The sequence below is a fragment of the Anopheles coluzzii genome, chromosome 2, assembly GCF_943734685.1.
Source record: "Anopheles coluzzii chromosome 2, AcolN3, whole genome shotgun sequence".
NCBI classification, from domain to species: domain Eukaryota; kingdom Metazoa; phylum Arthropoda; class Insecta; order Diptera; family Culicidae; genus Anopheles; species Anopheles coluzzii.
This window is the reverse complement of record NC_064670.1, coordinates 73,755,344-73,823,534: the sequence shown is the minus strand read 5'-3', so window position 1 is coordinate 73,823,534 and position 68,191 is coordinate 73,755,344. Positions and strand designations below refer to the sequence as shown.

Sequence of the window (68,191 nt, the reverse complement as noted above, 5' to 3'; positions counted from 1 at the left end):
AAAAAAACAAACACGCGTAGATTTTTTTTTCATCACTTTATTGAAACATTTACATAACTTTACACGATTTCACACATTTACATACACAATATCAAACTAAAATAAAATCGATCGCTCCATCGATGCAAACGTTGAAGTTGCCGAATATCTGCGTAGATCCTTTTGTACACGTTGATTACTGTAAAAAAGGTAAGAAATGAAGCTGCGCGATGTATATAACATGCATTACGAATCATTCGCGCAGCTTCATTTGAATTCGCACAACACTTGAACACTTGAACACTTTACAAAATCATAACATCAATCGTCCAGGACTTAAGCTGACACACGTGAGGCGGCTCGCTGCCGATCCTTGAGCTGCACTGACGATTTCATGTGGTAGCAAGAACGAGAGCACACAGAGGAACTTTCGGTACAGCAGTACAAGCGAGACACCGACATCAGCACAGCGCTGCGAACAGATCAAACTGAGCGAGCTGGCCGAAAATAAACGCACACATTTCCACATGTGTAACTGTGTTAGTGCCAAAACTGTGTCGAAACCAAAACGCGCTCTCGCCTCCGTATATTTCACACCGATTCTCCGCTTAACTCTAGGTTTTTACACACACCATGATAAAATATCCCGCTCGTTGTTTTTAGGGTGACTAATTGATTTCCCCCCATAGCTTGGATTTTCTCTTCGATTTTCGTCAAAAGTGCTATTGATGGTCTTCTAGTGTGTTGGAAAATCGGTTGCACGTCACGGTCCATTGATATCTTTACCTATCCTTTTATCTTTGGAAATGGTTGTTGTTCTCCCCCTTCAACCGCTCTTATTCGATGCGTGCTAGGTAGTCCGACGAGCTCTTAGTTCTATAGCTGTTGTTTTTCCTGATAACAATTGTCGGCCTCCTTTTATAAAGATCTTTCCGAGTATGCCGCAGTTAGCCGACTTTATGCAGATAGGGCCAGACCAGCTATAATGCGCTTTATCCGTTTGCAAAATATTTTCCCTGGTCGACGCGAAGCTCTCTTATGCAATTGATGTGCTGGACAACATATTAGTATGTGTGAAACGATTGAACAACAAATATTACGACAACGAATCACGATGTAATTACCGCAAGAGTTTTCAAACTATTGGGTTGGCGTTTTGCTTCATATATAATGGTGTTGAGGGCCATTTTTCCGTTGCCTGTATCTAAATTAGTCTTTATAATAAAATACTAACTTAATATACACATTTCTATAGCTTGTTATTATGTAACCTTGATTTATCTCTCATAAAAGCAAAAAATTACATCTACATTAGGGGGCGCTATTTGCGTTTGCGTTGATAACAGGCGAAATAGATAAATAAGAGAAACTATTAAAGGACCGACCGCGGAAGATGCGTCCTTTTCTCGCGCGTTTAAGTCCCGAAACATAGAGTAATTTTGTATCCTCTTTAAAAATAGTCACAATAATTCACTATTTATTTTAACCTTCACAAAGTTGCCACGGACCGCACAATAGGCTTAAACTAAGGGTGATAAATAATATAAGCACTCATAACAATTATTTTACAAAGGATTCAAAATCAAAATGATTGATTGAAGTGCAATTCTTACGTCGTTGATAAGACGTAGGGGAAAGCGGAGCAAAATGGGCATGCGGGGCAAAATGGGTACAGTATCGGACAGAAAAATAGGGCATTGGTTTTTTAACGCACCGTGCACCCGTTGGGCCAAGTTTATGTGTGGTTTGTATGTGCTTGTGTTTGTGTGTGTGTGTATGTGTGAGTATGTGTGTTTGTGTGTGTGTGTGTGTGTGTGTGTGTGTGTGTGTATGTGTGTGTGTGCATGTGTATGTTTGTGTGTGGATGTATGTTTGAATGTGTATTGATGTGTGTGTTTGTTTCACAAGTAGGTCGTTTCGGATAGATTTGTAAGTAGTTTTTTTGTTTTTTGGGTTAGGTTTTTGATGTGATAAGCAGGACCACCGCCCTCGCGATCAGTGTGTTTTCGATATATTAACAATGTTACGGTCTTCTTTCGCCGTGGTCTTCTGAGGACGACCGGTTGACTTGCGCGTTTCGGTTGTCCAAGCGCGTTTCAGTTGTCGAAGCACGTTTCGGTTGTCCAAAGCGCGTTTGCCACAAAAGTGCGCGATCGTTCCATTACGAACCTGATCCTTTTGCGCTTAATGCCAGCAGCAGCCATTCGCTTTTACATATGGCGCTGATGATCGGTACAACGTTTACCTCGACCCATTGTTACTATAATTGCTTGCTTGGACCGTCAAGAACGCGCTGGTTAAAAACTTGGACACGGCTGATCCCGTGCTCTGCCTGCGTTCTACTTCTATACGCGATGAATTACATCGTTTTGGAGCAGCGAAAACATCGCATGGATAAAAACTATCAACGAGTACGCGAGTAAGCGTCTTCCCTTCAAAATCGAGAAAAGAATACTGCCGCGCTCATGAAACAAAACGCCCATTGAAAAGAATAACTGCGCGCCAGCTCAATGCACGCACAAAGTTTACCATTCGCACACAACGTGCAACGCAGAGATGCACGAAGGCCTTTCAATGGCGTGCACTGGAGAAACACCTGTGAGGGAATGCCGAGTTCATTGCTATTGTGCGCGTGTCCATTTCGCACCGGTGTCGCATTCACATTCATGAAACAGCACACCTGCGTTTTCGTCCGAGGAACAAGCGCTGCTGTCGATGCAAACTTTAGTTTTTATCCAAGTGTAAACGCACAATGTTTCACATGATAACACACTTAATAAGAATAATTTCAACGCAATATGACATCATGGCAAGCTATGTTTTTCAGACACAAACCCGCGCACTTGCTAATACACATTAAAAAGCACACTCTCTTTCTACTACACTACTACACACACACACACACATGCAAAATGCAAAAATGCTTCACGTGGGGCAAAATGGGCAGTTACGCTTGGGGCAAAATGGCCAGATGCATTTGACATACGGCACTTGGTGAGGCTATGGTGTTGTATAGGCATGTGTAAAATGAACGAGAATCGCACCGTTCGAACAGTTCGGTAAAGTGCACGAACGAACGAGGTTCTCAACAAAAAGAACGACCAGGACTTTTGGAAGAAACCCAACAGTCAAAAGCCGAAGATTTTATATTGACCTTTCACTTTTTCTATCTGTCTCTCGCTCTAATTTGAGCGATTTTCCCCTGATGAGTGTCCCCGAGCCTCCTCGTGTGGTTGTTGTTGTTGGAAGTTGAAGCCGAAACCCCCTCGTGCGCTCTCCAAATCAGACGAGGAGCAAAATCGAGTTTTTTTTGCTTGGCCGAAGCGAACGAGAGAAACAGCGAAGATGAAAAAAGAGTGCTATGAAAAAAATCTCATCCAAACGAGCACGCGCCAACGTTTTAGCCATGAGAATGTATGTGTGAGGTAGGTATATTTTGGATTGTAGTGGTGCTACGTTTCTGCTGTAAAGTTTTTTGTCATTCTGTGTGGTGTATCAAGTGCCAAGTGCAAGTTTTTTCAAGTGTTTAAGTCAAGTGTGTTAGCAAAGTGTTAAAATGTCACAAAATTGCAGCAAGAATGGGCATTTTTATGCAAAGTGCCGTAAAATGATGGACGAGATTGAACTCTCGTACCAGGAAGCTCTCCAAGAGGCAAACGATGGGTTTGTCCCGCTGCCAAACATGGGTAAGTAAAAAAGCAAGTGAGTGGTTATTTGTCATAACATGATATGCTTATAATATTGAACATTATATAAAAAGTGCAGTATAATTCGGTGAAAAAAATTTCGATACAAAAGCGGTCGAGCCGGTCTGATGGTACAGTCGTCAACTCATACAACTTAACAACATGCCCGTCATGGGTTCAAGCCCCGAATAGACCGTGCCCCCATACGTAGGACTGACTATCCTGCTATGGTAACAATAAGTCACTGAAAGTCAAGAAGCCCACTTCACTAAGTGGGTACAGCTAGGCCTTGACCAGCAGCGGTTGTTGTTTCAAAAGAAGAAGAAGAAGAATAATGTTCATTGATTTAAGGGCACTAAAATAAAAATATCTATGTGCGAAACGGTGCAAGAAAAAAAAATTATTATCATACTCGGGATCTATGTGCGTGTGTCAAAAAGCCGCGGTGTGAAAAACGGAATGAGAAAAAAAATGCGAATCAATTACATTATATTTTGTATTTATAATCGTCATACAATTGCCTTCAATGTCGGTGTTCAGTGTGGTAAATGTGTTAAGTGTTCAGTGAATGTGTAAAAATGTGTTTCAAAAGGGCGGTCCAGTGGTACAGTCGTCAATTCGCTCGACTTAACAACATGCCCCTCATGGGTTCAAGCCACGTATGGACCGTCCTTCCGTAGCCGGACTGACCATCCGGCTGCGTGGTACTAATTATGTATCAACAGCTTAAATAGTCCAGCATGACCGCGCAGGTCGCAGACGTCAAGTAAAATATGAAGAAGTGTTTCAAAACAAAAATTAGTTTTGAAAAAACATTATTCATTTAATGTTGCCGCTAGTCGTCAAGAGCACGACCTATCAACATGCCGGTCATGGGTTTAAGGACCGTATGAGCCGAGCATCCTATAAGCAGGGCAGGGCTAATTGTGTTGCACAAAAAAAAAGATAAAAAAGGCATAGACAAGTGGCTAAGAGCAGTAGCGCAGGGTAAGAAAAGTGGTTCAGACTGGCAAAACGGATAAGGTTTCCACAGGTTCACCATGGCAAATGCCACAAGACCGGACGTGAATCGATTCTTGACTATCCGTACGAAACCAGAACTGACTATCCTGCTTCTCATACCATAAATTCTAAAAAGCCTTTAACAAATCATTGCGGTTGACAACCATCCAAGTGTAAATTAAAAACCGTGCGATCATGATCAAATACATTATTTGTTGCACTGGTCAATCGGGCAAAAATTGGTCCGTTCCTATTATTGCAGGTAGCCATTGTAGTGTGGCGACGGGAAACACCTAATCAACAATTCAAATGTCGGATCGGAAAGCAGAAAACAAATATTCGATAATACAGCGTTCATCATATAAACTATATTCGTACTATAATTCGAATAAATAAATTTTTAAAAAATATGTACACACAGCAAGTGATTTGTTGCCTTATTAACAAAATCCGAATTTAACAAGTTCGAAAGAAACGTTGTAATTGTTTTACATGCCTTTTATTTAATTATACTGTTGATTATAAATTATCTTCCCAATAAAGACTTTTCGGATGACGAAACGGTCCCGGAAGTGCCGCAAGGCCAAGCTACGACATCAAGCACTGCCGGAACAAATGCTGAAAACGTCGCGAATGATGATGATGATTTCGACCACGGGGAACATTATCCGAACGGGGAGGACAGCGACGATTTTTATCACGGCGCTTCCGATGAGAATGACTCTTATGAGATCTTTGACCATCTAAGTTTGTTGGATTGTCTTAGATTCTTTGCAATTAAGAGTCAGCTCCCCCGTTCGGTGGTCAATATGCTACTGGCGATCCTACGGAAGAAGGTAGATGCCACTCTTCCAAAAGATAGCCGGACTTTGGTGCGAACACCTCCCCGTGCTGCTGGCAGCATTTATAAAATCGGGGGAGGTGACTTTTGGTACGGAGGATTATCGCCAGTCCTGACCAAGTATTTTCAGTAAGTATGTTATGTTTTTAGTTATGTTTCAATTGCTACAAAAAATCCTTTATATTATTATTTATAGAAACATCGAACCCCGAGACGATCCTTTCAAGTTAGACGTATCGGTCGACGGGCTACCGCTTCATAAGGGTGGGCCGACCCAGGTTTGGCCTATTCTGGTGAAAGCGGTAGACTTGCCTAAGCTTCCACTCATGTTGGTGGCCGCATATAGTGGCCATACAAAGCCGGCAAGTGTGGAAGAATTTTTGCGGCCGCTAGTGAATGATTTTAATATCATTCAGCGAGGAGGCTTGACCATGGGCGATAAAACGTTGCAGTTTCGGGTACGCAATTTTATCGCTGATACACCGGCTCGAGCGTTCATATTAGGTAAGGAAGTAAATAACATTATCGTAAACAATTTAGCTAAATACAATATATATTTTATTTTTAGCAACGACGAACCACAACGGATACGACAGTTGTTTAAAGTGCACTTGCCATGGCGAGTGGTGTGAAGAGGGAAAAAAAATTATTTTTGATTCCGTCGATGCTCCCCTTCGTACGGACGAAGGGTTTCGTGGTAGAGTAATATTGAACCATCATCAGGAGTGGCGTACACCTTTGGAAGAATTAGATAATTTTGATTTAGTCGATAACGCTCCCACGTCGGAGCGTGAACACCTGTGTGACGAGGGGTGTACACGTTTTATGCAACGGGGATTTATGTTCGGTAAATTTCCCCGTAATAAAAAGTGGACACCTCTCCAAATGGAAGCTGCGTCTAAATTTTTAATGCAGACAAAGCTTCCTACTGAGATCCATCGATCATTTCGGCTTCTCAGATATCACGCCTTTTGGAAAGCTACCGAGTGGCGTAGCTATCTACATTATGCATCAGTTGTGGTTCTGAAGGACCTGGTTGATCCAATCGCCTATGGTCACTTCCTGCTCTACTTTAGTGCTGTGACAATTTTTTCGACCAAATTTCATCAGCACTTGTGGCTCCGTGCTCGAGACTACCTTCGCATATTTGTGAAGAATTTCGGCCAAGTCTACGGTCGAAAATATTTAACAAGCAACATCCACCTTCTCGTTCACATTTATAAAGATGTTGAAAAATTTGGAGCGCTCGACGATTTTTCGGCCTACGCAACAGAAAACTTTTTGCAAAATTTTCCACGCTGGGTCCGAGCGGGCACGAAATGTGTGGAGCAAATTGCAAACAGATCAAGCGATCTAATGAGCCTTGATCTGGTTGCTACCCCGCCAGCTCCACAGTATCCGATGTTGAAGGCAAATGGTGTCGGTCTACATGTGACCGCCGATTTTGTCTTGCTGCCAAAATTTCAAGACCAATGGTTTTTGACCAAGGACAATGGCATAGTTAAATTTTTGAGTGCGAAAACATCAAGCTCGCACGATATCACCGTAGTTGGGATCCGGTTTTTAACCATGGCCACGCTTTACGAGATCTCAGCAGAAGGCGGTGTTATTGCACCAATGTCTTCTGCTGAGATCCACGTTTACCAAACGATGGAAAACGCGCCGGCTGTGGTGGTGGAGGTTCCATGGACTGCAATCAGATGCAAAATGGTTGCAGTGAAGCAACCCACTCGTCCTCTTAATCTCCCTCCCATTGATCCTTCACCAAACTCAACCACTCCTTCCGCCATAGCCTTTTTTCCTCTTCTCCACACCTTTATTCCTGATTAATTTCCTCCCTTCAATAGGAAAAAATTGCCTCCACGACTCCCTCGAAGACGACGTGTGGTTGCACATGGTAAGTACAAAATAATGAAATTGCATAAAGTAGTTGGTCTAATTTTTCCTCTTGTTACAGGTAAACTTCCACCGAAACTCCGGATAATTCGTGCCCATCCATCTGTGACATGGACGAGAAGGTGGACAAAGCTAATATTAAGGGGGGGAGGGGACGACCTTTTTAACAGCACTACGGGCAATGTTAGGACATGTTTGCCGTGCTGGACACTGCGTATCCGTTTCAGGCCTCCTCCAGGCGAGCTGCCTTTTCCCCGTGGTTAGTGGAACAAAGCGGGTTGGGGTTTTGTTTTGTGTGTTTGTTTTTTTTTGCACAATCAATTATAAATTGTGCTTTTTTCTGTTGGCCTGTTATATAAAAGGCAGGCAATGGTGCCTGCGGCTGACATGGCACCTAGTTTTTATTTTCCTTTTTTTTAACTATATTGATTTATTTTTATAGGTTAGTTTAAGTTTAGGTAGAATTTTATTTTCTTTAGGTTGAGTAAGTAGGTTTATGATGTAATTTTACGTTTACATTTAAGCTTACTTCGAACTTTTTAGTAGTAGTAGTAGTCTTAGTGATACTATTGTAGTGTGAATTTAGATTAGATTGATTGAACTATTTGTATACCTCTAGTACCATAGTTGGTTGCCAGTGAAAAGGATTTTTTTTCTTCTATTTGGCGGAACGATCAGCACGTTCCTTTTATTGTATATGGCATAGCTACGGCTTACGAGGCTTATAAAGTACCACGCAGCATGATAGTCAGTCTTTGCTACGAGTAGGTCAGTCCATACGGGGCTTGAACCATAGAATGATGTGTTGTAAAATATTGCCAATGAATTCGTTTTGCTATTTACTTCAGCACCATGTTTTTTTTTGGTAAACATACCTTTCCACGTCATCTAAATTCGTTCATTTTTACTTAGCCATGACAAAGAAGTAAGGTTTTAACCTTACTCAATTGGTATAATATATATAACATAAAATATAAAATAATACACACAAAACTTAGGAATTCTCTTGCGTAGATCACACTAGAGAGCATTTAGTTATTTAAAGTTGATTACTACACACGGATGGCTGATGATAAAGCTTTTCATATGAAGTATATGTTGTGCAATTTGAGCACAAAATATAACCAATTGCATTTTATATAATGTGCATATTACTTAAATGGCTAATTGCCCTGAGGCCAGGATATGTAACATGACAAAGCCTCAGTTATGTTACTATGTATCCAACATCAACTTTTGCATTAAACCGTGTCATCAACATAACAATAGTAAAAATAGCAACGTAGATTACAAAAAAACTTTTTTGAGCATCACATCCGCAAACGACGTTAGCAAACAGGCAAGGCAAACACTTCACAAAAAGGTAAGTTAATTGGAAAGATATTATTGTTACCATTTCTAACGTTATTATTTGAAATTTACAGAACAAAAAATGCACAGGCACAATGCTACCGTCAGACACACTAAACTATGTATATCAATTCTACAACAAGATGGTATACTATTTGGTGGAACCACACAAGCAGGACCTTCGCATCGTTGCGACACGCGAACTCATCAAGGTAAGAAAACATTATATGCATTAGTTTTACGCACTGCCTTAGTGCACCGTTTTATGGTAATTGTTTTTCATCATTTAGTCTAGTGCATAGTCAATGATGGACACAATGTTAGTGAGTTTTCCCATTTTTTTCAATCAATGTTTATTTTCATTTTAATTCAAGAGCTGCTCAAAAGCGATGATGCCGCAAAGAAGACAAAGCGAAGGGAAAAAGCAAAGAAAGACAATATTGAACATCGATTATCACTCAGGTGGACTGAAGGAAGTGCAGTGAATAACTATGAAGGTAATTTAATTATTCTTTTTATTTCGTTTACAAACAACACTCTTGCGCATGTTCTTGCAAGCAAGGCGGCTCTTGGAATTACGCAATTTTGATTTTAAAAATAATTGCGCCCTTTTCAACGTTACAGTTTCATTTGAAGTTCGACCAACGGCCATTAGAAGGTGATGGACATGTTTGTACCGGTACATTGGAATCTTCGGACCATTTGCTCCTCCGCCCAGCCAACTGCACGTGCAAAGGAAGGGGGCGCTAAACAGCTTCAACACTGCTTCGTGCATTCGATTGTCTGGAGTATTCGAAGTAAGAGAATTCGATATTCTTCTAGCTGTAGCGATAAATACATTTTTATCGCTCAACATACTTTCAAAATTGTCTAAAGCTTCTATGTTTTCTATTTCAGCCGGTCTAGGTGTTTCATCAACTTCATCTATTGTAAAACAATTTGAATTACTCGCGGGACAATTTGGACAGGTAAAAGAGCTATTCAAAACATTCTTCTGGATAATAGCTTTCGTTAACTTAAACAAATGCTTGTTTTGTTCTTGTAATAGATTTAACAATGTGTCCAGCTGTGTGCAGCATGTACTACACATTACTCTTTCTTCCGCACATCCACTAGGAGCACCGGTTCTGTGGTGCAACTCTATTGAGGATGTTGCTGACGGTAGCTGGAGCGGTGCTTCAACCGGATGAGAATCCTGTATGGCCTCAATACACGGATCAATCGAGGATGTTTCGACAGTGGCCAATGGAGATGGTTGACATTCAGCAACGCTGGGTGCAATCGCCGTGCGGTTGCTTTCCACAGCAGCTGATATAGAAACGCCATCGAAAAAGGCTAGCGGAGGAGCCTCACGGACGTCAACGGTAGAAACTGTCTCCGTGGGATGTTTTTCCACAGATCTCTGCCGATTTTCAGCTACGTCAATGGTCAACGGAGATGGTTCACGGACGTTAATGTTGGACACCGGTACCGTGCAATTATTAACAGATTGTGTTGTTCCACTGTCAATAAAGGCCAACACAGATGGCTCACGGGCGACAACGCTGGGCACCGCATGCATGTTACGCTTTTGCACAAAAGATATTTGTGAAACATCGCCAAAATAGGCCAAGGGAGGCGGCTCAGTAACAACGCTGGCCTCCTTTTTCGTTCGCGGCTTTTTCGATCCAGCTTCCAATACGTTGAAAGACGTCGAGGGTGGCCGGGACGTGTTGTACAGCGTTAGAACTTTAGACGGTTTATCACTGGCTTGCCGTTTTGATAAAACCGTATTAAAAAATATTAACGGTGGTGGATTTTCTTTCAAGCTACTTTGCATTTTGACTTTTCAACTGCATCGCACAAAATAAGTTTGCAATTGAACTGTTTGGATACAAATGCTGCTTGCTTGTACCAATACTAACTCACAAATATTCATGTAGTAATACAGTTTAGCTATCAATACTAATAACAGCTCATTATTGCTCATCAATACTAATCCCGCTTGTGCTGTTAACAATAAAAGCACGTGTAAGGTATAATTGTATGTGTGTGATTTTATTTAAGATCGAAAGAGCGCGAGATCACCAAAAACTCTTATTGAGAGAATTTTTTGTGATCTGCTCTCTTAAAACAGATTGAGAGAATACCTAGGGGACAAAACCAACACGCTTTCTCGTTCTGCCAACCTGATAGAGCGAGCTCTCTATACAACGTGTGCGGAACGAGAGAGTGTGTTGGTTGTTCCCTAGGGAGAGAAAAAAATCTACTGCGAGAAAAATACGAACAACCCCCCCTCGATCGGTTTTGCTTCGGCTTCGGGTTTGCTTCGGCTTCGGGACCCGACGGATCGGTTGAAAAATTTCGCCAACTCAGCTTCAAAGCCAGCTTCAGTCTCAGCGGATCTCTGAGTGCTGGTGACCGGTGGGAACTGACTACACCGAACGCGTTCGAACGTTCCGTTCAGTGTTCGACGGCACCCATAAATGTGGTAATAAAACGTGCAAAATCATATTGCTTTCTCGCTCTTTCTCGCACCGTGCGAACGGGTCGTCAGAGATCAAAATGTACCCTGTTTGTGTTGAAATCGTACCCATACAACTCAATTCCTCGAACGCCGTCGAATTTGTCCAGCAGTGTTCGATACGTGTGCTGTTGGTGTGGAAATCGTATCTATACGACTGAATTCATCGAACGCGTTCGAACTGGTGTTCGATCTGTGTTCTGTTGGTGTGTAAATCGTACCTACACAACTGAATTCATCGAACGCGTTCGATCTGATCCGTTAGTGTTCGATCTGTGTTCTGTTGGTATGCAAATCGTACCTACACAACTGAATTCATCGAAAACGTTCGAACTAGTGTTCGATCTGTGTTCTGTTGGTGTATTAATCGTACCTACACAACTGAATTCATCGAACGCGTTCGAACTGGTGTTCGATCTGTGTTCTGTTGGCATGGAAATCGTACCTACACAACTGAATTCATCGAACGCGTTCGAACTGGTGTTCGATCTGTGTTCTGTTGGTGTATAAATCGTACCTACACAGCTGAATTCATCGAACGCGTTCGAACTGGTGTTCGATCTGTGTTCTGTTGGCATGGAAATCGTACCTACACAACTGAATTCATCGAACGCGTTCGAACTGGTGTTCGATCTGTGTTCTGTTGGCATGGAAATTATACCTCTACAATTCAATAGATCGAGCCCGTTCAAACGGATTAGTCATTGTTCGCGAATGAACTGAACTGAATTGATTGCGCTCATCATGTTGATCCGTATTTAAGTAGTTTTTTTTTAAATAGAATCCTTAAGTGTGTATAAGGCATGGGGTACAATATATGTAGGAGACATTTTTGCTCGTATTAGTTTTTTACATGCTAGTTTTTGGTCGGTTTTGCGAAGGATTGTGTTGACCAGACAGCCGAGTGTTTAATGTTTTTAAATGATTGGTTTCAACCGCAGAATGAGTACTTCTTTGGCTACAGTATGCGTCTATGGTGGGTAAATGAAAAAGATAACGAGCGTTCTTTGTGAATAAAAACCTCATGAAACAAAGAACGAAAGAATCGTCGTTCGCGTTCTGTTCTTTTTGGTGAGCGAACTAGTTCGTTCGCGTTCGGTGAAAAGAATCGTTTTGCCCATGCCTAGTGTTGTATTTGTCGCCTCAAAATGATAACAGACACAGCTTCATAAGATTCGATTTTGTAGATTTAAACGTTTAAAAACTGTTTTAATCTTGATAACATATTTTTGGAAGAATTTTATGGGCTTTTCTGTCCAGCAAATCAAAAGATAGAACGAAAAATACATTTCACGAAACGTGCGCAAAAGCATAGACCATTACCTAAGCGCAGTTGTTGTGGCCCAAATTGCCCCAGTGTTTTGACGTTTCACAGTTTGTTTACATATGCCCATTTTGCCCCAGGGCTATGCTCATTATACCCCGCGTGTCAAAATAGCTTCTCGTTAAACATCAACTTTTATTTTACATTATTTTCATGTTTTTAAGTTGTTTTTATTCTATGTGGCAATTTTAATCCATAGATAAATGGTTGAGGCATACATTAATGAAAGAAAAATTGTGTTTTGTGGAATATTCAAAGGAATATTCAGTAAACTGCTTAACATGCCCATTTTGCCCCGCTTTCCCCTATACGTCCCAATAAACGTTGCATAGCCCTGTAACTGGGCCATTTGAACTAGTTTAACAAATTAATCGATTTTCTGTCACTGAAGCTAAAGGCGACCATTTTGTTACAAAGCTTTTGTAAAAGACCAGAGAAGATTTGAAAATAACATAAATAAATTAATTACTCTTAAATTATCGTATGGAGCGTATTTGAATGCAATACCGTTGTAGCATCCATGCTATCGCATACCCGCTTAAAGCATGAATGCTAACAGCCGGGTAAAACACTGCACATGCGGTCCGTGTTTTACTGCACACGCGGTTCCGTGTTTTACCATGGTGGTCGCACCACCCAAGCTGGAAATAAACAAGGAAGACCTTCAAAGTAGGTCATAAATAAGGAAGAACAATTAGCATAAGAAACGCATTAGACCTTAAGCAAAACACTGTAAATTGTAAAAGCCCACCAGGAAGGCGACCCTCTTGACAAACATGCGTTTGTCAAAGCGCATCAAGTTGCGAAAGAGAAAGTTACGAGCGTAAACATCTGGTGAACAAATGTGCGCTAGCTTTCTTAAGATGGGAGTATAAATAAAGCTATCAGAACGAACAGAAGGTCAGTTCTGATCGGTCATAGGATCGTACATCTTGTCCCTTCAACTCACTTATGAGCAGCATTGTCCCCCTACCCAAGGTAAGGCTTTACTGTCTCCAACAAACGCACCGTGTATCAGCTGGCCGGTCAGCAAAACCCCAATCCGAAAGGTTAACGTATGCTAAGTGGCATAACGTCGTTCCCACGGTTTAACTGGAAGTTCGCTTTTCACCTGACGCAGATTGATTTCAATTGTTACGCAAGGTCAAGTTCGATTAGTTTACCGCGCCAATCGCGAAGTGCTGACACAGCGCTGCCATCAGGCCTACGACGCGAACCCGTACCGAACCTACAACAATAATTACCATCACCACACCGCCACTATTGTTACTATCGCTAACTGAGAGGTTAAATTTGTGAGAAAAGCATTTGTTATGAAATATTCTTCGTAAGATTCCGAAAGTTAAATTTTTTGAAATTTATGTGTTTTTTAATTGAGAATCCAGTTAGCGAACATCCGGTTGAAAAAAACTCCAGTAAAACACATCCAGTTATCGGTCACTTCTATATCACCACTGTGTAGTTGGTAGTATTACCTCACTAGGTATTTATGGATAAAGCGATAGCCATGTTTATTATTCGTTTGATCGGAACGCAAGCATTTGTAACTCTGATTTATAACTGCCCGCCGTCAGCGTAGTAGGATCAGCCGCGCAAGCATGTAATGATATCCACTTCCACTATCACATTATTGACGTGTCGCTCGACGAGGATGTCAACTGTATATCCTACTGTGCACCGTTGTGATGAACGATGGTAATTCCCCAGCCAAGAGGAAAAGAAGAGAGTTATGGTTGTTGCGAAGCTGGCTTGGAACAGTGCCGTGTCAGCGCTTCGCGACCAGTGCGGTAAATTCTATCGAACTTGACCTTGTTGCGCAACCGTGCAACCTGACAGATAAAGACAATTGAACGCCGTAAACCGTAAGAAATAGCCATAAACAACATGGCTGAAACATTTTACGCCTAATCGTGCAACTAGACATCCCGTGAAATAGCGTCGTGCCGTGAAGCGTGAAGTCCATTATTATTTCAACAATATACGTACGTAAGTACGTGTCTGCGATAGTTTCTCCGAAATATTAATAGGTCTCTCAGGCGTACCTCAAGGAAGCGTGCTAAGTCCTATGCTTTTTATACTAAATGTTAAAGATTGTGTATATGTGCTCCCTCAAAATAGGTGTTTCCTCTACGCCGATGATGTAAAAATCTTTTTAATCTCATGACTGTAATGTCCTGTATGTCCTATATGTCCTGTTGTGACTGTAATGTAAATGTTTAAATTGAAGTGGCCAGATGACTTGTAGGCGTCAGCCATTAAAGCCAAGGTAATAGACTGGCGAAGGCTAAGGACCGTGAGCGGTTTCGGACACTCCTTACTGCACCGTCCTTAAACCTCGTCTTGCCGGTCTCGTAGTACAGTCGTCAACTCGTACGACTTAACAACATGCTCGTCAGGGGTTCAATCCCCAAAAAGACCGCGCCGCCATACGTGGGACTGACTATCCTGCTATGGGGGGGAATCAATTAGTCACTGAAAGCCAAGCCCACAAGTGGGTACAGGCAGGCCTTGACCGACATCGGAGCCAAAGAAGAAGAAGAAACTTGTCTTGGGGTCGGGCTGGTGGTACAGTTGTCAACTCGTACGACGTAACAACATGCCCGTCATGGGTTCAAGTCCCGAATAGACCGTGCCCCCATACATAGGACTGACTATCCTGTTATGGTAACAATAAGTCACTGAAAGCCAAGCTCATTTCATTCAGTGGGTACAGGCAGGCCTTGACCAACAGCGGTTGTTCTGCCAAAGAAGAAGAAACTTGTCTAGGCAACACCCCGTTTTACACTTTACCCGGATTGTTTGAATAGGCCTATTGTCTAAGACCACTTCTGGTGTGGATTCTTCACTAGATGGTCCTTAAATAAGCCAAATTTACTATTTTATTCATTCCGAAAATTTAAAAACAAACGTTATAATTCAACATTATAATAAACGTATGTGTTCCTTCGTTTAGGCTCGTGTTGAATTAACTTTGGAGATAGATCAATAGATAGATGATTAAAATCAATAAATGTTATGGATTAAATAATTAATAAATTGAAATTACCCCGAACCGTTCGGAGTTGTCAAAATCGTCAAAGCCATTGGAGCCATCCGAAGCCACTAGTCGGCTATCGAAGCCGGAGCTGGACGGCTCCGACGGCCTCGATAGCTCCGTCTATTCGGACGACTTCGAACGATTCCGATACCTACAAATGGCTTCGAAACGGTTCCGAGATTGAAGTTTCGGAAGCCACTTCCGATTTTGGCTTAGTCATTTGGTAGCAATCCGGGTTTTTAGTAGAACCTAGTCAATGTAAAACAAGATCGTAGATCTGATGTAGGTTAAAGTAACATTTAAATTAAGGTTTGAATTATAAAAATAAGTAATTTGAACTCATTCGGTTAGTAAAGCTTAACATCATTACTACAAGACTAAATATTTTACAAACAAAAAATAACTAATTGTGGAATTGATGCAAAATGTATTCATTTATAATGTTTACAGCCCTCGTCCCAATCTCTCAGACCGCTATAAATACACCAGAAGCAGATTCAAATAAAGTAGAATATACCCAAGGCTTGTGTGTGATAAACGATGATGACGATAATATTATTGATGTCACGAGTACCGAAGGATTTAACCCATAAAACCACAGTTTACAAAAATGTCTTCGATTTTGGGCTTTATCGTCAAACACTCCACATACATCTGTGCATCTTTTTCTTCAAAACCTCAGAGAAAAAACACCTTAACGGCTACCAAAGGATGCATGGACTTTGTTGCAAACCAATCAATTACCCAAGCAAATAATAAGAAACATCGGCACTGGTCAGTTTTGGCATCAAGGTGTTGCAAAATGTCTAAGGAACACAATGTCAAAATGTTCAGGCATGTGATTTAAACGATAAAATATTGAATCGAAAGCATAAGGTTTAGTGGTCATTGATTCTTTTTTTAATATTATTAGTTAGTTTGAGGCCGATTTTGAATTGCCTCTTACGTTCTTCATCGATGGGCCCTTTCACAAAATCTCTCGCATGGCTTTCTCGTCCATGTTGATGCGGATTCAAACAATGACACATTTGCATCATATGACCGTAGCATTTTTTTTGTGGGCCATCGAAACCGACATCCACTGGGGAATACCTTGGTGAATTGGTTGATGAGTTGAATTTACTAATGGAACAGAGAATTCATTCCGGTCGCAATGGCATATTAGTCAAAATAAAGATGCGTGCCTTTGTTGCAGATTCACCCGCTCGAGCATTCATAAAATGCAAGTTGGTGCGGTATAATGTTATAAACAATGTGCTATTCCTTTTTTCTTATTTGAGACGTACAAGGTTTTGGAGGGATGAAATGCACGGTAGTTGGATATCATCATTCCATTCCCAACGCCATTAGTTTTCCGATTGCCGCGATGTTCCCTTCTAGAACCAATAACGCCTTTGGTGGCATGGAATATGGAGATCACCATTAGGAAACAACTCCTCTTATTAGACTTGACATTTTGAAATAGTAGAAGGTGTGATTGTGTCTGACAGGCTACATTTGATAGACCTAGGTGCGACCCGTAAAATTTTGAAGGGTTGGATATTTGGTCAATGGGGAGCGCCAAAATTATCTCCTGGGGCCATATCAAATATGACAACAGCTTTGACCCACATTTTGCTGCCATAAAAAATTCACCGAATGTTTTAGTCTAGCCATTTAGACGATGTCAGATTTTGGAAAGGCTCTGAGTATAGCTCGTTTTTGCATTATGTTAGTGTTTTTGTATTGAAAGACTGCATTACTTCCGAGGCCTACAATCATTTTCTTTTGTATTTCTGTGGCACCACTTTTTTGTCGTGCAATTTCTACAAACATCAATGGCATGTTGATGGTCAAATGCTCACACTTTACGTGAAAGTATTTGGTCACAGCTACGGAGAAGATTATGTGAGTAGTAATGTTCACAATCATATACATGTATATGATGAAATCAAAAAGTTAGGATAATTATGGACCTTAAGCGCTTATGATTTTGAAAATTATTTACAAATTATGACACATTTCTTAATGAATGGCTACAAGAGTTTGAAACCGGTTTTATTAATCTTCTAACAGAATTAGAGCACTTGAACTCCCCTAATACCTTGGACAGCAATTGTTCTTGTTGCCTTCAAAATTATGGTGATAAGATAATTCTTCATTTACGAAATTTCATTTTGATTAAGGGAAATCGGGATGATTGGTTTCTCTCCTCTATTTTTAATGTAGTGCTGCACAGTTCAGCAGAAAAAAATAATCGTTAAGAAAATAATCAGAAAAAGTAACATTATTTGTGTTTTAGAGTAGTGATGGGTAAAGTTGGCAAATATCCAGAGTCGACTCCGATCCGACTCCGATAAATTCGGTATAAACTCCGGAAGGTAGGTCCGCGCTGGAATATCCGGAGTCGTTCAGAATCGTCCGAAATGGCCCGGAGTCGTTCGAAGTTGTCCGGAAACGCCCAAAGTCGGAGTCATCCGGAGTCGCAAGTCAGTAAGTTTACAAAAGGGAGCTTATTATTAAAAAAAAACATTGCTTTTATACTTACATATGTATATATTCCATTTTTGTAGGGAAAAAGGTTACAGAAGAGTACCAACGCTACCTTAGAACGCTAATTCAAAGGAAGTGTTTTACCATTACCAGCATCAATGAAACCGGGAACAAAAGTAACACTTCCAGAGCAGTTGAAAAATAAAGCAGCAGAAGTTGTGACCGAAGGAATGACAGTAGTGTTCTTTCCATTACAGCCTACCGTAGGAAAACATACTCACATTATAAAGTCAAGCATTCTACTATCGGAAGTTACTTCGCCACCGTTTTTTGATTTTAATAGTGCAGTTGTGCCGGTGCATATGAATGTGACCCGGTTTCGTCCATTGAGTTTGACCACAAAGGTACAATCAATAAATCAGCACGCAGAACCACCAACGGAAGTTACTTCGGATCCGGTTTATGATGTTGATAGTGCCGTTGGGCCTTTGCTAATGACTGTGAATGTGACTCGGCGTCGTCCATCTAATTCGGTTAGTCAAGTATAGCCAACAAATCAGTTCACAGAATCGTCTCAATTTGTGAAGCTCAACTTATCACCTACTACTGAACTCGGAAGTCAGTTTCAATCAGAAATGCCGTCCTTGCAACGCTCTATGTCTCCAAGTATTATAAGTCCGTCATTTGCCTCACCACCTGCACATTCTACCAAGCCATCATGTCATGAAAGTAACATTAGTGTGGAAAGTATTTTGACTCAACTGTGTACGAACGTGTCCAACATTCGACCGTCGAGTCAGGTTAATCAGGCTCAATCATCTATGCAGCCTCAAAAAATTTCCGCAACTATTAGCAAGGAAGGTTTGCCACTTGCATCACCACCATCTCCTGCAACGTTCTCAAGATTCCCAGTTTAATCCGAATTTGTAGGAACTGTAATGGATAAAACAGAGTTTGAAAACATACATAAATAATTAGATATTGTTATAAGAGAACAACGAAACTTACGCCAAGCATTTGAGCATGCACTGCTATCAAATATGATTTGTCCTTCTGCTAATCCTGAAATGTTTAATTTAAATCCATTACAAAATTAAGATGAGCAGCAAACGTTTAACGATCAGCTGCCAAATAATCAATTTCTTGAAAATGTTATCGGATACATAAGCAAACGAGCAAACGATTTACGTTCGGCATACGTTTTTCACTGTGCGATCGATATACTGTTTTCAAAATAATTGCTTAGTTAATTTAATTGGTCCGGGATATCCTCGAAAAGCACTAAATTTTGTTTTAATCGTTTTAAACACTTGGTAGATCTTACGGGTCAAGCTTTTCATTAGACGCCAAGACGGTAAGAAAATACACATTATTAGACCTCTTTTTTTCTTTAACTTAGCTATAATTTGAAAAGTAAAACTACACAATTGCTGAAGCTATAAAGCTACTTCAATACCTGCAGCAACTGTTGGCTAGATGAAAGTATGAACAAATGGTATGAAAAGCGCATCGTCTTTGGTTGTTTAATATTATTGTGCAATATTTAGCAATAATATTATATGGATCAAATTCTACTATTGGCTCTAAAATAGTAATGTGCTGTATGGAGCGCACCCACGACTCCGATCCGACTCCGACTACTGTTAGTACAATTCCAACTCCTGCAAAATGGAACCACTACATCCGCACTAGATTCAATTAACTAAGCAATTATTTTGAAAACAGTACATCGATCGCACAGTGAAAAACGTATGCCGAACGTAAATCGTTTGCTTGTTTTCTGATGTATACGATTACATTTTCACGAAATTTATTATTTAGCAGCTGATCGTTAAACGTTTGCTGCTCATCTTAATTTTGTAATGGATTTAAATTAAACATTTCAGGATTAGCAGAAGGACAAATCATATTTGATAGCAGTGCATGCTCAAATGCTTGGCGTAAGTTTCGTTGTTCTCTTATAACAATATCTAATTATTTATGTATGTTTTCAAACTCTGTTTTATCCATTACAGTTCCTACAAATTCGGATTAAACTGGGAATCTTGAGAACGTTGCAGGAGATGGTGGTGATGCAAGTGGCAAACCTTCCTTGCTAATAGTTGCGGAAATTTTTTGAGGCTGCATAGATGATTGAGCCTGATTAAACTGACTCGACGGTCGAATGTTGGACACATTCGTACACAGTTGAGTCAAAATACTTTCCACACTAATGTTACTTTCATGACATGATGGCTTGGTAGAATGTGCAGGTGGTGAGGCAAATGACGAACTTATAATACTTGGAGACATAGAGCGTTGCAAGGACGGCATTTCTGATTGAAACTGACTTCCGAGTTCAGTAGTAGGTGATAAGTTGAGCTTCACAAATTGAGACGATTCTGTGAACTGATTTGTTGGCTGTACTTGACTAACCGAATTAGATGGACGACGCCGAGTCACATTCACAGTCATTAGCAAAGGCCCAACGGCACTATCAACATCATAAACCGGATCCGAAGTAACTTCCGTTGGTGGTTCTGCGTGCTGATTTATTGATTGTACCTTTGTGGTCAAACTCAATGGACGAAACCGGGTCACATTCATATGCACCGGCACAACTGCACTATTAAAATCAAAAAACGGTAACTTCCGATAGTAGAATGCTTGACTTTATAATGTGAGTATGTTTTCCTACGGTAGGCTGTAATGGAAGGAACACTACTGTCATCCCTTCGGTTACAACTTCTGCTGCTTTATTTTTCAACTGCTCTGGAAGTGTTACTTTTGTTCCCGGTTTCATTGATGCTGGTAATGGTAAAACACTTCCTTTGAATTAGCGTTCTAAGGTAGCGTTGGTACTCTTCTGTAACCTTTTTCCCTACAAAAATGGAATATATACATATGTAAGTATAAAAGTAATGTTTTTTTTTTTGTATAAAATGCTTCATAATGGGTGTATTTTGTATTACTACTTTAGAAAACTTTTTATTTGCTATCAGGGTGGCCACTCAACTGGGAAAACCGGGAAATAGCCAGGAATTTTATTTTCCAGGAAAAACCGGGAAAAATCGGGAAATTCTATAAAGAAACTGGGAAATTATCACAATCTTTTCCTATCACTGTTTACCATCGTACGAAGTGCATTTTCAATTAATGGGATGTTTTGTATATTGTTCCCAACTTACCACAGGCCATCAACATCACACCAATGTGCATGGACAACATTTCCCGTTTCTCACATGTAGTACGCAATATACATATGTACTATACTTCTCATTCGCACTGGTGCAATACTTACGTTAATCGTTATCGGTTCTTGCACATTTCGGGTATGGTGTGCCTATTTGTTCTACCGTGCACTCGTCTTTTGTTATTCATCTCTCGTGAAGTTGCGGTCGTGTCGGATTTAGTGGGCGATCTCAATTTTTGAACAGAATTTATGTCCTCTTTAGCAATTTTAACGTTACCCAATCACACATCGCCTGTACATTGGTATTTTGCATTTTGGTTTCGGGCCTCTACCTTCATTCCGCCCGGGTGAGTGGGTCAACCCACACTGGCGCTGATGGTTGATTCCTGTATCTATTCGTGAGGTGCATCATCAGTGTCGTGCGAGTAACAGCATAATTCAAGGCTGCTGTTTAACAGGAAATCTGTTCTTCGCAGATTTGTATGCTTTCTCCAGTGGCTGGTTACCTGTCGAATTTACCCCCATTGGTCGCACAAGTTTTAGTGACATTTTATATTATATAGATTAATGTAAAAATTACGCCTTGTGATACAGAACTAATCAATAGTATTTATAAAACAATACTATTAACATGGAAACTATAATTTTGTTGAAATAACGCCACAATTCCTTAAGTCCCAGAAGTAAAAACTTACATCGGCTGTCAATCAGAACCACCATGTGTTTATTTTGTTGTTTTTTTGACAATTGACAGGTTTGTGATCAGTGAAATGTGACTCAAATATTCGAAACAGTTGACATAAATAATATGTATAAGTTTTTTGTCTTCAAAAAGTTCTATAAATACAAAAACGGCAAGGTGTCGAACTTACTCGCAGTGTCGAACCAACCCCGACTTCCCCTATGTGTTCACATTCAGCCATTGCGCTCAGTTTGGTTTTCTCGTAGCATCATGTTGGTACAGTAACGGACATTAAGATAGGACCCTTTTTTTTCAATGCACCGTGCACTTGTTTTGCCACGTTACTCGTGTTTGTGTGTGTGTATGTGTGTATTTGTGTGTGTGTATGTGTGTGTGTGAGTGTGTGTGTGTGTGTGTGTGTGTGTTTGTGTGTTTGTGTGTGTGTGTGTGTGTGTGTAGTAGTAGAAAGTGAGTGTGCTTTTTAATATGTATTTGCAAGTGCGCGGGTTTGTGTCTGAAAAACATAGCTTGCCATGATGTCATATTGCGTTGAAATTATTCTTATTATGTGTGATATCATGTGAAACATTGTGCGTTTACACTTGGATAAAAACTAAAGTTTGCATCGACAGCAGCGCTTGTTCCTCGGACGAAAACGCAGGTGTGCTGTTTCATGAATGTGAATGCGACACCGGTGCGAAATGGACACGCGCACAATTGCAATGAACTCGGCATTCCCTCACAGGTGTTTCTCCAGTGCACGCCATTGAAAGGCCTTCGTGCATCTCTGCGTTGCACGTTGTGTGCGAATGGTAAACTTTGTGCGTGCATTGAGCTGGCGCGCAGTTATTCTTTTCAATGGGCGTTTTGTTTCATGAGCGCGGCAGTATTCTTTTCTCGATTTTGAAGGGAAGACGCTTACTCGCGTACTCGTTGATAGTTTTTATCCATGCGATGTTTTTGCTGCTCCAAAACGATGTAATTCATCGCGTATAGAAGTAGAACGCAGGCAGAGCACGGGATCAGCCGTGTCCAAGTTTTTAACCAGTGCGTTCTTGACGGTCCAAGCAAGCAATGTTAGTAACAATGGGTCGAGGTAAACGTTGTACCGATCATCAGCGCCATATGTAAAAGCGAATGGCTGCTGCTGGCATTAAGCGCAAAAGGATCGAGTTCGTAATGGAACGATCGCGCACTTTTGTAGCAAACGCGCTTCGGACAACCGAAACGTGCTTAGACAACTGAAACGCGTTTGGACAACCGAAACGCGCAAGTCAACCGGACGTCCTCAGAAGACCACGGCGAAAGAAGACCGTAACATTGTTAATACATCGAAAACACACTGATCGCGAGGGCGGTGGTCCTGCTTATCACACCAAAAACCTAACCCAAAACACAAAAAAACTACTTACAAATCTATTCGAAACGACCTACTTGTGAAACAAACACACACATCAATACACATTCAAACATACATCCACACACACACACACACATGCACACACACATATACACAAACACACACACACACACACAAACACACATACACACACATACACACACATACACACACACACAAGCACATACAAACCACACATAAACTTGACCCAACGGGTGCACGGTGCGTTAAAAAACCAATGCCCTATCTTTCTGTCCGATACTGTATCAGTGTTTCGCTCGCACTAATGTAGCGAGTGTTCCTCTGTGCGCTCCCTTTCTTGCCACCACACAAAATCGTCAGTTCAGCTTAAGCGTTCGCCGTGAAAGGCCGCGCGCTTGTTAGCCTAAGCCGGACGATTGAAGTTTTGATAAATGTTGAAGTGTTGTGCATATTGAAACGCTTATCTTTTATTTTCTATTATTAAACGCTTTCTATTATTTTGATTTCCGCTGCTTTATTTAATTTTTTTTTGTTTTGATTCGTGCGTTCCAAGGCTGAGTAAAGCGAAGCAAACAGTGCGCTACGAAAGAAACTTGCGGGAGGGGATGTCAGTGCAGCGCAGCGCAACTCGTAAGAATCAAAAGGGAGGGGGAACCAATCCAGCGCAGTCCCTGTGGGACTGGGACAAAAGTACAGGCGGTCACCGAGATACACGGTTAATGGGGACCGAAAACGGCCGCAAAATACCGCGTATCAGGAATTTCCGCGTAAGTCGAATATCGTAATTTCCAGTTAAAATATCAATCATCTTCGTGTAATTTTGCAAGTAGGGGGCGATTTTAAAATTAATTATTTGATGTGATTTTGACTGAATTTAACAAATTTAACACCATTTCAAATGATTTTTAAGATTCGATCAAAAGGGAAATTAATTAGCATTTGACAATGGATGTGTCAAATCAGCCTTCCGTCTTGCCGTCTTACCGTCTTCCCTCCCGCTCCAGCTGCTGGTACTTTGATGAGCTGTCGTAGGCGCGGTAACAGCCTGAAGCGCAAAGCTTTGGGACCGCTCGATGCCGTTCCTGCAACTACCGCTGCTAACCAGGCTGTCGTTCCCGTTGTGGACCCGGTTGTCGTTTCAGCTGACGAATCCGTCCCATTCTCCGTAGTGGAGAAATTGTTCACGGAATTCGCGATCGTCCGGTCTAAGCTGGATCGATTGGACGAATCCGTCGAGGGGATACGGGGGGAGCAAAAGAAGCATCATGCTGAAATATCAAGCAAAATTTCGGCCATCGCCAAGTCGGTGCACCTGGTCCGAAGTGCAGGTGGGGCAGATCAAAAAATCGTTCTGTGTTGGCCAAGATGGCTATGCTCCTCCTCTCCGAGGGCTTTACACTTACGCCCGTCACAACGGAGGATGGGCTAAATGCTTTAGAGCAGAAGCTGGGCGATGCTGAGTGTATGCGGGATTGCTTAGCTTGGCTGCAGGCTAAGGTGTTCGACTCCGAGACACAAAAAACCCTAGACGAAGCAAGGAATTTTTGCCTCGCTACAGCTGGAGCGGGAGCAATGCAAAAGTTGCTAAAAAATATATAGCAACATTTTGCAGCTTTTTAAGAAGATTGGGAGCACCAATAAAGTTATAATAGCTCTCGGATTTGCTCGAGATTATTTCGGGAAAAAATTGCGGTACGCGTATCAACTCGTGCCAAAAAAAACCGAACCCTGTAGAGGATGGTGACGGTGGGCACAATTTAAATATAATTTAGCTTATATTAATTTAGTCTAGTTAAGTATTGATTAGATAGCTATAGGTGACCAATTAAGCTTAGTAAGTTGAGGTTTGCATAGCATAGGTAAGCATCGTTTAGCATAATTTGTTATTAAAGCAGAATTGAACAATTAAAACACGTAAAAAACTTGTTTGATTTCATAACGAATCAATATGGATTATAAACATGGATTTATTTATTCGATTTATTTTTTATATTTATCAATATGATAGCATAACACGGAAACAACATTCATAAAAATAGAAACACTTTTTTCGTTATTATCTTTCATAAACTAAATACTTTACACGCAATCAAATGAAATGCGAGTGGCACGTTATGATAGGCTACGCTTTTCTCATTTGCTAGTCAACAAAAAAAAAAGATGTACTATTAATTGTCAGAGCATTTTAATTAATTTTGCGGTGTAGCTCCTTTGTTGCAAATAATTATCTCTGTTGATGAGATTTGATGCAAAGTGTAATATGCCACTTTGCTTCTAATTAAAAATGATACTTAACGAAAAGCTAGTCGATAAAATTAGCGCGTTTCTTTCCTCAAATCAGACGAAAAACGACTTTCGGCTTAGTTATTTTTAGTTTGTTTATTTGCCGTTAGAAAGGTATGTGTTAATGGCACAAACATAAAATCGCCCCCTTTGGCGGTTTCTACAGCAGCAAGCCTGCACAAGATTGAGCTGTTCAGCGTGTATTTGACCAGAATCAACGTCTTTAAGACTTCCCGAAATATTAAAACATGCTCGGAAGGGCAAGGCTGGCTAAAAGCAGAATATTTTTGTTTCAGGGCATGCCCTTCAACGATTAGCTGCGAGCCCTTTTGTGTTGCGGTGTGGTACATAACGATGGTGCAATCATTTGTCCTGTACCACTGATCGCAAAAATTGGTTCGCAGCAATCTCCTTGTCTTTAACCTTTTGGGTGGAACGTCCTGCTGCAGTTGCTGGATTGCATTCTTTAGCAACCTCGATTTGTTCTCGCTCACTGTTCGTTCACTGTTTTGACGGTCGTTTATTTTAGCAGGAATGAACAACAAATGAACTCAGTTTAACCAAAATGAACTTTAAACGACTGTTAAAATGTGTTAATTTATTCGCGATGCCGGCTAATATCCCTGCAAACATGTGGCCATACCTCTGTACCACAGACTTCCTCCGCCGATGGACGTTACCGCTGCTTCCGTCGATTTCGACACCGGTGTGTGCATCAACGTCCGGGCATCGCGTGGCAATTTGCAGTGCGGTTGGTGCTGCCTAATGTGGGCAAGTAAAAGGGCCAAAGCTCTATGAGTTTGGCCGGTATGTAGTGCCCATAGTCTCTAGCCATCCGCAAACGACGCTTCGCCGAACGGACGATCTTGCAGCTCGGTACCTCGTGCGGCACCAGCAGCACCGCTGATGTATCCCATCCCTCCTTCCTCCTCACTATCGTTCATCGATGATGGAAGTTTTTCTGTACAGCAAAAAATAGACACAATGAACGTCAAGTCATTGATAAAGAATGAATTAAAATCATCTCCACTTACTGGACACTTCCATATGTTCGAAGCCTTCGTCGCTTACCAAGGGCAAAGCATTAACAGACACATGACTTTCTAAAATAGCCAAAAAAATTCATTAACAACACTTTCGATCAATCCTATTTTTCTCTTTTAACATTACACTTACCCATTGTTGTGGATTGCAGAAAGCTAGCACGTGCACATCCTCCTCCTATTCCTGCAAGCACCGCTTCTGCAAACGATCACGTGCATGGTACACCATACCACTTCGCTTATCACGACGTGTTGCCATTATCACAGCACTTGCTTAATTTTTGCACAAATTGATTGAAAATTTGACGGGTTCGGTAGGAACGGATTGTGCACTCTATGGCCGCGGGGCCACGGAGCATTCTCAAGCTGAGAAAACATTCTCAAGCACTCATTTAAGTTTCTCAAGCACTCAAAACTTGTTCTCAGACGTGAGCTCGTGGCCGTCTTCAATTTTTCTCACTCTGAGAAACTGATAAAGCCACTCAAGCTTTATTTGAAGCTTTAAATAGAAACTTAGTTTTTGATCACAATTTTTTTTTAATTTTTCAATTATAAACATTGAATACGTTTTGCAAAGTGATTACCGAAAAACAAATAGCACAATTTCTCATATTTCAGTTAGCCGATCGCTGCATCGTCAACTTTCTCAAAGATTCTCAAAGATTCTCAAAACCGATTTTGTTCCGATTCGACAAACGCTGAGAACGAGGATTTCTCAAAAGCACTCATGAGTGCTTGAGAAAATGAGCGCTGATAATCCCCATGGCCCCGCGGCCTATGGTGATCAAATCGCGTTAGAAGCTTCGATTACACTTCGAACAATACGCCGCAAACGCGATCGAATCAGACAACATCCACATGATAGAAAAGGACAACACGACATGCACATGAAAGGGAACACAGCTTGATAGGCGCTCATAGGACCGAATATACACGCAAGTGTGTTCGGTACCGGCCCTAACCGAGAGAGTTCACTCCACTCAAATCACGATTGGCAGCGAGCTACACGCGCGTAAAAGGGAACGATATAAAAGCGAAAGCGAGAAAGGATTAGTTCATGAGCGCCCGTGAGTTGCATGTGTGGAGAAAGCCTGAGAAATTAGTAATTTTTCGATCGCTTTGTGCTGCGGGAAGGAAGCAGGAGGAATCTGAACCTGTGTCTCTCAGCGTTCTTTTCGATCCGGTATAGAACGTTGTTCTCTTTTCTTTTGCTGGTTTCTGTATGGATACACATACACATTCTGTCTATGTGATTGATAACAGCGCAAGCCATATTCTCTCAATCACAGAGATAACGTTACAACACCTGCACCATGAAGCTAGAAAAGGATAGAGATTTGTGATGAAGTGAGACGCTAATCGCCAAAATTTAAAGAGACAATCCATCGCTAGCGGTAAATGCAATCAATGAATTGTTTCTCTTTTGCCATATGGATGTTATTAGTATTGGTGCGTAATTTTGACTGGATTGTTGTAATCAATGAATTGCTATGTGTTTGGTGCTAAGTTGTTTCACTGCGCATTCAATCAACTCACTTGAATGTTTACCTGAGATCTTCTTTGTGCAACTAAAAACATAGGGTACACGACACGTTTAGCCTTTCGCAATAATTTATTGAACACCGTTTATTGGCCCGTGGAATAGCGATATTCTCATAGGCAATTAAAGTGCATTACCGGACAATTGGACTATCTGTTAGTGCAACGTACAGTATAATGTCAACCCTCCGGAAACAACTTAACACTCTATGCATTTGTTATAGACCGATGATTCGATGCTTGTTGCTTCTATTGAAAATATTATTTCAATAAGTGAAATATTAATTCAATAAGTGAAGTGTGCTTTGCATAACATCCCTCACGGATGTGCGTGTCGTTCGAAGGATGTCGGTTTCCCTTTCTCCCGTTTTTCGTCCATCATTCCTTGCCAGGCTACACGAGCGGCGTTGTGCCGTCCAAAATCTAGAGAGAGAAGACATGCTCTCTTGCTTTGGCACAGAGGAATGTTTTCCATTGGCTTCGGTTTTGTTGGTTGCGTAATTAGGATTCGGGTTCGCGACACCTTCGGAGCAACAACTCGCTGCAGCCAGGGACCCAGCATCCTGGAGAATTATTGTTGACCGGGCCATTCCACATCGACGTGCTCTATCATGCTCTATCAGATGTACTGTGGTCATCATCAGTTCACGCCCTTCTATGGAGACTGATTCGTACCTCAGAACAGTTCCGTCGTGCAACATACACCATTGATCTCGGAAATTGTCTCTAAGAGACTACCTGGGACGTATGGTGCATTCGGTATATCTACCGACTGATTTAATCGGCCGGTCCTGAGGTCGAAGACATATGCTCGGCAAAACGCTGAACCGCCTGCGCCAAACTGTGTCGTTTGCTATGCAGCACCATTTGCCTAAAATTGCGGAGATATCCTTCGTACTCTTCCGAACACATAGTGTCAAGTTCACCGAATCTAAATACCTCCTCGTAAACATGCAACAGATTGTGTACGTTGCTGTTTATGAATTCGGGCCATAAAGACTAGTACGATTGTGTCACAAACTGGTGGAACAATTTATCCGTATCCATCCAACGGTCTTTATGATGTGCAGTCGATAAAAATGGTGTCGCAACGAACAGCAACATGTAGTGCTGGTATACAGCGTCGCTCAAAATGTCTTTTCGACGAACGCACGAATCCACAAACTGCAGAGATGATTTAAGTTTAATTTCGTTCCTATCTTGACTCAGATTCAGGCTCCGCATCTGCCGTCTGAAATCAGAAGGCAGATAGATTTAGAGCAGATGTTCCGACATAATTTTAAGCTTCAAGTTGGACAACCTCAACTTCTGCCCGGGAAATGCGCTGGTCCAAAGTTGTATTGACCTATTCAAAACGCCTCTATCTATGAGGTGCAGACGATTCGACACTACAATATCTAAAATAATGTTTGATCCATCCAGACGGGATAGTGCCGTTAAAACTTTTGATGCAGCGGATATATTGTTCCCTGCAAAAAGAATTATGCTAAGTCTCTTGACTGGGAAAACGCCCCACACGGATAGAACCTGTGTGAAGAATGATTACCTTTTTTGGTTGTAATTGTGCACTTTAAGTACCCGCTAACAGAGTTGTGGGATTTAACACCTACAATTTTGAAAGAATAAACTCAAAATAAAATCAATGCTGAACTTTGAATGTTATAGATTACTAACTCACCCTCGATATAAGCACGAGTCGACGTATCGGCAATTTTCCCCCAGTAGAATTGACCGTGCATCATCAAACCGTTCTTTTGTAGTTCGTTCATTTCTTCAACGAAGTCTTCGAGATGCTGGTCAACTGATACAGGTTTTGATAAGCTGAAAAATAATGCATCACGGGTATGTTCGGTATGTTAAATACTTTCATAAATATCGGCCAGAACTGTTTACTGTCGTTCAGGTATAGCGGTAAGCCAGCGAAGAAAAAATCGATTGCAAATCCAACTTGTGCAAGCACAAGTTCACAGAATACTTAGTTCTGTAGCCACTAAGAATTTACTGGATAGCACATAATTGATCAAACAAATTCCTACACCCTGGTACCAGAACTCTCCTCCATCAATCTGCGTTATCGTTGTTTTTATCATTGCATCTCCCGGTGGCTTACGGACAGTGCGCGTATCGTTCGGCAACGACTCAAACTCCGGCTTTTTTTTTAAGGTGGCGCAGCAGCCGATTAATCGCCTTGTGGGTTTGCCCTGTTTTGAGGGCCCACAGTCGCAGACCATCCTCCCACGAAACATCCGCTAACGAATCATCAAACAGTTGTTTTTCCTCCTACATCATACTACCATAGGATGAGTTGTCCTCATCGCTGTGGCCGTATTCTGCCAGTCGTTCTGCACGGAATATATTTTTATCACTGCTTTTAAACTTCTACTGGCGTTACTGGCGTGCGTTTGGACGGTTAGCAAAATTTAAAGCACACCTGATAGGCAAAGATAGCGAAATTTACTGGCGAGGGGCATGTAGAAACAAGGAGAAGGCGTTAGCGCGCAGAGCTCTCCCGCTTGTCTTTAAATTATACGGGGCGCTCTCGCGATACACACCGCTGCTCAGCTGATACCGCGTTTCTTTCGGTTTGCACTGCGCTTTTCCAATACTTTGCACGTTGCGCTGGACACCCCTCCCGCGCATTTCTTTCTTTGCGCGCTGTGCGCTTTCGTTCTCTCGGACTTGCTGCGTAATAAAATCGCATTCAAAACGTTTTCAAGCATCATACGGTCTTGAGATGAAGTGTGAAACTCTGTACAATATTACAATGATCACTATCACTAATGAAGATGACAGTGCCACCCACAATTAAATTGATATCACAATTCTGTAAAATCCTTTTCATATCGTTAATGTACATCAAGAAAATAATTGGTCTTCGCTCACCGGAGGTACTCTTAGGGTGTTCTCGACAGAACTTGATGTTTTGTTATTAAATACAGTTCGCTGTGTTCTGTCTTGGAGAAAACTCTCGAACCATCGTAATTCTTCGCCTTTAATGCCAAAATGCATTAACACTTTTAATAATAGTTGCCTCGAAATTGTTTCAAAAGCCCTTTTAAGATCGAGGAATACAGCAATTGTAGTATTTTTACAGTCAAAAGCTTCTTTCCATTTTGCGAACACTAGGTTAAGAGCTAGAGGCGCCAATATCAGACAGTGTCATGCTACAGTATCGGACATTAAGATAGGACCCTTTTTTTTTCAATGCACCGTGCACTTGTTTTGCCACGTTACTCGTGTTTGTGTGTGTGTATGTGTGTATGTGTGTGTGTATGTGTGTGAGTGTGTGTGTGTGTGTGTGTGTGTGTGTGTTTGTGTGTGTGTGTGTGTGTGTTTGTGTGTGTGTGTGTGTAGTAGTAGAAAGTGAGTGTGCTTTTTAATGTGTATTTGCAAGTGCGCGGGTTTGTGTCTGAAAAACATAGCTTGCCATGATGTCATATTGCGTTGAAATTATTCTTATTATGTGTGTTATCATGTGAAACATTGTGCGTTTACACTTGGATAAAAACTAAAGTTTGCATCGACAGCAGCCCTTGTTCCTCGGACGAAAACGCAGGTGTGCTGTTTCATGAATGTGAATGCGACACCGGTGCGAAATGGACACACGCACAATAGCAATGAACTCGGCATTCTCTCACATGTGTTTCTCCAGTGCACGCCATTGAAAGGCCTTCGTGCATCTCTGCGTTGCACGTTGTGTGCGAATGGTAAACTTTGTGCGTGCATTGAGCTGGCGCGCAGTTGTTCTTTTCAATGGGCGTTTTGTTTCATGAGCGCGGCAGTATTCTGTTCTCGATTTTGAAGGGAAGACGCTTACTCGCGTACTCGTTGATAGTTTTTATCCATGCGATGTTTTCGCTGCTCGACAACGATGTTATTCATCGCGTATAGAAGTAGAACGCAGGCAGAGCACGGGATCAGCCGTGTCCAAGTTTTTAACCAGCGCGTTCTTGACGGTCCAAGCAAGCAATGTTAGTAACAATGGGTCGAGGTAAACGTTGTACCGATTATCAGCGCCATATGTAAAAGCGAATGGCTGCTGCTGGCATTAAGCGCAAAAGGATCGAGTTCGTAATGGAACGATCGCGCACTTTTGTGGCAAACGCGCTTCGGACAACCGAAACGTGCTTCGACAACTGAAACGCGCTTGGACAACCGAAACGCGCAATTCAACCGGTCGTCCTCAGAAGACCACGGCGAAAGAAGACCGTAACATTGTTAATATATCGAAAACACACTGATCGCGAGGGCGGTGGTCCTGCTTATCACACCAAAAACCTAACCCAAAACACAAAAAAGCTTCTTACAAATCTATCCGAAACGACCTACTTGTGAAACAAACACACACATCAATACACATTCAAACATACATCCACACACACACACACACATGCACACACACATACACACACACACATACACACACATACACACACACACACACAAACACATACAAACCACACATAAACTTGGCCCAACGGGTGCACGGTGCGTTAAAAACCCAATGCCCTATCTTTCTGTCCGATACTGTACTTGTTGCACACTGCAACAGGATTCTTTCTTTCAGCCCAAGTAAATTGTTTTTATAAATCAAGCGTTTTTTAAGCATCGATATTTTTATTTGCGAAGCTAAAAATCCGTCGCTTGTCTCGGGGTTAAGAGAAAGAATGAACTTTGTTCTCTCCTGCAGCTCCGATCGTAAGCGTTCGGGAATACTCGGCCCGATCAGCGTTGAACGTTGACCACACTAAACGCGGGCCGTGTCGCCTTCTATCGATAATTACTGGGAACAACACCTTGCGATCGAATCGGTCGTTAATAATAATTAACACTCTCCCCCAGTGTTTGCAAGCTATAAAAACACTCTGATTGTTCCGATTGGGTGTTGTCTCTCGTTGCTTACTTTCTTGTCCCAACACAATTTTAGCCTATTTAGGTGACCACCTAAAGCCGAAAGTTTCGCCATTGTGTTAGCACAATTTAGCACATCTAGATTGTTCTCCGCTAGCTGGTTGCTCTGCCCTGTTAGGTTGCCCACCCCTGTCTTATTGCTTTTCTTTGTGGACAAGAATGGCGGTTCACTTCTCGCTGAGCAAATTGCCATGACTAGCATTAATATTCTCACTAACATTAACACAAATATTAAATATACTTCACTAATAGAACAAAGTGTAAATATTTTAAGTATGCTTCTACAACACTACGAATGTGGTTCCTTTTAGTGTCACTTCTTCTACTTTACTTCACTTCAGCACGGCCTTATTCCGAATTTCCTCAAGAACTATTACATCGCCGGCAACGGGTGAGATGTACAAGAAAACGACACGATGTCCTTAATCCGTAGCTCTAATGTAAGCACACACACAAACTATTTTCACTGCACATTTCCTCACTTTGTCTCTTTTTTCATCTTTAACTCCAGCATAGTGATTCCGAATTGCCTCAGGAACCATTTTTGCCTTGTTTCTTACCCTGCTCTGCTACACAGCGAATCCGAATTACCTCAGGAAACTTTCTAGGCTGGCAACATGTGAAAGTAAGAAAGAGTTTAATGATTATAGACGAGCTAGGATTTTTAGAATGTTATACACTGCAACAGGATTCTTTTTTTTTCAGCCCAAGTAAATTGTTTTTATAAAATCAAGCGGTTTTTAAGCATCGATATTTTTATTTGCGAAGCTAAAAATCCGTCGCTTGTCTCGGGGTTACGAGAAAGAATGAACTTCGTTCTCTCCTGCAGCTCCGATCGTAAGCGTTCGGGAATACTCGGCCCGATCAGCGTTGAACGTTGACCACACTAAACGCGGGCCGTGTCGCCTTCTATCGATAATTACTGGGAACAACACCTTGCGATCGAATCGGTCGTTAATAATAATTAACACTACTGCCACCTAGGATAGAAGAAACACAAAAGGCTATTCGTCAACTGAAAAATAACACGGCACCCAGCTCCGACGGAATTGCATCTGAACTGGTCAAGAATGGAGGTGTACAACCAGAAAACGAGATTCATCAAATTTTTACTGAGCTGTGGGATAGCGAATCGATGCCTTGTGATTGGAATCTCGGCATAATTTACCCCATATACAAGAAGGGAGACAGGTTGGACTGCAACAACTACAGGGGTATTACGGTGTTGAATACCGCCTTTAAAATATTCTCCCTGATCCTATAGGATCGTCTTGCCCCGCACGTCGAAGAGTTAGTCGGAAACTATCAAAGAGGATTCCGAAACGGAAAATCAACCACCATACGGAAGATCTTGGAGAAGATGGCTGAATACAGAAACGACAAATACCATCTCTTCATTGACTTCAAAGCCGCATACGATAGCATAGCCAGGGTAAAACTGTACGACGCTATGAGCTCATTTCACCTTCGGAGAATCAACTCGCTGCAGCTAGGGACCGAGTATCCTGGAGAATTTTAGTTGACCGGGCCATGTCACATCGACGTGCTCTATCATGAGCAGGCCAACAAAAGAGAGAGAGATGCACTGTGGTTATAAGTTTTTATCTGAACGGGCCTCTCTAATATTTCAACAATGCATACGCTGGTTGTTTGCTCTACTGCAAATACATTGTATTTTAATGTTTGCTATTTATTTGAAGCATTTGTCATTTTACTACACTTTTTCTAATTTGAAACACTTCTGCTTCTTCTTCTTCTTCTTCTTCTTTGGACGCTGCTGTGTAAACCGATGCCCGTGAATCATCAATTCACACCCTTCTATGGAGGCTGATTCGTACCTCAGAACAGTTCCGTCGTGCAACATACACCATTGATCCCGGAAATTGTCTCTAAGAAACTACCTGGGACGTATGGTGCATTCGGTATATCTACCGACTGATTTAATCGGCGGGTCCTGAGGTCGAATATACAGTCAGTCCAAAAAGTATTCGTCTAGCTGAATATTTTACAGAAAAAGGCGAATTATGGCCGGAATACGTATGGAGCGATAAAAGTAATGATGAGGTTTGATAAAGGGGCCATCAATACACATGTTTTGCCAAAAAATAAGCATTTAAAGAGTGCAATAGCAACCAAAATACATAAAAACTAAAAAAAGTCGTTTTATGGGCGCGCAAAAAGTATTCGTCCATCTAGCTTTTTAATTATTTAAGCTGGACAAACACTACGTAGACGTGAATTAAATTTATTCTTATTGTTGTTACGCCTGGTAACAATCTGTTTATTTTGGTAGCTGGTTAGACTTTCTTGCAACTGGCTCTCGCGTATAGGGTTTTCGCTGCACAGTTCAAAAAATAGTCTTTCTTCTTTCTATGTAAGTTTGCTACTGTCCCTTTTACGATGGCGGCATTTTACTCGATCAGCTGATCTCCTTGACCTCGTTTGCCCTTAAGTTGACCGTAGATGAACTATTTCCTAATTGGCCCTAATGTTGGAGATCTAGCTGTCTCGTATTTTCGTCCTTGTCTGTATCTGTATAGCGCCATCTGAGGGATTTATTGCGACTTATTCGAGCTATTATCAAGATAGCTCGATATATGTCAACATTCGCCTGACAGATCTCGCACGAGGTCGATATCGTGCCAACACTTATCAATCTGCTGGTGACTTCCTTCTAAAATAATGCATTTCTGTTGTATCAATTGCATTTCAAGCGGTCAGAGAGGCACTAAAGGCGGGGGAGTTAAATGATTGGAGCATGATGGCGAAAATCGTATCTTTAACTTATGCATAACTTATCCTACCTATTTTTGAAGGTTACAAAATGTGTGGGAGGCCTCGTTCCTTCATTTGATCAGAGTTTGGCCATTTTTCTGACACTAATTGTGTGACAAACTGCCATGTAAGCAGCCATCCTTCACGGTTAATCTAACGAAAGAAGCGGTTTAATGTCCAAAAAATCAAATTTTACCAAGGAATCAGTGCATTTTGTGATGGCCAATAAATAAGATCAGGAAAAGAGATGGGTCACATTTGGTTGATGGGTCATGCTGCATTTCATCGTAGCTGGTCATGTAATCCCCGGTACCAAAATCCATGCGACTTTTCGCTAACGGATTGATTAAATGGCGCCCGATTAGACGATCCGATAGAAGCACTTTTCAGGCTTAACGGATTGAGCGAGATACACCGTCGCGGCGACACGATACATGTTGCATACATGTGTACTACATTTCAAGAGCCCCCCCTCGCTTTTTTTCGGATAGCAATGAGTTCAAACACACTTACGAATCCGTTGTTCAATATTTTTTTTATTTTCTACTTTCTTTTTCTAAGCACATTCTTTCATTCATACACACACCCTCCCCACCTATTTTTCGAAGTATTTTTTTTTCTTCTTGAAAAACAAAAAAACTAACGCACACAAGGAGACCCACGGGAGAGTGCGAAACGACAAAGAAGAGAAAACACACACACACACCTTCTCCTCCCCATGGTGTTTTTCGCAAGGTGATCCCGTAGGAGAACGCGAACGCAAAAACACACACAGACAAAGCCACGCACGCATGCAGGCTAGCACACAAACACACACCTCACTCCTCCCCCCCCTCGTGTTTCCCCCCACCCCCTTTTGATTCCGTAGGAGATCGCGAAACAGCAAAAAACACACTCACAACCACGTACGCATGCAAGCACACATACACACACATACACATACACCTACCCCTCCCCTCTCTGGTGTTTTTCACAAGGTGATCCCGTAGGATCTCGCTAAGCGAAGCGGCAAAAACACACACAGCCACGCACGCAGGCATGCACACACATACACACACACAGACGCGCGCGTGCACGCACGCACGAACGCACGAGGGAGCGTAAATGAAGAACGTATAGAACCTACGTTGCCGATCTCCCCCTCCCGTGTTCTCGTTCTCCGACAAGACTGAGGTGTGCACGTTTGTGCGTGTACCTTTGCCGTCCCTCTTCTCCTTCCTCATCCGTTGACCGTTCGTTGTAAGCTGGAGGATTAGTTCAGCGCTGTTGAAGAAATGAAAGTTAAGAATAAGATTACTCACTCTTTTTCCGTATGCTTTGTGTGTTATCATAACTTACCTTATTGCAAACAAAATCCGGAATGAAGCTCCTTGTTTAGAATATTCCGCATTCGATCACATCCTCGGCGATGCTCGACGCCATCAGTGGATGAAAGCAGGAAAAGAAACAAAGAAAAGCATCAGTCACCATCAGCACCATCTTACTCTCAAAGTTTTACATCGGTTGATGATTCTTACCTTTTCAATTCCACCAAAACAAACAGCGATGGAACCAAATCCAGATCACCAAAATCACACACGATTTCTGGAGCAAACCGACACATCCTCCCCCTCCAATTGTTTGCCACAGACTGACGTGTGTGTGAGCAGCAATGTTCTTGAAGCGGTGAGCAACGGTAAAGCACACACAAGAAGAAGCGAGACGGCTATACGAGTAGCGACTTACGCCGCCGCACAGACAGCGCGCGTCATAATTTTATGCGCGAAAATCTTAAAATTCAAGTTATTCATGACAAATTGAATCGACATTTTCATACTCTGACGAACTTTTACGAAAGATATGTAAAAACTTAATGTAGTGCAATTAAATTTAGTGCAATATCATTAGCAGAACATAACATTTTGATATTTGTTTGTAAATTCAGATCCTAAGAGCTACTACTTTTTTGAACAATAAGTGTAGAAACACAAATTTTGTCTGTGTCCAGAACAGCAACAGGGAAGATGTCGTACCCTGAGTGTGGAGATGTGTGTGTGTATGTGGTGAACGTTGCCGCGACAAGCGTGCTTTAGGATACATCGCGTGTAGGAGGGGGTAAAATCGCTTGGCTCATTGAAAATACCCCAACCGACATTATCGCGCGACATTTTACAATTTTGTATGAGAAAAAACGGGCTCAAAACGTTCTCAAATCGTGCTCATTAGCAGCACTAAAGAGCACGTTTCTGCAACGGTGCGACAGCGTGTATCATACATGTAGTTTCTGTATGCTAAATTATTGTTCAATTTCTTTCATTCTCTCCTCTCTCCCAAAACAAACACAGACTCTCTCTAATTTTTCCATTCCACACATTCGCTTTTTATTTAACCTCTTTACCTCAACTCACACATACACTTTTCAATACTCACACAATTCACACTGCCGAAAACCGGTGCGGGATACACACGTACCCGTCTTGCCTGCCTTCTCTCCTCGTTCTTCCTTTCCTCCAGCTTTGCCTTCGTCGAATGGTGTGTACGCGTCCTGCTTGCTTCCCTCTTGCTGCTCCCACGTGCTGCACTAGCGAGGTGGATGTTCGTCTCTACCTTCCTGCCGCTTCTCCTCTACCAGGCGCTAGCACGTTGGAGGATCGGATCGTTCCTGCCTTCTTTCCTCTCCTGTTCTGTTTTCGGCACTCCTAGGGATAGAAGGAAATATTAATTATTTTGCCAACAGCTGTTCAATTTAACGTCAAGCACAATACTTACCAACCAATTGAATATTGCTTCTGTTGTGGTCCGTGCTCACTTCCGTTCGTGCGTGTGTTACGATTTCTTTAAAAAAAAATGAAATTGATTTTATATCACAATTATCAATACAAATCAGTTTGATAAAGATTTATATAACCCTTTATTAAAAACTGTACTTACCAAATAGTTTTTCCGTACTGGTTTCACGAGAGAAAAAACGGACACACACCGACGCGTCCTACCGCTTGCAAACTTGATTTCACACTATCACATTTTCATGTGAACGCGAAGCAGCGCCTTCCTCGTGTGGCTATACAGGTATTCCCCGATATACGCCATACTCGATATACACGATTTCGCTATACGCTTTTTTTCTAAATTTGACGGTTCTTTGAACAAGTAGTACTAATTTTATAAATCGAATGTCAAATGCAAAATAAATTCCCTTTGGTTGAATATTAAAAACCATTTCAAATGGTATAAAATTGAAAAATTCAGTTGAAATTAGATCAAATAACTAATTTAGTGGCTAAAACCTACCACTTCATGCAAAGTTATACGGATATTAGTTATAATTTGACTGAAAACCTCGAAATTCGACTTTCGCTATTGAATATTCGAGATACGCTATTGCCTCCGGTCCGCATTGATAGCGTATATCGGGGAGTACCTGCAAGATGATACAAAGAGCGGGCGAGAGGAGAACGCTTGCGTGAACGATTGGTGTAGCAAGCGAATTTGGACAAGTCCCAGAAAAGCGAGACGCAAGAGTTTCTCTCCAACGATGGAAAGGGATGAGCTAAATGAAACATGCGAATCGTTGATGCGACACAGCCAAGTCGCAAGCAAATACAGACCAACACCCAGAAGAGCGAGGCAGAATGAAAAATTTTGTGAATGTTAGAATGAGAAAAATGATAGATACACATAAAAATCGCGCGATAATGCTGGTTGGGACAGGCAAAGTTCCCAACCGGCATTATCGCGCGATTTTTATGTGTATCCATCATTTTTCTCATTCTAACATTCAGAAAATTTTTCGTTCTGCCTCGCTTTTCTGGGTGTTGGTCTGGTTTTACTCGCAACTTGGCTGTGTCACACCAAACATCCTCATGTTTCATGTGGCTCTTCTCTTTCCATCGTTCGAGAGAAACTCTTGTGTCTCGCTTTTCTGGGACTTTTCCAATTTCGCTTGCTACACCAAGCGTTCACGCAAGCGATCTTCTCTCGTCCGCTCTTTGTATCATTGTACAGGTACTCCCCGATATACGCTATTAATGCGGACCGGAGGCAATAGCGTATCTCGAATATTAGCAAATGTCGAGTTTTCAGTCAAATTATAGCTAATTTTCATATAATTTTGCATGAAGTGGTAGGTTTTAGCCACTAAATAAGTTATTTGATCTGATTCAACTGAATATTACAATTGTACACCTTTTGAAATGGTATTTAATATTCGTCCAAAAGGGAATTTATTTTGAATTTGATATTCGATGTGTCAAATTAGTACAATTTGCTCAAAGAACTTTCAAATTTAGACAAAAAGCGTACAGCTAAATCGCATATATCGAGTATGGCGTATATCGGGGAATACCTGTATAGCCACCAGAGGAAGGCGCTGCTTCGCGTTCATATGAAAAAGTGGTAGTGTAAAATCAAATTTGTAAGAAGAAGGACGCGTCGATGCGTGCTCGTTTTTTCTCTCGTGAAACCAGTACGGAAAAAACTATTTGGTAAGTACAGCTTTTAATAAAGGATTATATCAATCTGTATCAAATTGAATGGTATTAATAATTGGTGATATCAAATCAATTTCGTTTTCTATAGCAAATCGTAACACACGCACAAACGGAAGTGAGCACGGACCACGATAGAACTAATCAATTGGTTGGTAAGTATCATGCTTCGCGTTAAATGGAACAGCGGTTTTCAAAATAGATAATATTTCCCTCTTTCACCAGCAGTGCCAAAAACAAAAGGACAGGAGAGGTAGGAACGACCATTCAACGCGTTAGCGCCGGACGAAGGAGAAGCGGCAGGAAGGCAGGAACGATCCTTCAACGTGCTAGCGCCTGGTAGAGGAGAGGCGGCAGGAAGGTAGGGACGATTATCCAGCACGCTAGCGCAGCATTTGGGAACAGCGAGGGGGAGGCAAGCAGGAAGCATTTTTAACGCGTGCACACCATTCGACGAAGACAACGCTGGATGAAAGGAAGAACGAGGAGAGAAGGCAGGCAAGACGGGTACGTGTGTATCCCGCAACGGGTTTTCGGCAGTGTGAAATGTGAGTATTGAAAAGTGTATGTGTGAGTAGAGGTAAAGAGGTAAAATAAAGAGCGAATGTGTGGAATGGGAAAATGAAAGAGAGTCTGTGTTTGTTTTGGGAGAGAGGAGAGAATGAAAGAAATTGAACAATAATGTAGCATACAGAAACCACATGTATGATACACGCTGTCGCACCGTTGCAGAAACGTGCTCTTTAGTGCTGCTAATGAGCACGATTTGAGAACGTTTTGAGCCCGTTTTTTCTCATACAAAATTGTAAAATGTCGCGCGATAATGTTGGTTGGGTTGGCGCGAAGAAAACGCAACACTGCGGATTGTATGGAAAATGTTGCGCGTTCAATCCGATTGCCATGCGATTGTCCTGGGGGATAGCTCCCCCAGGACAATCGCATGGCAATCGGATTGAACGCGCAACATTTTCCATACAATCCGTAGTGTTGCGTTTTCTTCGCGCCAACTTTGCCTGTATTTTCAATGAGCCAAGCGATTTTACTCCCTCCCCCAGGACAATCGCATGGCAATCGGATTGAACGCGCAACATTTTCCATACAATCCGTAGTGTTGCGTTTTCTTCGCGCCAACTTTGCCTGTATTTTCAATGAGCCAAGCGATTTTACTCCCTCCTACACGCATTGTATCCTACAGCACGCTTGACGCGGCAACGTTCACCACATACACACACACATCTCCACACTCAGGGTACGACATCTTCCCTGTTGCTGTTCTGGACTCAGACAAAATTTGTGTTGCTACACTTATTGTTCAAAAAAGTAGTAGCTCTTAGGATCTGAATTTACAAACAAATATCAAAATGTTATGTTCTGCTAATGATATTGCACTAAATTTAATTGCACTACATTAAGTTTTTACATATCTTTCGTAAAAGTTCGTCAGAGTATGAAAATGTCGACTCAATTTGTCATGAATAACTTGAATTTTAAGATTTTCGCGCGTAAAATTATGACGCGCGCTGTCTGTGCGGCGGCGTAAGTCGCTACTCGTATAGCCGTCTCGCTTCTTCTTGTGTGTGCTTTACCGTTGCTCACCGCTTCAAGAACATTGCTGCTCACACACACGTCAGTCTGTGGCAAACAATTGGAGGGGGAGGATGTGTCGGTTTGCTCCAGAAATCGTGTGTGATTTTGGTGTTCTGGATTTGGTTCCATCGCTGTTTGTTTTGGTGAATTTGAAAAGGTAAGAATCATCAACCGATGTAAAAGTGTGAGAGTAAGATGATGGTGACTGATGCTTTTTTTTTGTTTCTTTTCCTGCTTTCATCCACTGATGGCGTCGAGCATCGCCGAGGATGTGATCGAATGCGGAATATTCTAAACGAGGAGCTTCATTCCGGATTTTGTTTGCAATAAGGTAAGTTATGATAACACACAAAGCATACCAAATAAGAGTGAGTAATCTTATTCTTAACTTTCATTTCTTCAACAGCGCTGAACTCATCCTCCAGCTTACAACGAACGGTCAACGGATGAGGAAGGAGAGGAGGGACGGCAAAGGTACACGCAAAAACGTGTACACCTCAGCCTTGTCGGAGAACGAGAACACGGGAGGGGGAGACCGGCAACGTAGGTTCTATACGTTCTTCATTTACGCTCCCTCGTGCGTTCGTGCGTGCGTGCACGCGCGCGTCTGTGTGTGTGTATGTGTGTGCATGCCTGCGTGCGTGGCTGTGTGTGTTTTTGCCGCTTCGCTTAACGAGATCCTACGGGATCACCTTGTGAAAAACACCAAGAGAGGGGGAGGGGTAGGTGTATGTGTATGTGTGTGTATGTGTGCTTGCATGCGTACGTGGTTGTGAGTGTGTTTTTTGCTGTTTCGCGATCTCCTACGGAATCAAAAGGGGGTGGGGGGGAAACACGAGGGGGGGGAGGAGTGAGGTGTGTGTTTGTGTGCTAGCCTGCATGCGTGTGTGTGTGTTTTTGCGTTCGCGTTCTCCTACGGGATCACCTTGCGAAAAACACCATGGGGAGGAGAAGGTGTGTGTGTGTTTTCTCTTCTTTGTCGTTTCGCACTCTCCCGTGGGTCTCCTTGTGTGCGTTAGTTTTTTTGTTTTTCAAGAAGAAAAAAAAATACTTCGAAAAATACCAGTGGGGAGGGTGTGTGTATGAATGAAAGAATGTGCTTAGAAAAAGAAAGTAGAAAATAAAAAAAAAATTGAACAACGGATTCGTAAGTGTGTTTGAACTCATTGCTATCCGAAAAAAGCGAGGGGGGGCTCTTGAAATGTAGTACACATGTATGCAACATGTATCGTGTCGCCGCGACGGTGTATCTCGCTCAATCCGTTAAGCCTGAAAAGTGCTTCTATCGGATCGTCTAATCGGGCGCCATTTAATCAATCCGTTAGCGAAAAGTCGCATGGATTTTGGTACCGGGGCTTGAATGAGTGAGTTGTTACAAACATGTTTTGTTTGAATAATACCATACACAGAAAGTGGCCAAATCTGTTAAGGTGCATCAAATAATTCAGGAATTTATTTCAAATTGGGCTCTACTAACATTTTAAAACATGTTTAAATCGCCAAGGTCATACGGCCGACGTCTAACATAGCGAAAACAGTCTATTAAGATGCAACATCAAAATTTCGTGTAACGGTAGCATCATGGAGTCATGATACTAGGGCTCAGTGAGGTAAGGTGAGCTAGAAAAATGATTCAAAATGATAGGAGACGAGATAGATGGGGAAACATATTAATGCAGTTTTTAAGTACTTTGAGTCCAAGTTCTCAGAAATTTTACTTAAAATGTATCACATGTTTCAAGAACAGTCGAACTGGAGAACATACAGGGCATTGTCATTTGCCCGAAACGCCAAACCAGCTGAAACCAAACTGATGAAAATGATTGAGTAGACTCTCAATATGATATCAGTTGCCATTTTTTCAATGGAACTTGGCCACGTAGTGCGGAAATGTAATATTTCTACCAGAGAATAATTGGAACAAGTCTTGTAGGATAAGTGGATCAAAAATACGCCTTTTTAAAGGTTCAAATGAGTTCTTGCGTTGTGCAAGTAGTCACCAATAGTCATAAATGCAATAAGAAACACGATCAGGTCATTTTTTGATTCCATAACCTTTGTTTTCTTACGCTTATTATGCCAAAAGTCTGATGGACGAATACTTTTTGCGCGCCCCTCAAACGACTTTTTTAGTTTTTTATGTATTTTGGTTGCTATTGTACTATTTTTTACTTTTTTTTACTCAAAACGTGTGTATTGATGGTCCTTTTATCAAACCTCATCATTACTTTTACCACCCTATGCCTATTGCGGCCAAAATTCGCGTTTTTTGCAAAATATTCAGCTAGACGACTACTTTTTGGACTGACTGTAAATGTATCATTTTCGAAATATTGATGCGTTGTAGGTCGGCACAACGCTGAACCGCCTGCGCCAAACTGTGTCGTTTGCTATGCAGCACCATTTGCCTAAAATTGCGGAGATATCCTTCGTACTCTTCCGAACACATAGTGTCAAGTTCACCGAATCTAAATACCTCCTCGTAAACATGCAACAGATTGTGTACGTTGCTGTTTATGAATTCGGGCCATAAAGACTAGTACGATTGTGTCACAAACTGGTGGAACAATTTATCCGCATCCATCTAACGGTCTTTATGATGCGCAGTCGATAAAAATGGTGTCCCAACAAACAGCAACATGTAGTGCTGGTATACAGCGTCGCTCAAAATGTCTTTTCGACGAACGCACGAACCCACAAACTGCAGAGATGATTTAAGTTTAATTTCGTTCCTATCTTGACTCAGATCCAGGCTCCGCATCTGCCGTCTAAAATCAGAAGGCAGATAGGTTTAGAGCAGATGTTCCGACATAATTTTAAGCTTCAAGTTAGACAACCTCAACTTCTGCCCGGGAAATGCGCTGGTCCAAAGTTGTATTGACCTATTCAAAACGCCTCTATCTATGAGGTGCAGACGATTCGACACTACAATATCTAAAATAATGTTTGATCCATCCAGATGGGATAGCGCCGATAAAAACTTTTGATGCAGCGGATATATTGTTCCCTGCAAAAAGAATTATGCTAAGTCTCTTGGCTGGGAAAACGCCCCACACGGATAGAACCTGTGTGAAGAATGATTACCTTTTTTGGTTGTAATTGTGCACTTTAAGTACCCGCTAACAGAGTTGTGGGATTTAACACCTACAATTTTGAAAGAATAAACTCAAAATAAAATCAATGCTGAACTTTGAATGTTATAGATTACTAACTCACCCTCGATATAAGCACGAGTCGACGTATCGGCAATTTTCCCCCAGTAGAATTGACCGTGCATCATCAAACCGTTCTTTTGTAGTTCGTTCATTTCTTCAACGAAGTCTTCGAGATGCTGGTCAACTGATACAGGTTTTGATAAGCTGAAAAATAATGCATCACGGGTATGTTCGGTATGTTAAATACTTTCATAAGTATCGGCCAGAACTGTTTACTGTCGTTCAGGTACAGCGGTAAGCCAGCGAAGAAAAAATCGATTGCAAATCCAACTTGTGCAAGCACAAGTTCACAGAATACTTAGTTCTGTAGCCACTAAGAATTTACTGGAGATAATTGATCAAGCCGAGTAGCCGGTCTCGTAGTACAGTCGTCAACTCGTACGACTTAACAACATGCCCGTCATGGGTTCAATCCCCAAATAGACCGCGCCGCCATACGTAGGACTGACTATCCTGCTATGGGGGGGAATCAATTAGTTACTGAAAGCTAAACCCACAAGTGGGTACAGGCAGGCCTTGACCGACATCGGTTGTTGAGCCAAAGAAGAAGAAGAATTGATCAAGCAAATTCCTACACCCTGGTACCAGAACTCTCCTCCATCAATCTGCGTTATCGTTGTTTTTATCATTGCATCTCCCGGTGGCTTCCGGACAGTGCGCGCATCGTTCGGCAACGACTCAAACTCCGGCTTTTTTTTTAAGGTGGCGCAACAGCCGATTAATCGCTTTGTGGGTTTGCCCTGTTTTGAGGGCCCACAGTCGCAGACCATCCTCCCACGAAACATCCGCTAACGAATCATCAAACAGTTGTTTTTCCTCCTACATCATACTACCATAGGATGAGTTGTCCTCATCGCTGTGGCCGTATTCTGCCAGTCGTTCTGCACGGAATATATTTTTATCACTGCTTTTAAACTTCTACTGGCGTTACTGGCGTGCGTTTGGACGGTTAGCAAAATTTAAAGCACACCTGATAGGCAAAGATAGCGAAATTTACTGGCGAGGGGCATGTAGAAACAAGGAGAAGGCGTTAGCGCGCAGAGCTCTCCCGCTTGCCTTTAAATTATACGGGGCGCTCTCGCGATACACACCGCTGCTCAGCTGATACCGCGTTTCTTTCGGTTTGCACTGCGCTTTTCCAATACTTTGCACGTTGCGCTGGACACCCCTCCCGCGCATTTCTTTCTTTGCGCGCTGTGCGCTTTCGTTCTCTCGGACTTGCTGCGTAATAAAATCGCATTCAAAACGTTTTCAAGCATCATACGGTCTTGAGATGAAGTGTGAAACTCTGTACAATATTACAGTGATCACTATCACTAATGAAGATGACAGTGCCACCCACAATTAAATTGATATCACAATTCTGTAAAACCCTTTTCATATCGTTAATGTACATCAAGAAAATAATTGGTCTTCGCTCACTTCCCGGAGGTACTCTTAGGGTGTTCTCGACAGAACTTGATGTTTTGTTATTAAATACAGTTCGCTGTGTTCTGTCTTGGAGAAAACTCTCGAACCATCGTAATTCTTCGCCTTTAATGCCAAAATGTATTAACACTTTTAATAATAGTTGCCTCGAAATTGTTTTAAAAGCCCTGTGGCAACCTTGCGTATTACTGCAACGCACTGTAAAGTGCCGAAAGCTTTTAACCTTTGTAAGGTTCCGTACACACCTTTACGCTTACGTGTCTATTGCGAAACTAATACGCGTTCCTCTATTAACACTAATACTACAAACTTATTCTACCTACGCTATGTAAGGATCATTACACTACTACCACGAAATCTTCCAGTTGAATTTGTACAGAATAAAATTAAGTTAGTCTTATCTCGCAATCTATCTCGATCACATCTCTTTCCCCGTTAAATTCCTACAAATCGAAAGAACGCGCTAAAGTGGTGACCCCGACGTGATCCACCATCAATTAATCCGTAATTTGCTAATTCATTACCGCATCGAACCGTGCATCGCAAATTAAGTGTAAATTCGGTTGATTACGTTTTCGCGCAATGATGAATAGTGAAGATAAAAAAACCGACGCCGCCACCGACGGCACGAGTAGGGATGCAGCACAATCGCTCGTAGGAGAAATAAAAGCACCGAGACTAAATCCGCCCAGCATGACCGACACAAACATCGAAACCTATTTCATGTCGCTGGAATTTTGGTTTGCGGCATCGGGGATCAGCTCAGCATACGATGTGCGCCGATATAATATCGTGATGGCTCAGGTGCCACCCAACAAGCTGACGGAACTACGCTCGATCATCGATGGCACTCCGGCATACGATAAGTACAAATACATCAAAAGAGAGTTGATAGCGCATTTTGCCGATAGCCAGCAGCGCCGTCTTCAACGTGTCCTCTCGGACATGCCGCTAGGAGACATGAAACCTAGTCGTTTATTTAACGAGATGAAGCGAGTAGCGGGCGATGCATTGAGTGAGGAAGTGCTGCTTGATTTGTGGGCTCGATTGCCGCCACATGCTCAAGTAGCGGTGATCGCTTCTCGAGGAGATGCTGCGGATAAAACGACCATCGCCGACGCCATCGTTGATTCAATAGGACTACGAAAAATTGACGCCATTGACCACATGCAAAATTTCGCGATGGCGCCTTCCCACATCAGAGAACAGGAGGTTGTTGACCCTATACAGGAACTGCATCGTGAAATCGCCGAATTATCTAAACGGCTCGAAAGAGTTTTGCCCATCCGAAGAAATGAACGCGGACGATCGCTTTCCCGTTCTCGTCGTAGTGATTGGAACGATAACCGCAGCTTAAGGGAGCCTTCTACCGGACCGTGTTGGTATCATCGCACGTTCGGCAACGACGCCCGGAGGTGTCGAAAACCGTGTACGACCGGTGCACGATTTGCATCCAACCAGCAATGAAGACACTCTGCTGATGCTATGGGGGAACCCGGCGAACATTCCTCCACAGTCACAATCTTTCGCTTAAAAATTACGGACTCAACCAGCTGCATGCAGTTTATAATCGACACGGGTGCCGATGTGTCCGTAGTGCCGCGAGGATTGCATTCAGCAAAAGTGAAGCCAACCTCTCTACAACTGTTCGCCGCAAATGGGACACCAATTAAAGTTTATGGAGAAGTTATACTAAAGGTCAATCTTGGCCTCCGACGAGAATTTTTGTGGAGTTTCCTGATCGCCGACGTCACATCAGGAATAATTGGTGCCGATTTTTTACGAAATTTCGATTTATTAATCGATTTAAAAAGAAATCGCCTCATCGACAACACCACCCATCTCGAGTCTAACGGATCGCTTGCCAAATCCAGTAAGTACTCCATTAAAACGTTTAATTCAGTGTCACCATACGCAGATTTACTGGCTCAGTTCCCGACGATTACCCGTCTCGCACCCCCGGGGACGATCAGCCAATCGACGATCTGTCATCGAATCGAAACTACAGGACAACCGGTATACGCTCGACCAAGACGCCTGCCTCCCGACAAACTAGAAGCAGCTCGAACTGAATTCGAGCACCTGATGAAACTCGGCATATGCCGACCCTCAAGCAGTAACTGGGCCAGCCCTCTACATATGGTAAAAAAGGCGGATGGTTCCTGGCGACCATGCGGGGACTACTAATTATGATTATGATGTAAGTACTACAAAGTTTAAAAATTTGGAGTACGACAGTACAGTACAGTACAGAACAGAACAGAACAGAACGACTTCTTCTTCCAGCTTTAACTAAACCACCCCCCTCCCCCCCGGCTGCAAACTAGAATAAATCGCTATACCATTTGGGATTGGGATTCAAAGATTCAAATCCCATCCAGGATTGGGATTCGAAGATTCGAATCCCTTCTGAGATTCATTTTTCCCATCACTAGTGTGTGTGCAACACTTTCGCCAAATGTGTTTTCTTCCGGAATGTTATGATCCATCGGTCAAAGAAAGGCGGTATGCATGACAGTGGCGGATTAGGGGAATCGGGGGTCCTAGGCGGAAAGACGAGAGAGGAGGGGGTACTGGATACTGTTGGGAGATTGAACGGTATACTTAAATTGTCGGTGAGAGAGAGGGGTAGCCATGGGACCGCTACGATCATCGGTCACTGGCCCTAAAATTGTTGCCGGCATGGGGGGGGGGGGGGGGGAGTTCAAATGGTTCTCCAGCCACGGGGCCCCAACGACCATGGAATGTAATTATTATTATTATTATTATTATTATTATTTATTTCATATTGTCAGCCGCCTAGGGTTTCACAATAATATGTCTTACAAACTAAGGAAGAAGGAAGTGTTAAGGATGGGAGGTTGATGATAGAGACAAGGACTCAGAAAGACGAGAGCGAAAACTGGACAAGGGGACGTGGTAGTCGAACAAATCATGAGCTTCATTAAATGCTGCGCAAGCTCTCAAAAATGGATCTCTCTGACCAAAAACAGAACGGCGGGAGGGGATAAAAATGGGAGGTCTGTCGCGGAGACGACGAGAAGGGACGTAAATAGGAATGGAGCTGAGGAGCGAAGGAGCATCGATATTGGAAGTCAGGAGGCTGGCAATGAAGTAAGACTGCGCGTGTGAATGCCGGGATTTGATTTCCATCAAGCCCAACATACGACAGCGGAGAGAATAAGAGGGCACAGGTGCATTATGTCCGTGCAGAAATCTACGAATAGCGATACGCGTAAACTTCCTCTGCACTCTCTCTAGTCTCTGCATAGCGACACCTCCAGCCGGGGTCCACACAACACTAGCGTAATCCAGAATAGATCGAACCCAGCAACAGTAAAGCGCCTTCAGGCATAGCGGATCTCTCAACTCAGAGGCAAGACGAATTATTAGTCCCAATGCTTTGTTCGCTTTAGCAACGACATGATTGATCTGATCCTTGAATGTGAGGGAGTTATCGAGCCAAACACCAAGGTCCTTAATAGAAGACTCTCTAAAGATCTGAGTTTGACCAAAAAAGTAATTCCATGTAATTTTCCTGTTAGGACGACCAAAAGAGACAACACAGCATTTAGGGGGACAAAGCCCATTAGACGAGCACCAAGATGAAAAATTATTTAAAAAACTCTGAAGCGTTTGACAATCAACAATAGAGGACACAGGAAGAAATATCTTCAAGTCGTCAGCAAATAGAAGGTGTCCATCACCAGGTAGAACATTAATACAATCGTTTATGTATAAGATAAACAGTAAAGGGCTAAGCGCACTTCCCTGGGGTACACCCGACTGGCCTATGAATGTAGAAGAGAGGAAGTTCTCTATTTTGACTGTGTAGCTACGGTTTGCTATAAATGAATTTAGCCAAGTTATTAAAGGATAGCCTATTCCTAATTTCTTTAGCTTAGCTATTAGCAGGTCATGTGGTAGACTGTCAAAAGCGGCTTTAAAATCAGTATATATTGCATCCACTTGACGATTACATGCAATATTCGACATTAATGAAGACACAAAGTGCATTAGGTTGCTCGTGGTGGATCGTTTAGGCATAAATCCGTGTTGATGTTGCGTTATATAGTTCGTTACGCATGGAAGAATGGCAGTATGAACGAGTGACTCAAACACCTTAGCCATAGCACATAGAATGGACACACCACGATAATTTGAAGCGACTGAACGGTCACCTTTTTTAAAAATAGGACATATCCAAGCAATTTTCCAAACAGCTGGAAAGGTTCCCTCTTGAAAGGATCTCACATACAGGCGTTTAAGTATGGGAACAAACAAAGTGCTGAATTTTTTCAATATGCAAGCGGGTATGCCATCTGGACCCGGCGAAAAGCAATTTTTTATTTTTTTCAATGCTGAGTAAATGACCTCATCATCGATAGCCACTGTGTTGCAGGAAATTATATCACTTGGTACATATGCTAAGCCATCAGATAAGGATACTGGACTGGAGTCTGGGTCCACAAATACGCTAGAAAAATGTTTAGCAAATAACTCGCTGCAGCTGGAGGGCGTATCAGCCACTTCATCGCCAAGGGAAATTATGGAAGGGATGCCGATAGAGTTGCGACGATTATTAGCAAATCGCCAGAAAGATCGAGGGTCAGAGATAAATGCTAAGTTCTTCTTCTTTTTATTATTATTAGTATTGATGTGATAGCCTACGCGATCATTCTGGCCTTTTCAGGACTTGAGTGGTTCGTAGCCGGATAGTCAGCCCTTGCTACGAACGGTTCATACGCGGTTAGAACCCACGACGGGCATGCTGTTAAAATATGCGGAATGATATCGGTGCCGCGGGACCGCTCCTATCCAGCGGGCAACTTGCATACTGCCACACTGTCTCCTGCCCAATGCATACGCTGCAGGCAGGGGAAAGGATGCACCTCCACAATAAATAAAACACCTTCATGAACCAGCGGTAGATCTAACGGTAGGCGGACTAGGCGGTTGCCGAAAATATTTAGTCTGTAGTATGCCGTATGTCTACAAGTGGACAGAGTATTAGCGACAAGGGAAGCCGGAAAGATGGTCGTTGGGGTCCCGTGGATGGAGAACCATTTGCCCCCCCCCTCGTGCCTGCAATAATTTGAGAGCCTGTGACCGATGATCGTAGGGGTCCCATGGCCACTTCCCCAGCGCCAGCAATTAAAGTATACTGTTCAATCTCCCAACAGCTGTGTGCCAGTACCCTCTGTGTGCGACATCAGTTGCCATTCATAGCGGCCTCAACTCGTCTTTCCGCCTTTCATGAACACCTTCCTTTCTTTGACCGATGGATCATAACATTCCGGAAGAAAACACATTTGGCGAAAGTGTTGCACACACACTAGTGATGGGAAAAATGAATCTCAGAAGGGATTCGAATCTTCGAATCCCAATCCTGGATGGGATTTGAATCTTTGAATCCCAATCCCAAATGGTATAGCGATTTATTCTAGTTTGCAGCCGGTGGGGAGGGGGGTGGTTTAGTTAAAGCTGGAAGAAGAAGTCGTTCTGTTCTGTTCTGTTCTGTACTGTACTGTACTGTCGTACTCCAAATTTTTAAACTTTGTAGTACTTACATCTTAATTAGTACAGGTCCCCGAGAAAACAGGACCTCTACTCAATATTTTTAAGGTGTCAATTCAAGTATCGAACTATCCATACGTAAACACAACAACTATGTGTAAACGCGGCCTCATGAACTTCGTATATAGATACACTTGGATTTCAATAAAACTGTGTAGTCGCATGCTAGCTGTTCTCGGTGTCACTTCATTTCGATCACATATCACAACAAATATCGAATAAAAAAAAATATTTTAAAATTAAATGCTACATTACACGAACATTTGCTATATCTTGACTGAAAACTGCGTGATTTGACTTCCTAAATTAGAGATAGCGGGTTTCTCTCGACCTCAATTAATAGTGTATCTCGGGCCTGATAGCCTCTAATTTCAATCGCAATCCCAATTCCAATCGAGTCGCAATCAGAATCCCACTCGGAATTCCAATCGAATTGCAATCCCACTCATAATCCTAATCGAAACGCAATACCAATCGAATCCCAATCTTTCGAATCCTAATCGAATCGCAATCCCAATCAGAATCCCAATCGAATCCCAAACGAATCCCAATCCCAGTCGATTTGCAAACGAATGCCAATCTTAATCGAATCGCAAACTGTTAAAGTGAGCAACCTCTGCTTAACTATTGCTTATTCGGAAGTCACTTTGACATTTGGACTTTGTTCATTGGGAACGCATTTCTCTCTTTTAGATTGGCAGTCATGCCGTTAATCTTGATTCATTGAACTTATTCTTTCCTGTAATTTTGTAGCGACAAGTCGCATATCGTTTTTGCTTCAATAAATACATTTTTACAAACAAATCCCCATCCCAATCGAATCGCAATCAAATCCCAAACGCAAAGGAATCTTTTAGGGATTCATATCCTACAAACGGGATCCGATCCGATCGAATCTTTCTAGAGATTGAATCTTCGAATCTTCCGAATCCTGAATCTCCAAACACTAACACACACGCACACTCACACCCATGCGCAGATGGTTCAGCATATCTGTGTAATCTACACTATGATATAGAAATGATAACCACACCGTTTGGTTGTCTTCTGTCTAACGCCCGTTTATTTCTCTTTCAAGCGGTTTGTCGCTTTGACAGATTGGCGTTGTCGAAGCTGTCTGAACCTGCACGTCACTGATTGAAGTGCAGGGCTGCCTAACACCACATACACCATACGAAAGCAAAAGCTTAGTGTAACAAAGTCATGCTTAATGCTTAGCACGTTCAGTTCGATGGCAGGCCCCAGGGACTGCGAGACTATCCAGTATGCCGGTTTCACATTCTGTTGTATATTTCGGGACAATCCGCGTGCTTTATTGTTGCGTTCACAAGACAAAGTGAGGCTAATACACGAAGTGACATTTGACAACTGACGTTTCAACCAAGATGTCGAAACTTGGTGAGAAGAGATGTGATTGTTACACCTTCCTTTTTTTAGTAAAGCTGGTACGGCGCGTAACGAGCTAGTGTATGATGTGGTCTTCTTGACCGTCGCAGTTTAGTTTAGTTTAGTTTAGTTTATTAATCGATGGACTATGAAGCCCTCTCGAGTCAAAATTTGTTTACAATACATTACATTAGATAACGAACAGAACATTTATATATTGTTATTGTTGAACGCATTCCGAACACTTAAAAGTGAAGTCAGTTCCGTTATCGTCATTCCAGGCTCATAAATATCGTTAGCTGAATTTAATAGACGGCACATACAAAGAAGGGGGTTGCGAGAGCCAAATGTTGTTCGGGTTTCAGCGACTGCCAGCATTGGTCGGCGACGGAGTATTCTGGCAGGAACATAGAGGTGAATCCTTGAAAGCAGCTCGGGACAGTCGATGGTTCCGTTTAAGATTCCCGTGATAAATGCTAGTCTGGTGTGCTCAACACGTTCGGCGAGAGGCGGGATTCCAAGCAGCAGACACCTAGTTCTGTAGTCGAGACGACGCGGCCAATCACGGAGGGCGAAGCGCGTTGCCTTCCGTTGAATGGACTCTAGCCGCGCAAGTGCCCGAGTAGATGCTGGCCACCAAACAATGCTAGCATATTCCAGCAGTGGTCTGATAAGTGCGCAGTACAGTGTCTTGAAACACATAGGATCACGAAGCTCGCGCGTCATGTTTATGACCAAGCCAAGTAGACGATTGCCACTAGCGACTACTTGGTCTATCTGTTCTTCGAAGGAGAGTTTAGCATCTAGGAGGACTCCTAGATCCTTTACACAGTTCACTCTTTCGAGGTTCTGACCATCAAGCGTATAATTAAACAGCGCTGGAGCTCTTGAACGGCTGAATGAGATTATGGCGCATTTATCGATACAGACGCTTAGTGCATTACGCTTGCACCAGGAGACAAATTCAGTCAAAGTGGCTTGAAGTTGAAGATGGTCCTCGGGCTCACGGATTTCACGATAGATTTTAGCATCATCTGCGTAGAGTAGGCAACTGTTATCCGGGAGTGCCGTGCACAAGTCGCTTATGTAGAGCAGAAACAACAGAGGCCCCAGGTTGCTGCCCTGGGGTACGCCGGAAGAGGCACCGATAGATCTAGATTGGTGGGAGCCCATTCTAACTGCATATGAACGACCACATAAATACGATTTCATCCACTTTACCAGGGGTGGTGATAATCCAAGTCTATCAAGTTTTGCCAGAAGAATGTTGTGGGACACACTGTCAAAAGCCGCCTTAATGTCCGTGTAAATGGCATCAACCTGCATACCATCATCAATGGACTTATAACAGCCGCTAACGAATTGCATCAGATTTGTCGTAGTTGATCTCTTAGGCATGAATCCATGTTGGTTAGTGCTGATGTATTTGCCGGCAGATGCCATTAATGGTTCATAGATGATTAGCTCGAACACTTTGGCGCAGGCAGCTAAAGAGGTAATACCTCGATAGTTCACTGCTTCGTTTTTGCTGCCCTTTTTGTGGATGGGTGTTAGCCAAGAGACCTTCCACAGTGATGGAAAGGTTCCTGTGCGCAGAGATTCGTTAAAAATCTTAGTTAAAACAGGAGCTACCGATACGGCACAACGCTTGAGAATTGTCGCTGGGATACCATCTGGCCCCTCGGAGTATGACGACTTTAGACGCTCGATTTTTTGGGTAACCAGGGTCTCGGTGACGATAGGTAGCGTGACATGAATTGCATCTGCCGGAGTGTTCACGAGCGCGGAAGCAACAGCCTCCGGAGGTGTGATGTTAGAGATGAAGCTATCCTCGAAACGCGTGGCGAACAGTTCACAAATATCTAATGGCGAGTGTGCACAATTATCCTTATACCGAATAGTCCCGGGGAGGCCAGTTGACTTGCGCATGTTGTCGGCAAAGCTCCAAAAGCGGCGAGGGTACTTTCGCAAGCTTCGTTCAGTCTGGCGTATATATCGACGATAGCAGACTCTATTATAACGTCGATAAAGTGCATGAGCACCATTGTAGTAAAGCCGACACGGTGTGGATCGATTAGCGCGTAAATTGTCATAAGCGGCTCGCTTTGCTTTTTTTAGGGCATGTAATGTGCGGTCACCCCACGGCGGTCCGCGATGGGGCTTTTTAATAGGAGCACATTCACGCAATGCGGCCCGCATAAACTCTGAGAAATCGTTCGTGGCATGGTCAATGGATGTATAGTTTGAGCATTCAAAGGATTGGTTGAAGGAGCAGATCAGTCTCTTGAGTTTAGTAAGGTCAGCACGTGCGTAATTGAGCTTTATTTCCGTAACAGTGGTAGCGTGATTCATAGACGATGCTGTGATTTCCAAATCAAATTCGAGCGGTGGGTGATAGCAGTCTATTGGCAGCAGCGGGTGCTCGCTGACGCGTATGAGCGAAGAAGTTGCTGCACTTGACCAATTCCCGTATGCAAGGTCTAAGATGCGCCCCATAGAGTTAGTGTTGTTATTAAGTTGGTAAAGCGCATTCTGGTGCAGTCCATCGACGAATTGGGCGCTACGAACTGAACTAGTATGAGGTTCAATACACAAAAGGGGTTTCATGATTCGATTGCGCAGGCGACCAGGAAAGAGCGGGTTGGTTAAAGTCTCCCACGAGCACGAATCTGTCGTTTGGACCTAGTGTGTCGCAAATGCTGTTGACGGTGTCCAGTAATGCATTTATTTTTCCTTCGTCCGTGCTATGGTTGGGAGGAAGGTAGGCAGCAGCAATGAATAATCGGTACGTCGGGAGCTGAATGCAGATGCAAGCGATTTCAAGCGTTTGCGCAAGCACTGGAAGCGCATGAGAGCGGAGAGCGGAACTCACCGCAATTAGTACTCCACCGCCTCGAGATAGAGAGCTGTTTGCGGCATTTCTATCGCAACGATAGACACAGTGCGCATCGCCAAATAGGAGAGCTGTGGGAAGGCTGGGATCGAGCCAAGTCTCAGTGAGTACCACAACATCATAGTCCGCTTCTAACACAGTTAAACGGAACTCATCAGCTTTGGATCGTAAACCTCGCACATTCTGATAGTATACAGTTATAGACGTGGAACGGACATTGAGTGGTATGCGTGTGTAAGTTGGTGCAAGGTCATCGGTGAGAGATCGTGTCGTTGACGTGTTGTTATTTCGTGTAAACAAATGACTAGTCAGATTCAGTGGCACAGTGCCTTTTGAGGAAACAGTTGTGTGATTATTACTTAAGAAAAAAGTGTTGAATAGTAGTTTGGTGCATTTTAACGGTGTTTGGTGTGGCTGTAGTTGTTTTTGGTGGAGCAGGCGATATTAAGGTACAATTCATATCGGGTGATAATTGTACAGGGTGCATCGGGCTATGTCGAACAGGTATAGGTGTGTTTGTGTTGGTAAGATCAGGACGATGGTGAGACGGCCTTTGCGGGAGTGAGATAAACTCACGCACACCGAGCCCGACCGGCCAAGATCCTGCGGTAAGTGCTTTATCTCGAAGAGCAGCGATAATTCTAACCTTAAAAGTTAGTGAACTAACTGAGCTAATGGTTGTTCCCGCTTTCAGCAAACTAAAAGCGATGACGTCCGTGGTGTCCAACTGTGATTTTACCATCGACACTACCTGGTCAACAGTGACGGTTTTGGCTAACCTAGATAGATGTAGCCACATATAGTTTGTTCTTGGTAGTTGTGACACGGTTGGGATCGACGTGGTGGTGGTATCGGTTCCTGTTATTATTGGTGGTAGTGAAGGGCGATTTCTTTGGTGAGTATTGTCGGTGTCTGTATTTACAGGGTATAGTGGAGCATTGTCAACAACAATGGCTTCCGTGGATGCAACAACGTCACGGAACAACCTTCTACGCTTTCCACTCGGGAGGGCATCTGGGGGCGGTACGTTGAAGTGTTCGCTAGGAGCTTGGTGAGCCGCGGCAAAACTGGCAAAGCCCTCACGGATTTCGTGCATCACAGGCGGGACTAAAGCAGCTTTCATCACCTCGACAGCGGCAGTAAGAGCCGCCTGGAAGCCGACCTGCATACCCGTTGTTTTGACTGCTTTACTATGTGGGTTGCCAAGAGCATTCGAACACCCTACACAGCTCCAATGAAGAGATGCCGTCCGTTTTACCTCTTCGATCACAGTGAAAGGTAATTTAGTGCACGCTGAGTGATATACAGCATCACAGAACGAGCACATAATACCACACTCAAGCGATTCAAGTGGCACAGAGCAGTCACAACAAACTCCCTCCATTTTAGTTGCCGTTGCAGATAGATGCCACAGGACTCAGGAACAAACGCAGGAAATACAGCAAAGTCAGGAATGGTTGTGACGAACGATTGAAGGCAGGACTACCAGGGACAGCTTAAGTCACAGCTAAGCGGCAGTTTGACGAAAATAAGGCCGAAACGACAAAATAATTCACGGATTTACGCGGAGCACAGTGAGAAAACACACTCTGTCGTGAGCTGTTGCCCACCATGTTGTTGATATGTAGATACTTCAAGCTCTCCCAAGAATTCACGCCGCAAGAAATCATCTACTTCCGGTTCAATTGATGGTGGCGGTACGCTGGACGTTGTTGGATTGCTGGCAGGTCTCAGGTTCCATGAACTGAGAAGGATGTCCAATGGAATGGGTTGTTCTGCAACTCAGTGGCGGGTCAAGCCTCTCCGAGGCCCTAGGCGTTTTGGTAGACGGGGCCCCTTTACCAAATCCATCGACGCGGGGGAGGGGGGGGGGGTTGTGAAATGGTGTACGAATCATGCACTGCAAATTTTCTAAGTTTGCTGCAGTTACTTTTTTTTACTGAAAGCTATTTAGTAATACATGGTTTTGTCGTTTCACTGAATATTTGTAAAACAAATTACTGAAAATGCATTTATTTATTCTGTCAAAACGACATGTAAGTCAGTTTGAGCCTCAAAAGAAAATATAATGCGATGCCCACTTGCTCGTGACGAACAAAAATTTGATTTGGGTAAGCGGTTACTTACGGACATCCCGATAAAATTTTAGGTGCATATTCGGCTTGCGGAATTAACGTTTTGGTTTAGAAAAATCTTCACACCACTTTGCTGTTCTTGCTGAAATTTCGTGGTAACCGTCAGTGCATACCAAATCAACAAACTTGTTTCGACAAAATACAGTTCACATCTGTATAAAACTTTATGAAACAGAAATGAACATGAGCAGAATGGACTTCCATCCTGGGCATCAATAAAAACCCCAATTTCTATACTTTTTTCGCCAATTTTTAATCGATATCAATGACTAAACAATCAGTAATATCAGAAAGGCTTTGTGGTATGTTCAAATTTTGGGTACTGTGGATACTGTTTCGAAGCGGACTTTCGACACTTGATCGTCTAGGCGATCATAAAAACCTTTAGGATGTTGGAGTTTAGAGGGCTTACCTTGGGTAGGAGGACATAAGTAAACTCCTTAAATGAGAAGTCGATAGATGATGGATGGGCTTAGTCCTATCCTGACAATCCGAACAAATCTGACCCGCCATGATCGGAGTGGGTTTTATTTATACTCAAAAGAAGTTAAAGGTCGGAAAGTTATCGTTCTCACTAAGCTAGTTACGCTTGTCTTTTATTGACAAGAACGATGGTTCTAAACGATATTTTCTTTCCTACTTTACAGTTTCCAGCTCGTGTTTCATAGTACGGACGATTTGATTTAAAATCGTCATCGTGAGCATAACATGAAAACAATAGTTTGCTTTTACGTTGGTGTTTACCTTTACAATGAATACTGAAGTACCGTCTTGCTTCGAATTACGGCCACTTCATTTTCAATCGATCAGAGCGAAAACTTCTTGCACGCGGGAAAAACAATATTTTCATTCGAAAGTAACTGGAAATACCCTGTATTGCAGTATGTTTGTCTCAAGTGATCCGCGGACCACAGATTGGAGACCACTGCTTTAGATCAGCTGCTTTCAAAATGATCGATCGTTGAGGGCCAGGAGAATGCATTTTTTTCTTCTACACATACATAATTATATTATTACAGTTAATACACAAAATAACTGGTTTATGATATTAAGAAATGCGATTGGTTATATTGTTGTTTTTCTTAAATTATTATATCATCCAAGCAAGTTTCAAATTCGTTTTATTGATTTACAATTACTAAAATTGATTGTAAAGATTCTTCAATTAAGAGTCAGCAGCATAGTGTGCAAAAGTCATAAAAAGTTTCAAACAATTAAGCAAAATCGAAATATCGCTTTTCAATGTACCCTTCCTTCCATGTTGCAAATTTGTTTCAGGATATATCTGAAGATGGTACAAAAACCTTAACAGCTGAAAAATTATCGAGACAAACGTACAATCGTTCAGTACTATTATGAGGCCACGGACAAGTAAGGCCAGGTCAGACGAATTGATAGCGCATTTCCTTAAAAAACTCCTAGAAAATCGTTGCATCCTGAAAAAGCAATAGTGTGTAACCATTGTTCTCGTAAAATCAACAGTCAGGTTTTTATGGAATTATTCGTTTCTATTTTCTAATTTATCCTCAAATTTGGCCATATTGATTGGTCCGACAATCCATGTTATGGTGATCAAATTTGGAAGAGTTCAACGATATGAATTGTCATATTAAAATATGTTCAGTTAATTTTAATGAATAGGATCTTCCTATCTTTCAAAATCGGTTAAATATTTTCTCGGGCGGGACTTTGCGCGATTTTCAAATTTTACGCGATCATTCATATCGATGTTTCCTTTCCGTCGACCCTTCCAATATTGACCCAAACCCTTCAACAGCTTGCCTTTCTACCATCACTTCGTCCAGTCCACAATTTTGACTGGGGCCCCAAAGGTTAGCCGGGGCACGAGTTCTTAGTTTTTGCGAGATAACATAGACACAAGCCAAATTAAAAAGCGCATACATCGACATCGGAATCGATTCTTGAATGAAACCTCAACAGATAAAAAGAGCGTGCTTGGTGTCAGCCAATTTTTCTTGCTAATTTCTACGGCTACGAACCGTTGTGTTGAGATCGGTTTCGGAGCCTTTTAATGTCGTATGTCCTTGTAGTTTGCGTGAGGCATCTCTTGTAACGGATTTTCGCTTTACCCAATTCAATCCACGTTCAATGCATTTGATGCAACGCTTTGGGCCAACGATGATGAAATGGTATTGTTTTGAGCTGTGGGCATGTACGCAGCGTTCTGCGCTTCCAACTATGGTAAAAATATTGCACATGTTAAAAAGGCAAATGTTTTCTGCTTCAGATAGTAAAATGCTTCTGATAATTAAAATAAATATGCTTCTGATAGGTCTGGTAGTAATAGTAAATCTGATTGTAAACATAACCCCCGGAGGGAAAATGGGGGCATATTGGGTTGACAACACCAAATGGAAGGGGCCCCTCAATCGACGGGATCATCAACGGGGCCCCCAAATGGCCGAGGTAATGGAGATTGTTCTTCGTATTATGGCTGTATATGACTGTATGTAGATGCAGCTGTAACGGTTTTTGGTCTTGTTGTATTCGCAAAAATTGGAATAGTCGATAAAAACCATATATAAATGAACATGGTCAATAGGTTCCTTGAGTATTTTTATACCCTCCCCCCCTTCCTTCTAACTGAAACCTTTCCCATTTCCCCTTCTCTTCGGTCCACAAGGGTCCCCTCTTCGATTAGGGTCCAGAATGAAAATTTTAGTTTTTGCATTAAAAAACACACACAATCCACTATACCAGGCCAGGAATGTGAATACCATTTTTCGTGTGAAACAGCTGTCTGCTTTCGGCACACAATCGCAAAGCGGTAGCAGGGGCCCCGTATACAAGAACAGGACGGTTCATCCCAGCCAAGAGCGCTCACAATGACATCGATTTAACCATTTCTCGAATGAAACCTCAACCCACTGAAGCACCGTTGACCAAACGACCTTCCTAGGCTTTTTAAAGCGACTCGAGCTTGGTGTCAGTTTTTCCTGCTAATTTCTCCGCCTACGAGCCGATGTATTGAAATTTTGTTTAAGGGCCTTTAAATTTTTGTCTGTGTGTCTGTGTATGTGTGCTTGTGGCTGTTGATACGGGTTTTCTTTTTGGTTAAACGCAGCGTTCTGTTCTGTGTTCCGTGCATTGGATTTTAGCAGCAAGTGTCTCCGCGTTTTTTTTTTGGTGATCTCGTGCACCGACCATCCACACCAAGACACCAAATGCACGGGGCCCCTTATTAACGGGGACCCTGTACCGACGGGGCCCTTACCGACGGGGCCCCTTCATCGAAGAGTCCACATAATCGTTGGGGCCCCGTAAACCACCTTTGAGTTTTGGCTTCAATATAGCTGTAACGGTTTTTTATCTTGTCTTCACGTAAAAAGTTGTATGTAAATAGTGATAAAACACCATTTTAATATTAACATGGCCCAGATCCTTTTTGGACATATGAATACCACCCCTTCCCGATTTCCCCTATTTGTCAGTTGACCACAAAAGTTGAGTAGGGCCCCGCGTGAAAATTTAAGGTTTTGGGTTAAAAGTAGGCTTGAGATGTGAATACCATTTTTCGCGTGAAAATAGCTGTCTGTTTTCGGCACACATCTGCAAAAGGGCAAAGGGGTCCCCAGACAAGCACAGGCACGTTTCATCCAAGCCAAATTGAAAAGCGCACACATCGATATCGATGGAATCGTTTCTTGAATGAAACCTCTACCCACTGGAGCACCGTTGCTTGCTTGATGTTAGTCAATTTTTCCTGCTAATTTTACCAGCTACGAGCCGGTGTATTGATATTCACCGAAAGCGCAGCGTTCTGTGCATTCCATTTTAGCAGCAAGTTGCTCCGCGTGGTTTTGGGTTTGGGTGTCTCGTGCACAGGCCACCCACACCAGCAAAAATTGACGGTCTGCCAGCTCTGCCCAATACTTTGCGCCAACGACGATGAGGTATTGATTTGAGCTGTGCGCGCGTGTCGCAGCGTTCTTATTGTCGAACGTCGAACGACGAAGTCGAACATCCACAATGACGGGGCCCCCTAGATCGCCGGGGCCCCTGGCGGCCGCCTAGTCCGCCCACCGTTTAAAGCGCCACTGCTGCAAATTCTGGAACTTCTTTAATCTTATCTGGAACAGATAAGGCGCTGGCGTTCAGGCGGCCATACGTTGTACATGACGCTACCAATTCTTTCCAAAATTTCGCCTGCAACCCAGGTCCAAGTGTTAGAATGGTGGACTTGGGCATATACTTTATCCTTTACTTAGAAGTGTTTTTGCTTTGCTCCATGCTTGGTGTTGTACTGATGGTCTTGCGGGTTGTTTTGCTTCTTTGAAAAACTAGTGGGTGGACGAAGAAGTTCCAATGACGTCCGCATCGGATGTTTTAGTACAACCCAGTCAGACAGCCTTCTGTTAATTTACCCATTCGAGCAGTTTTGTGTCTGTCATAACAGTAATTTAAGAACAATTTAGCGGTACGAAGTGTTGTCGTTTGTTGTCAGTGAAAAGATGTAAATTAGAACAAAAAGAGTATTTTTTAATTGATCTTTTAGTGGAAGAAGACATCGGTGGTGTGTTTAAAACTGTAAAATGTAAAAAACAGCTGAGAAATTGCATTTATTAGTGCTATTTGTGCACCACCTTCTCCGGGTGAAGCGGCTGTTCAAGTCGAGTTTGCTTAAAAAATACATTGTAATCGTTTGTATAAGTTAAGGACAATGATTGAATAAAAGCATTAAACTGTAATATAGTACATTTCGTGTTATTTATTAACAATTTGGCCGACAAAAATAAAAATAAAATAGGGGAAGGAATAGGATCTGTCAAAACTGCTCGAATGGGTAAATTAAGGACTGCTAATTTACCATTAAATTACTCTTAAATTACCGGTAATTTAGCGGTAAGATAGGGGTTAATTAAGTCCGATTTGTCTGACTGGGAAGTTAACGTGGGGATTTTCTATCCGGAGCACTTTTACAAGGTGTTGACCGGTAGTAAGATAGAAAAATGTCGAGTGCTTCGTCTAGACCTCTCCTCCGGTTTGAATTTTAGTCAATGCCCTTTTGAAGGTGTCAACAATTCTCTCTGCTTGGCCATTATTTTGAGGGTGAAATGGAGCGGTTTTCAAATGTATGATTCCGTTTGGCTCAAAAAATGTCTAAAAAGTATCGCTTGTCAATTGAGGGCCATTGTCTGTTACCAAGACCTCCGGATTTCCAAATCGGCTAAAGATGTTGTGAAGCTTCGAAATGGTTTATGATGTGGTAATTTTCTTAGTTGGAATAATTTCCGGCCACTTGGAGTAGGCGTCTATCACTAGAAGAAAATATGTGCCATTTATTGGACCTGCAAAATCTGCATGCACTCTTTGCCACGGGTTTTCGGCCAAGATTCCAACTTGGTTTTGGTGTCAGTTTTTGCTACCGAAGCACATGGCAATTTTGCACAAGTGTGGAGTTGTGTTGATCTATATTAGGCCAATAAACGATGGTGCGCGCTAATGATCTCATGCGAGCAATTTCCGGATGCCCTTTGTGTAGCTGATGTAGGACTCTTCTTTGCAACTTCGTTGGAATAATTATTCGATCATGGTGCATCAAAAATTTTTGAGCAGAATAAATCGAGTCTCTGCGGGCAAAAAACTGCATGATTTCCGGTGGTTCTGATTGAGTGCTGTTTTTAGGCCACCTGTGATTAACATACTGTATTATTTTTTTTTAATGTGTCGTCTTTGCTAGTTACGTCTGCTATCATTTTGTTTGTTACCGGCAGATGTTCAATTGCTTGCTCCACTGTGTTGCATATAACGGTTTCTGTTTCGATCGATGTGATGATGTAATCCTCATTTTCCTTTACATGTGAATTAATTAATCTGGACAGAATGTCTGCATGTCCAAAATTGTCTGTTTTGCAGTGTTCGATACGGAAATCATACATTAGCATTGAAAGCGCCCATCGTTGGAGGCGATTTGCCGTATATTGTGGAATACCTCGCTTTGATCCAAATATAGCTAGCAAGGGCTTGTGGTCGGGTTGTACAACAAACTGTCTTCCATAAATCATTATGTGAAATTTATTATTATTATTATTTATTATTTATTTATTTATTTACTTTATCGGGCAATAGGCCTAAATAACAGATACAAATTCTTAATTAGTAAACAACTTAAACATAAATAACACTAGCCCTTTACAACTGACGAAGGTGAGAAACAGGGATATGAAAATCTGCAGATGATTCAAGTCTATTGTAGCTGACACACATTTTAATTAAAGGGTCGTTAGCGCCAAATGAAGAAGATCGAAATGGGATCCTGATTAAAGACCTGCTTCTAAGATCCCTAGTAGGTGCAGAAAAGCTGATCAGATTTAAAATTTCAGGTGCATCAATAAGCCCATTGAATAATTTATGCATGAAAATACATTGAGCATTCTTTCTCCTGTGTTCTAAAGTTTTGAGATCAAATAACTGACACCTGACATGGTACGGGGGGCGTGGCATTTGGTTTGACCAAGGAAGACGATAAAACATAGCGCGAGTCACCTTTTTCTGAACTTTTTCTATCATGTCTATATAGGTCACTTGGTTTGGACACCAAACAACGCAAGCAAATTCTGGTATAGGACGGACTAGGGCACAGTATAACGATTTAAGACAGAAAGGATCTTTAAAGTCGGAAGAAGCACGTAGAATAAAACCTAACATATTTAATGTTTTTGAGACGATGGTGTAGAAATGGCACGATAATATAAGTTTACTGTCTAACATTATTCCTAAATCACGAACTACAGATGACCGCGGCACACTGTCTTGACTTATTTTGTAATTAAAAGTTATTGGAATCCTTTTCTTAGAGAAAGTAATGCAGTTACATTTTTGTACATTCACAAACATTTCGTTATCATGGCACCATGTCTAAAAACGGTTTACGGAATCTTGAAGTATTTCGCAGTGATTTGAATTTTCAATAGCAAGGAACATCTTAAGATCGTCTGCATATAGTAAAACATTGACGTTGGGAACAGCAAACACAATATCGTTAATAAATATAATAAATAATAATGGTCCTAAAATGCTTCCTTGTGGAACACCAGAAAAGTTACAGAAAGTGTCAGAAAAAGTTTTTCCAATTTTTACATTAATGCAACGATTCATTAGGTAGCTTTCTAATCATGCTAAAAAATTTGAGTGTACACCATATTTTAATAATTTAGCAAGCAATAAGTAGTGGTTGACCTTGTCAAATGCAGCGCAGAAGTCGGTATAAATGACAACAACCTGGAGGCCCTTGTCAATATTGGAGTAGCAAAATTGAAGCAAATGAAGCAGGTTAGTTTCAATCGAACGTTTAGGCATGAAGCCGTGTTTGTTATTTGTTATTTATTAATTAAAATTCAACGGACCGCAAGTGGCCCACTTGAAGCGAATTCATTTACATTCATTCATTATAACATATTCACATTTCTGTCATTCATTTGTCACGCTTAGTCTTAAGTAACATAATTAACATGTTAAAGGTCGCACGACACGAATACTATTTAACAATGCGGTGCGCGACATGTCAGGTTGATGACGATCACAAATAATATTAAACTCACGGCACATACGAATAAACGGATCAGAGGAGCCAAAGCGAGTGCGGCGTTCCTCCACGTCAAGTAGCGATCTAGCTCGGAGCGATCTCGGCGGGACATACATGTTGAGCCTCGAAAGAAGCGCGGGCGAGTCGATCCGATTGTCAAGAAGTCCCGCGACAAACAGCCTCTGAGCGTTGCAGTTCTGCTGCTTCAGCGTCTCGATGCCAAGCAACGCACAGCGTCCCTCATAGTCAAGTTGGACACTCCAGGAGCGCAAACGTGTTGCATAACAGATAATCCAGGCAGGAAAGTGTAGGACATGTGGCGGAACATAACTGTCGCTCACGCGACGTGAGTACCAGTGTGCGTATGCGTAGGCTACGTGAGTAACACAGTGAGCGTATGCGTAGGCTACAGTGAGCGTAGACGGAGCTTAGTAGTACCATTACTACTAAGCCGACAAAACTGTTTCCTTGCGGAACACATGCATCAGTGCTGCGCGGCAACAAGCGCAAGTTGGCGAACTTGCGCACAGGAACCCTGGTTCGATTCCGCGTAGCGATTACTATTTTCGTCTTACTTTCCAGAACAGGATTACACTAAAATACGGGAAAAACGGATTTACTAAATATAATTATATTTTCGCGGAAAATGCTCCAGGCAATCGCTAGAGCAGCATGTTGCTTGTAAACGACTCCAGTGGAAGAAAAATAAAATAGTTAGTAGCAAAAGGAGAAATTTTGTGCAAGAGATTATTACTTCCGATTATTCCGAAAGTATTTAGATCCGTTCCACACAAGCCCTGTACTCCCTTCGAGACCCTACCCAAGGCAATCTTGACTGGACACTACTTGGCGAGAAGGCGTGGTCACCATCCTCTCCTTTACTACCCGGGCTCGTTCCCTCGTGTCAACTGACCAAGGTGTTCGACATTGGCAGGATTCCCCTTCCGTCCGCATAGGCCCCCGCAAGCTTGGGGCAACTAGCTGGAAGGCAGCCGTGAGGCGAGAATCTCTGTCGGTGAAGACGCTGCGGGAGGGAGGCACTTGGTGCAAGACCGTGGTCGGCGGGTCCATCCGCTTCGACAGCACGGGAAGGCAGCGGGCATATATTTGCCACACGGAAGCCGTCGGCATCGCCAGGACCAGTCACCTTCGCGGCTGGTCGGTGCACGACGGAGGCCGGGCGACAATAACTTTTTCAAACAACTTACTACAAGCACATAACATAGAGATTCCGCGATAATTACATATATCAGATTTGTCTCCTTTTTTAAAGACAGGGAACATGTAAGAAGATTTCCATATTTGCGGGAAGCATTTTGACTGTAAGGATTTGTTGAAAAGTTGAGTCAGAGTAGGCAAAAGAGCAGCCTTACAGTGAATAAGAATTGCACTGGGAATGTTGCCCGGCCCAGAGGCATACGAAAGCTTCAGTTGCGATATGGCAGCATCGACTTCATCTTCACTGATAATAGATGTGCATAAGTCAACTGCATCGATGATCACGGAAAGTGCTGAAGATAGGTTGAGAGGGTTCAAAGAATTGCAGGTGTACACGGAAGCGAAATATTCTGCAAAACCTTTGCAGAGGTCATCTTCACCCGAAATGATGTTTCCCTTGAAGTTCATTTCAGCTGGAAGACGGTCGCAGGATTTCTTATTTCGTATGAATTTCCAGAATGCAAGTGGATCCTTTTTGAATCTGAATTCGATCTTTCTAACGTAGTCAGCCTACGCAAAACGATTTAACTGTTTGTAAATCCAAGCAGCGCGAGCAAAGTTTGCTTGGTTGGTGCTGTTTCGAAGATTGCGCAGTTTTTGTTGGGCATTAGATCTCCGGCGTTTGGCGACGCGTAGTGCATTACTAGCCCACGGTGGTTTCGGTGGAGGATTAAAGCAGGGAACAAACTGTTCAAATAATCCATTTAGATGATTTGTGAAGCTTAACACGCTATCGTTGATATCGTGGTTAGACTTTAATAATTCCCAATTGGTTTGAGTTAGCGCTATTGTTAATTCATCAAATTTCGTACGTATAAAGTTCAAATCTCTCCGTTCTGGGGACTCAGAAGACGACAAATTCTG

At 42.4% G+C, this 68,191-nt stretch overlaps 2 protein-coding genes, 2 long non-coding RNA genes and 1 pseudogene across 6 annotated transcripts; 2 read left to right on the top strand and 3 right to left on the bottom strand.

Annotated features, from left to right (window-relative positions):
* Nucleotides 1-3,093: 3,093 nt before the first annotated feature.
* LOC120961276 (uncharacterized) lies at nucleotides 3,094-6,140 on the top strand. The gene is made up of 3 exons (XM_049606220.1): nucleotides 3,094-3,665; nucleotides 5,211-5,637; nucleotides 5,705-6,140. The coding sequence occupies exons 1-3, from the start codon at nucleotides 3,536-3,538 to the stop codon at nucleotides 6,138-6,140; spliced, it is 993 nt and encodes a 330-aa protein (XP_049462177.1). The 5' UTR covers nucleotides 3,094-3,535.
* A 2,699-nt stretch (nucleotides 6,141-8,839) lies between these two features.
* Nucleotides 8,840-10,775, top strand: LOC120957588 (uncharacterized). Of its 2 annotated transcripts, none has more exons than XR_007451962.1 (5): nucleotides 8,840-8,966; nucleotides 9,129-9,251; nucleotides 9,379-9,551; nucleotides 9,652-9,722; nucleotides 9,803-10,775. XR_007451962.1 is itself a non-coding variant. In XM_049606223.1 (5 exons), exons 3-5 carry the CDS (start codon nucleotides 9,416-9,418, stop codon nucleotides 10,069-10,071), a joined length of 408 nt encoding a protein of 135 aa, XP_049462180.1. In that variant the 5' UTR covers nucleotides 8,840-8,966; nucleotides 9,129-9,251; nucleotides 9,379-9,415; the 3' UTR covers nucleotides 10,072-10,775. The 2 variants fall into 2 exon arrangements, 1 of the variants encoding a protein (XP_049462180.1); XM_049606223.1 differs by having other exon boundaries at nucleotides 9,871-10,775.
* Nucleotides 10,776-11,190: 415 nt separating this feature from the next.
* On the bottom strand, nucleotides 11,191-15,123 carry LOC125906618 (uncharacterized). Its single transcript, XR_007451976.1, has 3 exons — nucleotides 11,847-15,123; nucleotides 11,703-11,774; nucleotides 11,191-11,558 (listed from the first exon to the last, which is right to left on the bottom strand). It is a non-coding gene; the product is annotated as an uncharacterized LOC125906618 (long non-coding RNA).
* Nucleotides 15,124-36,392: 21,269 nt separating this feature from the next.
* On the bottom strand, nucleotides 36,393-39,272 carry LOC125906614 (uncharacterized). 2 transcript variants are annotated; one of them, XR_007451970.1, is made up of 4 exons: nucleotides 38,787-39,272; nucleotides 38,625-38,690; nucleotides 37,215-38,554; nucleotides 36,393-37,139 (listed from the first exon to the last, which is right to left on the bottom strand). It is a non-coding gene; the product is annotated as an uncharacterized LOC125906614 (long non-coding RNA). The 2 variants fall into 2 exon arrangements; XR_007451969.1 differs by having other exon boundaries at nucleotides 37,215-38,690.
* Nucleotides 39,273-54,475: 15,203 nt separating this feature from the next.
* LOC125906604 (uncharacterized) lies at nucleotides 54,476-56,111 on the bottom strand (annotated as a pseudogene).
* Nucleotides 56,112-68,191: the final 12,080 nt, after the last annotated feature.

What these genes read in the sequence shown, in the direction of transcription:
- LOC120957588 (XM_049606223.1), top strand. Translation starts at nt 9,416, where the DNA reads ATGGACATGTTTGTACCGGTACATTGGAATCTTCGGACCATTTGCTCC. An exon ending in GATTGTCTGGAGTATTCGAA is followed by an intron (nt 9,552 to 9,651) that starts GTAAGAGAATTC and finishes TTTCTATTTCAG; the next exon opens with CCGGTCTAGGTGTTTCATCA. An exon ending in TCGCGGGACAATTTGGACAG is followed by an intron (nt 9,723 to 9,870) that starts GTAAAAGAGCTA and finishes CACATCCACTAG; the next exon opens with GAGCACCGGTTCTGTGGTGC.
- LOC120961276 (XM_049606220.1), top strand. Translation starts at nt 3,536, where the DNA reads ATGTCACAAAATTGCAGCAAGAATGGGCATTTTTATGCAAAGTGCCGT. An exon ending in TGTCCCGCTGCCAAACATGG is followed by an intron (nt 3,666 to 5,210) that starts GTAAGTAAAAAA and finishes TTCCCAATAAAG; the next exon opens with ACTTTTCGGATGACGAAACG. An exon ending in GTCCTGACCAAGTATTTTCA is followed by an intron (nt 5,638 to 5,704) that starts GTAAGTATGTTA and finishes TATTATTTATAG; the next exon opens with AAACATCGAACCCCGAGACG.